Source organism: Ambystoma mexicanum, chromosome 5q, assembly GCF_040938575.1.
Source record: "Ambystoma mexicanum isolate Mex_15411 chromosome 5q, UKY_AmexF1_1, whole genome shotgun sequence".
Lineage (NCBI taxonomy): Eukaryota > Metazoa > Chordata > Amphibia > Caudata > Ambystomatidae > Ambystoma > Ambystoma mexicanum.
Genome location: NC_090933.1, coordinates 1,377,008,055 through 1,377,078,808, shown reverse-complemented (window position 1 = coordinate 1,377,078,808; position 70,754 = coordinate 1,377,008,055).

Genomic DNA, 70,754 nt, shown 5'->3' with positions numbered 1-70,754 from the left:
TTCACTTTTCCATCCATATCAGACGGGAGCGAGTCAGGGTTTGGCTTCTAGGCTTCATGTTTCCATCCATGTAAGACTGGAGCGAGTCAGGGTTTGGCTTCTAGGCTTCATTTTTCCAACCATTTCAGACTGGAGCGAGTTAGGGTTTGGCTTCTAGGCTTGATGTTTCCATTTATATCAGACTGGAGCGAGTTAGGGTTTGGCTTCTAGGCTTCAGTTTTCCATCCATATCAGAATGGAGCGAGTCAGGGTTTGGCTTCTAGGCTTCACTTTCCCATCCATATCAGAATGGAGCGAGTCAGGGTTTGGCTTCTAGGCTTCAATTTTCCATCCATGTCAGACTGGAGCGAGTCAGGGTTTGGCTTCTAGGCTTCACGTTTCCATCCATGTCAGTCTGGAGCGAGTAAGGGTTTGGCTTCTAGGCTTCAGTTTTCCATCCATATCAGACTGGAGTGAATCAGGGTTTGGCTTCTAGGCTTCATGTTTCCATCCATGTCAGACTAGAGTGAGTCAGGGTTTGGCTTCTAGGCTTCATGTTTCTATCCATATCAGACGGGAGCGATTCAGGGTTTGGCTTCTAGGCTTCATGTTTCTATCCATGTCAGACTGGAGCGAGTCAGGGTTTGGCTTCTAGGCTTCATTTTTCTATCCATATTAGACTGGAGTGAGTCAGGGTTTGGCTTCTAGGCTTCACTTTTCCATCCATATCAGATTGGAGCGAGTCAGGGTTTGGCTTCTAGACTTCATGTTTCCATCCATATCAGACTGGAACGAGTCAGGGTTTGGCTTCTAGGCTTCAGTTTTCCATCCATATCAGACTGGAGAGAGTCAGGGTTTGACTTCTAGGCTTCACTTTTCCATCCATATCAGACTGGAGCGAGTCAGGGTTAGGCTTCTAGGCTTCACTTTTCCATCCATGTCAGTCTGGAGTGAGTCAGGGTTTGGCTTCTAGGCTTCAGTTTTCCATCCATATCAGACTGGAGCGAGTCAGGGTTTGGCTTCTAGGCTTCAGTTTTCCATCCATGTCAGTCTGGAGCGAGTCAGGGATTGGCTTCTAGGCTTCATGTTTCCATCCGTGTCAGACTGGAGCAGTCATGTTTTGGCTTCTAGGCTTCATGTTTCCATCCATGTCAGACTGGAGCGAGTCAGAGTTTGGCTTCTAGGCTTCACTTTTCCATCCATATCAGACGGGAGCGAGTCAGGGTTTGGCTTCTAGGCTTCATGTTTCCATCCATGTAAGACTGGAGCGAGTCAGGGTTTGGCTTCTAGGCTTCATTTTTCCAACAATTTCAGACTGGAGCGAGTCAGGGTTTGGCTTCTAGGCTTGATGTTTCCATCCATATCAGACTGGAGCGAGTTAGGGTTTGGCTTCTAGGCTTCAGTTTTCCATCCATATCAGAATGGAGCGAGTCAGGGTTTGGCTTCTAGGCTTCACTTTCCCATCCATATCAGAATGGAGCGAGTCAGGGTTTGGCTTCTAGGCTTCAATTTTCCATCCATGTCAGACTGGAGCGAGTCAGGGTTTGGCTTCTAGGCTTCACGTTTCCATCCATGTCAGTCTGGAGCGAGTAAGGGTTTGGCTTCTAGGCTTCAGTTTTCCATCCATATCAGACTGGAGCGAGTCAGGGTTTGGCTTCTAGGCTTCATTTTTCCATCCATGTCAGACTAGAGTGAGTCAGGGTTTGGCTTCTAGGCTTCATGTTTCTATCCATATCAGACGGGAGCGAGTCAGGGTTTGGCTTCTAGGCTTCATGTTTCTATCCATATCAGACTGGAGCGAGTCAGGGTTTGGCTTCTAGGCTTCAGTTTTCCATCCATGTCAGTCTGGAGCGAGTCAGGGATTGGCTTCTAGGCTTCATGTTTCCATCCGTGTCAGACTGGAGCAGTCATGTTTTGGCTTCTAGGCTTCATGTTTCCATCCATGTCAGACTCGAGCGAGTCAGAGTTTGGCTTCTAGGCTTCACTTTTCCATCCATATCAGACTGGAGCGAGTCAGGGTTTGGATTCTAGGCTTCACTTTTCCATCCATATCAGACGGGAGCGAGTCAGGGTTTGGCTTCTAGGCTTCATGTTTCCATCCATGTAAGACTGGAGCGAGTCAGGGTTTGGCTTCTAGGCTTCATTTTTCCAACCATTTCAGACTGGAGCGAGTTAGGGTTTGGCTTCTAGGCTTGATGTTTCCATTTATATCAGACTGGAGCGAGTTAGGGTTTGGCTTCTAGGCTTCAGTTTTCCATCCATATCAGAATGGAGCGAGTCAGGGTTTGGCTTCTAGGCTTCACTTTCCCATCCATATCAGAATGGAGCGAGTCAGGGTTTGGCTTCTAGGCTTCAATTTTCCATCCATGTCAGACTGGAGCGAGTCAGGGTTTGGCTTCTAGGCTTCACGTTTCCATCCATGTCAGTCTGGAGCGAGTAAGGGTTTGGCTTCTAGGCTTCAGTTTTCCATCCATATCAGACTGGAGTGAATCAGGGTTTGGCTTCTAGGCTTCATGTTTCCATCCATGTCAGACTAGAGTGAGTCAGGGTTTGGCTTCTAGGCTTCATGTTTCTATCCATATCAGACGGGAGCGATTCAGGGTTTGGCTTCTAGGCTTCATGTTTCTATCCATGTCAGACTGGAGCGAGTCAGGGTTTGGCTTCTAGGCTTCATTTTTCTATCCATATTAGACTGGAGTGAGTCAGGGTTTGGCTTCTAGGCTTCACTTTTCCATCCATATCAGATTGGAGCGAGTCAGGGTTTGGCTTCTAGACTTCATGTTTCCATCCATATCAGACTGGAACGAGTCAGGGTTTGGCTTCTAGGCTTCAGTTTTCCATCCATATCAGACTGGAGAGAGTCAGGGTTTGACTTCTAGGCTTCACTTTTCCATCCATATCAGACTGGAGCGAGTCAGGGTTAGGCTTCTAGGCTTCACTTTTCCATCCATGTCAGTCTGGAGTGAGTCAGGGTTTGGCTTCTAGGCTTCAGTTTTCCATCCATATCAGACTGGAGCGAGTCAGGGTTTGGCTTCTAGGCTTCAGTTTTCCATCCATGTCAGTCTGGAGCGAGTCAGGGATTGGCTTCTAGGCTTCATGTTTCCATCCATATCAGACTGGAGCGAGTCAGGGTTTGGCTTCTAGGCTTCACGTTTCCATCCATGTCAGTCTGGAGCGAGTAAGGGTTTGGCTTCTAGGCTTCAGTTTTCCATCCATATCAGACTGGAGCGAGTCAGGGTTTGGCTTCTAGGCTTCATTTTTCCATCCATGTCAGACTAGAGTGAGTCAGGGTTTGGCTTCTAGGCTTCATGTTTCTATCCATATCAGACGGGAGCGAGTCAGGGTTTGGCTTCTAGGCTTCATGTTTCTATCCATGTCAGACTGGAGCGAGTCAGGGTTTGGCTTCTACGCTTCATTTTTCTATCCATATCAGACTGGAGTGAGTCAGGGTTTGGCTTCTAGGCTTCACTTTTCCATCCATATCAGATTGGAGCGAGTCAGGGTTTGGCTTCTAGACTTCATGTTTCCATCCATATCAGACTGGAAGGAGTCAGGGTTTGGCTTCTAGGCTTCAGTTTTCCATCCATATCAGACTGGAGAGAGTCAGGGTTTGACTTCTAGGCTTCACTTTTCCATCCATATCAGACTGGAGCGAGTCAGGGTTTGGCTTCTAGGCTTCACGTTTCCATCCATGTCAGTCTGGAGCGAGTCAGGGTTTGGCTTCTAGGCTTCAGTTTTCCATCCATATCAGACTGGAGCGAGTCTGGGTTGGCTTCTAGGCTTCAGTTTTCCATCCATGTCAGTCTGGAGCGAGTCAGGGATTGGCTTCTAGGCTTCATGTTTCCATCCGTGTCAGACTGGAGCAGTCATGTTTTGGCTTCTAGGCTTCATGTTTCCATCCATGTCAGACTGGAGCGAGTCAGGGTTTGGCTTCTAGGCTTCATGTTTCCATCCATGTAAGACTGGAGCGAGTCAGGGTTTGGCTTCTAGGCTTCATTTTTCCAACCATTTCAGACTGGAGCGAGTCAGGGTTTGGCTTCTAGGCTTGATGTTTCCATCCATATTAGACTGGAGCGAGTTAGGGTTTGGCTTCTAGGCTTCAGTTTTCCATCCATATCAGAATGGAGCGAGTCAGGGTTTGGCTTCTAGGCTTCACTTTCCCATCCATATCAGAATGGAGCGAGTCAGGGTTTGGCTTCTAGGCTTCAATTTTCCATCCATGTCAGACTGGAGCGAGTCAGGGTTTGGCTTCTAGGCTTCACGTTTCCATCCATGTCAGTCTGGAGCGAGTAAGGGTTTGGCTTCTAGGCTTCAGTTTTCCATCCATATCAGACTGGAGCGAGTCAGGGTTTGGCTTCTAGGCTTCATGTTTCCATCCATGTCAGACTAGAGTGAGTCAGGGTTTGGCTTCTAGGCTTCAGTTTTCCATCCATATCAGACTGGAGCGAGTCAGGGTTTGGCTTCTAGGCTTCACTTTTCCATCCATATCAGACTGGAGCGATTCAGGATTTGGCTTCTAGGCTTCACGTTTCCATCCATATCAGACTGGAGCGATTCAGGGTTTTGCTTCTAGGCTTCACTTTTCCATCCATATCAGACTGGAGCAAATCAGGGTTTAGATTCGAGGCTTCACTTTTCCATCCATGTAAGACTGTAGCAGTCAGGGTTTGGCTTCTAGGCTTCACTTTTCCATCCATGTCATCCTGGAGCGAGTCAGGGATGGCTTCTAGGCTTCACTTTTCCATCCATGTCAGACTGGAGCAGTCATGTTTTGGCTTCTAGGCTTCACTTTTCCATCCATGTCAGACTGGAGCAGTCATGTTTTGGCTTCTAGGCTTCATGTCTCCATCCATGTCAGACTGTAGCAGTCATGTTTTGGCTTCTAGGCTTCATTTTTCCATCCATATCAGACTGGAGCAGTCATGTTTTGGCTTCTAGGCTTCATGTTTCCATCCATGTCAGACTGTAGCAGTCATGTGTTGGCTTCTAGGCTTCATTATTCCATCCATGTCAGACTGGAGCAGTCATGTTTTGGCTTCTAGGCTTCATGTTTCCATCCATGTCAGACTGTAGCAGTCATGTTTTGGCTGCTAGGCTTCATTATTCCATCTATGTCAGACTGGAGCAGTCAGGGTTTGGCTTCTAGGCTTCATTTTTCCATCTATGTCAGACTTGAGCAGTCAGGGTTTGGCTTCTCAACTTCATATTTCCATCCATGTCAGACTGGAGGAGTCAGGGTTGGCTTCTAGGCTTCACTTTCCCATTCATGTCAGACTGGAGCAGTCATGTTTTGGCTTCTAGGCTTCATGTTTCCATCCATGTCAGACTGGAGTGAGTCAGGGTTTGGCTTCTAGGCTTCACTTTATCATCCATATCAGACTGGAGCGAGTCAGGGTTTGGCTTCTAGGCTTCACTTTTCCATCCATGTCAGTCTGGAGCAGTCATGTTTTGGCTTCTAGGCTTCATTTTTCCATCCATATCAGACTGGAGTGAGTCAGGTTTTGGCTTCTAGGCTTCACTTTTCACTCCATATCAGACTGGAGCGAGTCAGGGTTTGGCTTCTAGGCTTCACTTTTCCATCCATATCAGACTGGAGCGAGTCAGGGTTTGGCTTCTAGGCTTCATGTTTCCATCCATGTCAGACTGGAGCGAGTCAGGGTTTGGCTTCTAGGCTTCACTTTTCCATCCATATCAGACTGGAGTGAGTCAGGGTTTGGCTTCTAGGCTTCACGTTTCCATCCATATCAGACTGTAGCGAGTCAGGGTTTGGCTTCTAGGCTTCATGTTTCCATCCATATCAGACTGGAGCGAGTCAGGTGTTGGCTTCTAGGCTTCACTTTTCCATCCATGTCAGACTGGAGCAGTCATGTTATGGCTTCTAGGCTTCATGTTTCCATCCATGTCAGACTGGAGCTAGTCAGCGTTTAGCTTCTAGGCTTCACTTTTCCATCCATATCGGACTGGAGCGAGTCAGGGTTTGGCTTCTAGGCTTCACTTTTCCATCCATATAAGACTGGAGCGAGTCAGGGATTGGATGCTAGGCTTCACTTTTCCATCCATGTCAGACTGGAGGAGTCAGGGTTGGCTTCTAGGCTTCACTTTCCCATTCATGTCAGACTGGAGCAGTCATGTTTTGGCTTCTAGGCTTCATGTTTTCATCCATATCAGACTGGAGCGAGTCAGGTTTTGGCTTCTAGGTTTCACTTTTCCATCCATATCAGACTGGAGCGAGTCAGGGTTTGGCTTCTAGGCTTCACTTTTCCATCCATATCAGACTGGAGCGAGTCAGGGTTTGGCTTCTAGGCTTAATGTTTCCATCCATGTCAGACTGGAGCGAGTCAGGGTTTGGCTTCTAGGCTTCACTTTTCCATCCATATCAGACTGGAGTGAGTCAGGGTTTGGCTTCTAGGCTTCACGTTTCCATCCATATCAGACTGTAGCGAGTCAGGGTTTGGCTTCTAGGCTTCATGTTTCCATCCATATCAGACTGGAGCGAGTCAGGTGTTGGCTTCTAGGCTTCACTTTTCCATTCATGTCAGACTGGAGCAGTCATGTTATGGCTTCTAGGCTTCATGTTTCCATCCATGTCAGACTGGAGCGAGTCAGCGTTTAGCTTCTAGGCTTCACTTTTCCATACATATCGGACTGGAGCGAGTCAGGGTCTGGCTTCTAGGCTTCACTTTTCCATCAATATCAGACTGGAGCGAGTCAGGGTTTGGCTTCTAGACTTCATGTTTCCATCCATATCAGACTGGAACGAGTCAGGGTTTGGCTTCTAGGCTTCAGTTTTCCATCCATATCAGACTGGAGAGAGTCAGGGTTTGGCTTCTAGGCTTCACTTTTCCATCCATGTCAGACTGGAGGAGTCAGGGTTGGCTTCTAGGCTTCACTTTCCCATTTATGTCAGACTGGAGCAGTCATGTTTTGGCTTCTAGGCTTCATGTTTCCATCCATGTCAGACTGGAGCGAGCCAGGGTTTGGCTTCTAGGCTTCACTTTATCATCCATATCAGACTGGAGCGAGTCAGGGTTTGGCTTCTAGGCTTCACTTTTCTATCCATGTCAGTCTGGAGCAGTCATGTTTTGGCTTCTAGGCTTCATTTTTCCATCCATATCAGACTGGAGCGAGTCAGGTTTTGGCTTCTAGGCTTCACTTTTCCATCCATATCAGACTGGAGCGAGTCAGGGTTTGGCTTCTAGGCTTCAATTTTCCATCCATGTCAGACTGGAGCGAGTGAGGGTTTGGCTTCTAGGCTTCACGTTTCCATCCATGTCAGTCTGGAGCGAGTAAGGGTTTGGCTTCTAGGCTTCAGTTTTCCATCCATATCAGACTGGAGCGAGTCAGGGTTTGGCTTCTAGGCTTCAGTTTTCCATCCATATCAGACTGGAGCGAGTCAGGGTTTGGCTTCTAGGCTTCACTTTTCCATCCATATCAGAATGGAGCGAGTCAGGGTTTGGCTTCTAGGCTTCACTTTTCCATCCATATCAGACTGGAGCGAGTCAGGGTTTGGCTTCTAGGCTTCATGTTTCCATCCATGTCAGACTAGAGTGAGTCAGGGTTTGGCTTCTAGGCTTCGTTTTTCCATCCATATCAGACTGGAGCGAGTCATGGTTTGGCTTCTAGGCTTCACTTTTCCATCCATATCAGACTGGAGCGATTCAGGATTTGGCTTCTAGGCTTCATGTTTCCATCCATATCAGACTGGAGCGATTCAGGGTTTGGCTTCTAGGCTTCAGTTTTCCATCCATGTCAGACTGGAGCGAGTCAGGGTTTGGCTTCTAGGCTTCACGTTTCCATCCATGTCAGACTGGAGCAGTCATGTTTTGGCTTCTAGGCTTCATGTTTCCATCCATATCAGACTGGAGCGAGTCAGAGTTTGGCCTCTAGGCTTCACTTTTCCATCCATATCAGACTGGAACGAATCAGGGTTTGGCTTCTAGGCTTCACTTTTCCATCCATATCAGACTGGAGCGAGTCAGGGTTTGGCTTCTAGGCTTCATGTTTCCATCCATATCAGACTGGAGCGAGCCAGGGTTTGGGTTCTAGGCTTCAGTTTTCCATCCATATCAGAATGGAGCGAGTAAGGGTTTGGCTTCTAGGCTTCACTTTTCCATCCATATCAGACTGCAGCGAGTCAGGGTTTGGCTTCTAGGCTTCAGTTTTCCATCCATATCAGGCGGGAGCGAGTCAGGGTTTGGCTTCTAGGCTTCATGTTTCTATCCATGTCAGACTGGAGCGAGTCAGGGTTTGGCTTCTAGGCTTCATTTTTCTATCCATATCAGACTGGAGTGAGTCAGGGTTTGGCTTCTAGGCTTCACTTTTCCATCCATATCAGATTAGAGCGAGTCAGGGTTTGGCTTCTAGACTTCATGTTTCCATCCATATCAGACTGGAACGAGTCAGGGTTTGGCTTCTAGGCTTCAGTTTTCCATCCATATCAGACTGGAGAGAGTCAGGGTTTGGCTTCTAGGCTTCAGTTTTCCATCCATATCAGACTGGAGCGAGTCAGGGTTTGCCTTCTAGGCTTCAGTTTTCCATCCATGTCAGCCTGGAGCGAGTCAGGGTTTGGCTTCTAGGCTTCATGTTTCCATCCATGTCAGACTGGAGCAGTCATGTTTTGGCTTCTAGGCTTCATGTTTCCATCCATATCAGACCGGAGCGAGTCAGGGTTTGGCTTCTAGGCTTCATGTTTCCATCCATGTCAGACTGGAACGAGTCAGGGTTTGGCTTCTAGGCTTCAGTTTTCTATCCATATCAGACTGGAGAGAGTCAGGGTTTGACTTCTAGGCTTCACGTTTCCATCCATATCAGACTGGAGCGAGTCAGGGTTTGGCTTCTAGGCTTCACTTTTCCATCCATGTCAGTCTGGAGCGAGTCAGGGTTTGGCTTCTAGGCTTCAGTTTTCCATCCATATCAGACTAGAGCGAGTCAGGGTTTGCCTTCTAGGCTTCAGTTTTCCATCCATGTCAGTCTGGAGCGAGTCAGGGTTTGGCTTCTAGGCTTCATGTTTCCATCCATGTCAGACTGGAGCAGTCATGTTTTGGCTTCTAGGCTTCATGTTTCCATCCATGTCAGACTGGAGCGAGTCAGAGTTTGGCTTCTAGGCTTCACTTTTCCATCCATATCAGACTGGAGCGAGTCAGGGTTTGGATTCTAGGCTTCACTTTTCCATCCATATCAGACGGGAGCGAGTCAGGGTTTGGCTTCTAGGCTTCATGTTTCCATCCATGTAAGACTGGAGCGAGTCAGGGTTTGGCTTCTAGGCTTCATTTTTCCATCCATTTCAGACTGGAGCGAGTCAGGGTTTGGCTTCTAGGCTTGATGTTTCCATCCATATCAGACTGGAGCGAGTCAGGGTTTGGCTTCTAGGCTTCAGTTTTCCAACCATATCAGAATGGAGCGAGTCAGGGTTTGGCTTCTAGGCTTCACTTTCCCATCCATATCAGAATGGAGCGAGTCAGGGTTTGGCTTCTAGGCTTCAATTTTCCATCCATGTCAGACTGGAGCGAGTCAGGGTTTGGCTTCTAGGCTTCAGTTTTCCATCCATATCAGAATGGAGCGAGTCAGGGTTTGGCTTCTAGGCTTCACTTTCCCATCCATATCAGAATGGAGCGAGTCAGGGTTTGGCTTCTAGGCTTCAATTTTCCATCCATGTCAGACTGGAGCGAGTCAGGGTTTGGCTTCTAGGCTTCACGTTTCCATCCATGTCAGTCTGGAGCGAGTAAGGGTTTGGCTTCTAGGCTTCAGTTTTCCATCCATATCAGACTGGAGCGAGTCAGGGTTTGGCTTCTAGGCTTCACTTTTCCATCCATATCAGACGGGAGCGAGTCAGGGTTTGGCTTCTAGGCTTCACTTTTCCATCCATATCAGACGGGAGCGAGTCAGGGTTTGGCTTCTAGGCTTCATGTTTCCATCCATGTAAGACTGGCGCGAGTCAGGGTTTGGCTTCTAGGCTTCATTTTTCCAACCATTTCAGACTGGAGCGAGTCAGGGTTTGGCTTCTAGGCTTCACTTTTCCATCCATATCAGACTGGAGCGAGTCAGGGTTTGGTTTCTAGGCTTGATGTTTCCATCCATATCAGACTGGAGCGAGTCAGGGTTTGGCTTCTAGGCTTCAGTTTTCCATCCATATCAGAATGGAGCGAGTCAGGGTTTGGCTTCTAGGCTTCACTTTCCCATCCATATCAGAATGGAGCGAGTCAGGGTTTGGCTTCTAGGCTTCAATTTTCCATCCATGTCAGACTGGAGCGAGTCAGGGTTTGGCTTCTAGGCTTCACGTTTCCATCCATGTCAGTCTGGAGCGAGTAAGGGTTTGGCTTCTAGGCTTCAGTTTTCCATCCATATCAGACTGGAGCGAGTCAGGGTTTGGCTTCTAGGCTTCACTTTTCCATCCATATCAGACTGGAGCGAGTCAGGGTTTGGCTTCTAGGCTTTACTTTTCCATCCGTATCAGATTGGAGCGAGTCAGGGTTTGGCTTCTAGGCTTCATGTTTCCATCCATGTCAGACTAGAGCGAGTCAGGGTTTGGCTTCTAGGCTTCATTTTTCCATCCATATCAGACTGGAGCGAGTCAGGGTTTGGCTTCTAGGCTTCACTTTTCCATCCATATCAGACTGGAGCGATTCAGGATTTGGCTTCTAGGCTTCACGTTTCCATCCATATCAGACTGGAGCGATTCAGGGTTTTGCTTCTAGGCTTCACTTTTCCATCCATATGAGACTGGAGCAAATCAGGGTTTGGATTCTAGGCTTCACTTTTCCATCCATGTAAGACTGAAGCAGTCAAGGTTTGGCTTCTAGGCTTCACTTTTCCATCCATGTCAGACTGGAGCGAGTCAGGGATGGCTTCTAGGCTTCACTTTTCCATCCATGTCAGACTGGAGCAGTCATGTTTTGGCTTCTAGGCTTCACTTTTCCATCCATGTCAGACTGGAGCAGTCATGTTTTGGCTTCTAGGCTTCATGTCTCCATCCATGTCAGACTGTAGCAGTCATGTTTTGGCTTCTAGGCTTCATTTTTCCATCCATATCAGACTGGAGCAGTCATGTTTTGGCTTCTAGGCTTCATGTTTCCATCCATGTCAGACTGTAGCAGTCATGTGTTGGCTTCTAGGCTTCATTATTCCATCCATGTCAGACTGGAGCAGTCATGTTTTGGCTTCCTGGCTTCATGTTTCCATCCATGTCAGACTGTAGCAGTCATGTTTTGGCTTCTAGGCTTCACTATCCCATCTATGTCAGACGGGAGCAGTCAGGGTTTGGCTTCTAGGCTTCATTTTTCCATCTATGTCAGACTGGAGCAGTCAGGGTTTGGCTTCTCAACTTCATTTTTCCATCCATATCAGACTGGCGGAGTCAGGGTTGGCTTCTAAGCTTCACTTTCCCATTCATGTCAGACTGGAGCAGTCATGTTTTGGCTTCTAGGCTTCATGTTTCCATCCATGTCAGACTGGAGCGAGTCAGGGTTTGGCTTCTAGGCTTCAGTTTTCCATCCATATCAGACGGGAGCGAGTCAGGGTTTGGCTTCTAGGCTTCATGTTTCTATCCATATCAGACGGGAGCGAGTCAGGGTTTGGCTTCTAGGCTTCATGTTTCTATCCATGTCAGACTGGAGCGAGTCAGGGTTTGGCTTCTAGGCTTCATTTTTCTATCCATATCAGACTGGAGTGAGTCAGGGTTTGGCTTCTAGGCTTCACTTTTCCATCCATATCAGATTGGAGCGAGTCAGGGTTTGGCTTCTAGACTTCATGTTTCCATCCATATCAGACTGGAACGAGTCAGGGTTTGGCTTCTAGGCTTCAGTTTTCCATCCATATCAGACTGGAGAGAGTCAGGGTTTGACTTCTAGGCTTCACTTTTCCATCCATATCAGACTGGAGCGAGTCAGGGTTTGGCTTCTAGGCTTCACTTTTCCATTCATGTCAGTCTGGAGCGAGTCAGGGTTTGGCTTCTAGGCTTTAGTTTTCCATCCATATCAGACTGGAGCGAGTCAGGGTTTTGCTTCTAGGCTTCAGTTTTCCATCCATGTCAGTCTGGAGCGAGTCAGGGATTGGCTTCTAGGCTTCATGTTTCCATCCATGTCAGACTGGAGCAGTCATGTTTTGGCTTCTAGGCTTCATGTTTCCATCCATGTCAGACTGGAGTGAGTCAGAGTTTGGCTTCTAGGCTTCACTTTTCCATCCATATCAGACTGGAGCGAGTCAGGGTTTGGATTCTAGGCTTCACTTTCCCATCCATATCAGACGGGAGCGAGTCAGGGTTTGGCTTCTAGGCTTCATGTTTCCATCCATGTCAGACTGGAGCGAGTCAGGGTTTGGCTTCTAGGCTTCAGTTTTCCATCCATATCAGACGGGAGCGAGTCAGGGTTTGGCTTCTAGGCTTCATGTTTCTATCCATATCAGACGGGAGCGAGTCAGGGTTTGGCTTCTAGGCTTCATGTTTCTATCCATGTCAGACTGGAGCGAGTCAGGGTTTGGCTTCTAGGCTTCATTTTTCTATCCATATCAGACTGGAGCGAGTCAGGGTTTGGCTTCTAGGCTTCACTTTTCCATCCATATCAGATTGGAGCGAGTCAGGGTTTGGCTTCTAGACTTCATGTTTCCATCCATATCAGACTGGAACGAGTCAGGGTTTGGCTTCTAGGCTTCAGTTTTCCATCCATATCAGACTGGAGAGAGTCAGGGTTTGACTTCTAGGCTTCACTTTTCCATCCATATCAGACTGGAGCGAGTCAGGGTTTGGCTTCTAGGCTTCACTTTTCCATCCTGTCAGTCTGGAGCGAGTCAGGGTTTGGCTTCTAGGCTTCAGTTTTCCATCCATATCAGACTGGAGCGAGTCAGGGTTTGGCTTCTAGGCTTCAGTTTTCCATCCATGTCAGTCTGGAGCGAGTCAGGGTTTGGCTTCTAGGCTTCATGTTTCCATCCATGTCAGACTGGAGCAGTCATGTTTTGGCTTCTAGGCTTCATGTTTCCATCCATGTCAGACTGGAGCGAGTCAGAGTTTGGCTTCTAGGCTTCATTTTTCCATCTATGTCAGACTGGAGCAGTCAGGGTTTGGCTTCTCAACTTCATTTTTCCATCCATGTCAGACTGGAGGAGCCCGGGTTGGCTTCTAGGCTTCACTTTCCCATTCATGTCAGACTGGAGCAGTCATGTTTTGGCTTCTAGGCTTCATGTCTCCATCCATGTCAGACTGTAGCAGTCATGTTGTGGCTTCTAGGCTTCATTTTTCCATCCATATCAGACTGGAGCAGTAATGTTTTGGCTTCTAGGCTTCATGTTTCCATCCATGTCAGACTGTAGCAGTCATGTGTTGGCTTCTAGGCTTCATTATTCCATCCATGTCAGACTGGAGCAGTCATGTTTTGGCTTCCTGGCTTCATGTTTCCATCCATGTCAGACTGTAGCAGTCATGTTTTGGCTTCTAGGCTTCATTATTCCATCTATGTCAGACTAGAGCAGTCAGGGTTTGGCTTCTAGGCTTCATTTTTCCATCTATGTCAGACTGGAGCAGTCAGGGTTTGGCTTCTCAACTTCATTTTTCCATCCATGTCAGACTGGGGGAGTCAGGGGTGGCTTCTAGGCTTCACTTTCCCATTCATGTCAGACTGGAGCAGTCATGTTTTGGCTTCTAGGCTTCATGTTTCCATCCATGTCAGACTGGAGCGAGTCAGGGTTTGGCTTCTAGGCTTCAGTTTTCCATCCATATCAGACGGGAGCGAGTCAGGGTTTGGCTTCTAGGCTTCATGTTTCTATCCATATCAGACGGGAGCGAGTCAGGGTTTGGCTTCTAGGCTTCATGTTTCTATCCATGTCAGACTGGAGCGAATCAGGGTTTGGCTTCTAGGCTTCATTTTTCTATCCATATCAGACTGGAGTGAGTCAGGGTTTGGCTTCTAGGCTTCACTTTTCCATCCATATCAGATTGTAGCGAGTCAGGGTTTGGCTTCTAGACTTCATGTTTCCATCCATATCAGACTGGAACGAGTCAGGGTTTGGCTTCTAGGCTTCAGTTTTCCATCCATATCAGACTGGAGAGAGTCAGGGTTTGACTTCTAGGCTTCACTTTTCCATCCATATCAGACTGGAGCGAGTCAGGGTTTGGCTTCTAGGCTTCACTTTTCCATCCATGTCAGTCTGGAGCGAGTCAGGGTTTGGCTTCTAGGCTTTAGTTTTCCATCCATATCAGACTGGAGCGAGTCAGGGTTTGGCTTCTAGGCTTCAGTTTTCCATCCATGTCAGTCTGGAGCGAGTCAGGGATTGGCTTCTAGGCTTCATGTTTCCATCCATGTCAGACTGGAGCAGTCATGTTTTGGCTTCTAGGCTTCATGTTTCCATCCATGTCAGACTGGAGTGAGTCAGAGTTTGGCTTCTAGGCTTCACTTTTCCATCCATATCAGACTGGAGCGAGTCAGGGGTTGGATTCTAGGCTTCACTTTTCCATCCATATCAGACGGGAGCGAGTCAGGGTTTGGCTTCTAGGCTTCATTTTTCCATCCATTTCAGACTGGAGCGAGTCAGGGTTTGGCTTCTAGGCTTGATGTTTCCATCCATATCAGACTGGAGCGAGTCAGGGTTTGGCTTCTAGGCTTCAGTTTTCCAATCATATCAGAATGGAGCGAGTCAGGGTTTGGCTTCTAGGCTTCACTTTCCCATCCATATCAGAATGGAGCGAGTCAGGGTTTGGCTTCTAGGCTTCAATTTTCCATCCATGTCAGACTGGAGCGAGTCAGGGTTTGGCTTCTAGGCTTCACGTTTCCATCCATGTCAGTCTGGAGCGAGTAAGGGTTTGGCTTCTAGGCTTCAGTTTTCCATCCATATCAGACTGGAGCGAGTCAGGGTTTGGCTTCTAGGCTTCACTTTTCCATCCATATCAGACTGGAGCAAATCAGGGTTTGGATTCTAGGCTTCACTTTTCCATCCATGTAAGACTGAAGCAGTCAAGGTTTGGCTTCTAGGCTTCACTTTTCCATCCATGTCAGACTGGAGCGAGTCAGGGATGGCTTCTAGGCTTCACTTTTCCATCCATGTCAGACTGGAGCAGTCATGTTTTGGCTTCTAGGCTTCACTTTTCCATCCATGTCAGACTGGAGCAGTCATGTTTTGGCTTCTAGGCTTCATGTCTCCATCCATGTCAGACTGTAGCAGTCATGTTTTGGCTTCTAGGCTTCATTTTTCCATCCATGTCAGACTGTAGCAGTCATGTTTTGGCTTCTAGGCTTCATTATTCCATCCATGTCAGACTGTAGCAGTCATGTTTTGGCTTCTAGGCTTCATTATCCCATCTATGTCAGATGGGAGCAGTCAGGGTTTGGCTTCTAGGCTTCATTTTTCCATCTATGTCAGACTGGAGCAGTCAGGGTTTGGCTTCTCAACTTCATTTTTCCATCCATGTCAGACTGGCGGAGTCAGGGTTGGCTTCTAAGCTTCACTTTCCCATTCATGTCAGACTGGAGCAATCATGTTTTGGCTTCTAGGCTTCATGTTTCCATCCATGTCAGACTGGAGCGAGTCAGGGTTTGGCTTCTAGGCTTCAATTTTCCATCCATATCAGATGGGAGCGAGTCAGGGTTTGGCTTCTAGGCTTCATGTTTCTATCCATATCAGACGGGAGCGAGTCAGGGTTTGGCTTCTAGGCTTCATGTTTCCATCCATGTCAGACTGTAGCAGTCATGTGTTGGCTTCTAGGCTTCATTATTCCATCCATGTCAGACTGGAGCAGTCATGTTTTGGCTTCCTGGCTTCATGTTTCCATCCATGTCAGACTGTAGCAGTCATGTTTTGGCTTCTAGGCTTCACTATCCCATCTATGTCAGACGGGAGCAGTCAGGGTTTGGCTTCTAGGCTTCATTTTTCCATCTATGTCAGACTGGAGCAGTCAGGGTTTGGCTTCTCAACTTCATTTTTCCATCCATATCAGACTGGCGGAGTCAGGGTTGGCTTCTAAGCTTCACTTTCCCATTCATGTCAGACTGGAGCAGTCATGTTTTGGCTTCTAGGCTTCATGTTTCCATCCATGTCAGACTGGAGCGAGTCAGGGTTTGGCTTCTAGGCTTCAGTTTTCCATCCATATCAGACGGGAGCGAGTCAGGGTTTGGCTTCTAGGCTTCATGTTTCTATCCATATCAGACGGGAGCGAGTCAGGGTTTGGCTTCTAGGCTTCATGTTTCTATCCATGTCAGACTGGAGCGAGTCAGGGTTTGGCTTCTAGGCTTCATTTTTCTATCCATATCAGACTGGAGTGAGTCAGGGTTTGGCTTCTAGGCTTCACTTTTCCATCCATATCAGATTGGAGCGAGTCAGGGTTTGGCTTCTAGACTTCATGTTTCCATCCATATCAGACTGGAACGAGTCAGGGTTTGGCTTCTAGGCTTCAGTTTTCCATCCATATCAGACTGGAGAGAGTCAGGGTTTGACTTCTAGGCTTCACTTTTCCATCCATATCAGACTGGAGCGAGTCAGGGTTTGGCTTCTAGGCTTCACTTTTCCATTCATGTCAGTCTGGAGCGAGTCAGGGTTTGGCTTCTAGGCTTTAGTTTTCCATCCATATCAGACTGGAGCGAGTCAGGGTTTTGCTTCTAGGCTTCAGTTTTCCATCCATGTCAGTCTGGAGCGAGTCAGGGATTGGCTTCTAGGCTTCATGTTTCCATCCATGTCAGACTGGAGCAGTCATGTTTTGGCTTCTAGGCTTCATGTTTCCATCCATGTCAGACTGGAGTGAGTCAGAGTTTGGCTTCTAGGCTTCACTTTTCCATCCATATCAGACTGGAGCGAGTCAGGGTTTGGATTCTAGGCTTCACTTTCCCATCCATATCAGACGGGAGCGAGTCAGGGTTTGGCTTCTAGGCTTCATGTTTCCATCCATGTCAGACTGGAGCGAGTCAGGGTTTGGCTTCTAGGCTTCAGTTTTCCATCCATATCAGACGGGAGCGAGTCAGGGTTTGGCTTCTAGGCTTCATGTTTCTATCCATATCAGACGGGAGCGAGTCAGGGTTTGGCTTCTAGGCTTCATGTTTCTATCCATGTCAGACTGGAGCGAGTCAGGGTTTGGCTTCTAGGCTTCATTTTTCTATCCATATCAGACTGGAGCGAGTCAGGGTTTGGCTTCTAGGCTTCACTTTTCCATCCATATCAGATTGGAGCGAGTCAGGGTTTGGCTTCTAGACTTCATGTTTCCATCCATATCAGACTGGAACGAGTCAGGGTTTGGCTTCTAGGCTTCAGTTTTCCATCCATATCAGACTGGAGAGAGTCAGGGTTTGACTTCTAGGCTTCACTTTTCCATCCATATCAGACTGGAGCGAGTCAGGGTTTGGCTTCTAGGCTTCACTTTTCCATCCTGTCAGTCTGGAGCGAGTCAGGGTTTGGCTTCTAGGCTTCAGTTTTCCATCCATATCAGACTGGAGCGAGTCAGGGTTTGGCTTCTAGGCTTCAGTTTTCCATCCATGTCAGTCTGGAGCGAGTCAGGGTTTGGCTTCTAGGCTTCATGTTTCCATCCATGTCAGACTGGAGCAGTCATGTTTTGGCTTCTAGGCTTCATGTTTCCATCCATGTCAGACTGGAGCGAGTCAGAGTTTGGCTTCTAGGCTTCATTTTTCCATCTATGTCAGACTGGAGCAGTCAGGGTTTGGCTTCTCAACTTCATTTTTCCATCCATGTCAGACTGGAGGAGCCCGGGTTGGCTTCTAGGCTTCACTTTCCCATTCATGTCAGACTGGAGCAGTCATGTTTTGGCTTCTAGGCTTCATGTCTCCATCCATGTCAGACTGTAGCAGTCATGTTGTGGCTTCTAGGCTTCATTTTTCCATCCATATCAGACTGGAGCAGTAATGTTTTGGCTTCTAGGCTTCATGTTTCCATCCATGTCAGACTGTAGCAGTCATGTGTTGGCTTCTAGGCTTCATTATTCCATCCATGTCAGACTGGAGCAGTCATGTTTTGGCTTCCTGGCTTCATGTTTCCATCCATGTCAGACTGTAGCAGTCATGTTTTGGCTTCTAGGCTTCATTATTCCATCTATGTCAGACTAGAGCAGTCAGGGTTTGGCTTCTAGGCTTCATTTTTCCATCTATGTCAGACTGGAGCAGTCAGGGTTTGGCTTCTCAACTTCATTTTTCCATCCATGTCAGACTGGGGGAGTCAGGGGTGGCTTCTAGGCTTCACTTTCCCATTCATGTCAGACTGGAGCAGTCATGTTTTGGCTTCTAGGCTTCATGTTTCCATCCATGTCAGACTGGAGCGAGTCAGGGTTTGGCTTCTAGGCTTCAGTTTTCCATCCATATCAGACGGGAGCGAGTCAGGGTTTGGCTTCTAGGCTTCATGTTTCTATCCATATCAGACGGGAGCGAGTCAGGGTTTGGCTTCTAGGCTTCATGTTTCTATCCATGTCAGACTGGAGCGAATCAGGGTTTGGCTTCTAGGCTTCATTTTTCTATCCATATCAGACTGGAGTGAGTCAGGGTTTGGCTTCTAGGCTTCACTTTTCCATCCATATCAGATTGTAGCGAGTCAGGGTTTGGCTTCTAGACTTCATGTTTCCATCCATATCAGACTGGAACGAGTCAGGGTTTGGCTTCTAGGCTTCAGTTTTCCATCCATATCAGACTGGAGAGAGTCAGGGTTTGACTTCTAGGCTTCACTTTTCCATCCATATCAGACTGGAGCGAGTCAGGGTTTGGCTTCTAGGCTTCACTTTTCCATCCATGTCAGTCTGGAGCGAGTCAGGGTTTGGCTTCTAGGCTTTAGTTTTCCATCCATATCAGACTGGAGCGAGTCAGGGTTTGGCTTCTAGGCTTCAGTTTTCCATCCATGTCAGTCTGGAGCGAGTCAGGGATTGGCTTCTAGGCTTCATGTTTCCATCCATGTCAGACTGGAGCAGTCATGTTTTGGCTTCTAGGCTTCATGTTTCCATCCATGTCAGACTGGAGTGAGTCAGAGTTTGGCTTCTAGGCTTCACTTTTCCATCCATATCAGACTGGAGCGAGTCAGGGGTTGGATTCTAGGCTTCACTTTTCCATCCATATCAGACGGGAGCGAGTCAGGGTTTGGCTTCTAGGCTTCATTTTTCCATCCATTTCAGACTGGAGCGAGTCAGGGTTTGGCTTCTAGGCTTGATGTTTCCATCCATATCAGACTGGAGCGAGTCAGGGTTTGGCTTCTAGGCTTCAGTTTTCCAATCATATCAGAATGGAGCGAGTCAGGGTTTGGCTTCTAGGCTTCACTTTCCCATCCATATCAGAATGGAGCGAGTCAGGGTTTGGCTTCTAGGCTTCAATTTTCCATCCATGTCAGACTGGAGCGAGTCAGGGTTTGGCTTCTAGGCTTCACGTTTCCATCCATGTCAGTCTGGAGCGAGTAAGGGTTTGGCTTCTAGGCTTCAGTTTTCCATCCATATCAGACTGGAGCGAGTCAGGGTTTGGCTTCTAGGCTTCACTTTTCCATCCATATCAGACTGGAGCAAATCAGGGTTTGGATTCTAGGCTTCACTTTTCCATCCATGTAAGACTGAAGCAGTCAAGGTTTGGCTTCTAGGCTTCACTTTTCCATCCATGTCAGACTGGAGCGAGTCAGGGATGGCTTCTAGGCTTCACTTTTCCATCCATGTCAGACTGGAGCAGTCATGTTTTGGCTTCTAGGCTTCACTTTTCCATCCATGTCAGACTGGAGCAGTCATGTTTTGGCTTCTAGGCTTCATGTCTCCATCCATGTCAGACTGTAGCAGTCATGTTTTGGCTTCTAGGCTTCATTTTTCCATCCATGTCAGACTGTAGCAGTCATGTTTTGGCTTCTAGGCTTCATTATTCCATCCATGTCAGACTGTAGCAGTCATGTTTTGGCTTCTAGGCTTCATTATCCCATCTATGTCAGATGGGAGCAGTCAGGGTTTGGCTTCTAGGCTTCATTTTTCCATCTATGTCAGACTGGAGCAGTCAGGGTTTGGCTTCTCAACTTCATTTTTCCATCCATGTCAGACTGGCGGAGTCAGGGTTGGCTTCTAAGCTTCACTTTCCCATTCATGTCAGACTGGAGCAATCATGTTTTGGCTTCTAGGCTTCATGTTTCCATCCATGTCAGACTGGAGCGAGTCAGGGTTTGGCTTCTAGGCTTCAATTTTCCATCCATATCAGATGGGAGCGAGTCAGGGTTTGGCTTCTAGGCTTCATGTTTCTATCCATATCAGACGGGAGCGAGTCAGGGTTTGGCTTCTAGGCTTCATGTTTCTATCCATGTCAGACTGGAGCGAGTCAGGGTTTGGCTTCTAGGCTTCATTTTTCTATCCATATCAGACTGGAGCGAGTCAGGGTTTGGCTTCTAGGCTTCCCTTTTCCATCCATGTCAGTCTGGAGCGAGTCAGGGTTTGGCTTCTAGGCTTTAGTTTTCCATCCATATCAGACTGGAGCAAGTCAGGGTTTGGCTTCTAGGCTTCAGTTTTCCATCCATGTCAGTCTGGAGCGAGTCAGGGATTGGCTTCTAGGCTTCATGTTTCCATCCATGTCAGACTGGAGCAGTCATGTTTTGGCTTCTAGGCTTCATGTTTCCATCCATGTCAGACTGGAGTGAGTCAGAGTTTGGCTTCTAGGCTTCACTTTTCCATCCATATCAGACTGGAGCGAGTCAGGGTTTGGATTCTAGGCTTCACTTTTCCATCCATATCAGACGGGAGCGAGTCAGGGTTTGGCTTCTAGGCTTCATGTTTCCATCCATGTCAGACTGGAGCGAGTCAGGGTTTGGCTTCTAGGCTTCAGTTTTCCATCCATATCAGACGGGAGCGAGTCAGGGTTTGGCTTCTAGGCTTCATGTTTCTATCCATATCAGACGGGAGCGAGTCAGGGTTTGGCTTCTAGGCTTCATGTTTCTATCCATGTCAGACTGGAGCGAGTCAGGGTTTGGCTTCTAGGCTTCATTTTTCTATCCATATCAGACTGGAGTGAGTCAGGGTTTGGCTTCTAGGCTTCACTTTTCCATCCATATCAGATTGGAGCGAGTCAGGGTTTGGCTTCTAGACTTCATGTTTCCATCCATATCAGACTGGAACGAGTCAGGGTTTGGCTTCTAGGCTTCAGTTTTCCATCCATATCAGACTGGAGAGAGTCAGGGTTTGACTTCTAGGCTTCACTTTTCCATCCATATCAGACTGGAGCGAGTCAGGGTTTGGCTTCTAGGCTTCACTTTTCCATCCTGTCAGTCTGGAGCGAGTCAGGGTTTGGCTTCTAGGCTTCAGTTTTCCATCCATATCAGACTGGAGCGAGTCAGGGTTTGGCTTCTAGGCTTCAGTTTTCCATCCATGTCAGTCTGGAGCGAGTCAGGGTTTGGCTTCTAGGCTTCATGTTTCCATCCATGTCAGACTGGAGCAGTCATGTTTTGGCTTCTAGGCTTCATGTTTCCATCCATGTCAGACTGGAGCGAGTCAGAGTTTGGCTTCTAGGCTTCATTTTTCCATCTATGTCAGACTGGAGCAGTCAGGGTTTGGCTTCTCAACTTCATTTTTCCATCCATGTCAGACTGGAGGAGCCTGGGTTGGCTTCTAGGCTTCACTTTCCCATTCATATCAGACTGGAGCAGTCATGTTTTGGCTTCTAGGCTTCATGTCTCCATCCATGTCAGACTGTAGCAGTCATGTTGTGGCTTCTAGGCTTCATTTTTCCATCCATATCAGACTGGAGCAGTAATGTTTTGGCTTCTAGGCTTCATGTTTCCATCCATGTCAGACTGTAGCAGTCATGTGTTGGCTTCTAGGCTTCATTATTCCATCCATGTCAGACTGGAGCAGTCATGTTTTGGCTTCCTGGCTTCATGTTTCCATCCATGTCAGACTGTAGCAGTCATGTTTTGGCTTCTAGGCTTCATTATTCCATCTATGTCAGACTAGAGCAGTCAGGGTTTGGCTTCTAGGCTTCATTTTTCCATCTATGTCAGACTGGAGCAGTCAGGGTTTGGCTTCTCAACTTCATTTTTCCATCCATGTCAGACTGGGGGAGTCAGGGTTGGCTTCTAGGCTTCACTTTCGCATTCATGTCAGACTGGAGCAGTCATGTTTTGGCTTCTAGGCTTCATGTTTCCATCCATGTCAGACTGGAGCGAGTCAGGGTTTGGCTTCTAGTCTTCATGTTTCTATCCATATCAGACGGGAGCGAGTCAGGGTTTGGCTTCTAGGCTTCATGTTTCTATCCATGTCAGACTGGAGCGAGTCAGGGTTTGGCTTCTAGGCTTCATTTTTCTATCCATATCAGACTGGAGTGAGTCAGGGTTTGGCTTCTAGGCTTCACTTTTCCATCCATATCAGATTGGAGCGAGTCAGGGTTTGGCTTCTAGACTTCATGTTTCCATCCATATCAGACTGGAACGAGTCAGGGTTTGGCTTCTAGGCTTCAGTTTTCCATCCATATCAGACTGGAGAGAGTCAGGGTTTGACTTCTAGGCTTCACTTTTCCATCCATATCAGACTGGAGCGAGTCAGGGTTTGGCTTCTAGGCTTCACTTTTCCATCCTGTCAGTCTGGAGCGAGTCAGGGTTTGGCTTCTAGGCTTCAGTTTTCCATCCATATCAGACTGGAGCGAGTCAGGGTTTGGCTTCTAGGCTTCAGTTTTCCATCCATGTCAGTCTGGAGCGAGTCAGGGTTTGGCTTCTAGGCTTCATGTTTCCATCCATGTCAGACTGGAGCAGTCATGTTTTGGCTTCTAGGCTTCATGTTTCCATCCATGTCAGACTGGAGCGAGTCAGAGTTTGGCTTCTAGGCTTCATTTTTCCATCTATGTCAGACTGGAGCAGTCAGGGTTTGGCTTCTCAACTTCATTTTTCCATCCATGTCAGACTGGAGGAGCCTGGGTTGGCTTCTAGGCTTCACTTTCCCATTCATATCAGACTGGAGCAGTCATGTTTTGGCTTCTAGGCTTCATGTCTCCATCCATGTCAGACTGTAGCAGTCATGTTGTGGCTTCTAGGCTTCATTTTTCCATCCATATCAGACTGGAGCAGTAATGTTTTGGCTTCTAGGCTTCATGTTTCCATCCATGTCAGACTGTAGCAGTCATGTGTTGGCTTCTAGGCTTCATTATTCCATCCATGTCAGACTGGAGCAGTCATGTTTTGGCTTCCTGGCTTCATGTTTCCATCCATGTCAGACTGTAGCAGTCATGTTTTGGCTTCTAGGCTTCATTATTCCATCTATGTCAGACTAGAGCAGTCAGGGTTTGGCTTCTAGGCTTCATTTTTCCATCTATGTCAGACTGGAGCAGTCAGGGTTTGGCTTCTCAACTTCATTTTTCCATCCATTTCAGACTGGGGGAGTCAGGGTTGGCTTCTAGGCTTCACTTTCGCATTCATGTCAGACTGGAGCAGTCATGTTTTGGCTTCTAGGCTTCATGTTTCCATCCATGTCAGACTGGAGCGAGTCAGGGTTTGGCTTCTAGGCTTCAGTTTTCCATCCATATCAGACGGGAGCGAGTCAGGGTTTGGCTTCTAGGCTTCATGTTTCTATCCATATCAGACGGGAGCGAGTCAGGGTTTGGCTTCTAGGCTTCATGTTTCTATCCATGTCAGACTGGAGCGAGTCAGGGTTTGGCTTCTAGACTTCATGTTTCCATCCATATCAGACTGGAACGAGTCAGGGTTTGGCTTCTAGGCTTCAGTTTTCCATCCATATCAGACTGGAGAGAGTCAGGGTTTGACTTCTAGGCTTCGCTTTTCCATCCATATCAGACTGGAGCGAGTCAGGGTTTGGCTTCTAGGCTTCACTTTTCCATCCATGTCAGTCTGGAGCGAGTCAGGGTTTGGCTTCTAGGCTTTAGTTTTCCATCCATATCAGACTGGAGCGAGTCAGGGTTTGGCTTCTAGGCTTCAGTTTTCCATCCATGTCAGTCTGGAGCGAGTCAGGGATTGGCTTCTAGGCTTCATGTTTCCATCCATGTCAGACTGGAGCAGTCATGTTTTGGCTTTTAGGCTTCATGTTTCCATCCATGTCAGACTGGAGTGAGTCAGAGTTTGGCTTCTAGGCTTCACTTTTCCATCCATATCAGACTGGAGCGAGTCAGGGTTTGGATTCTAGGCTTCACTTTTCCATCCATATCAGACGGGAGCGAGTCAGGGTTTGGCTTCTAGGCTTCATGTTTCCATCCATGTAAGACTGGAGCGAGTCAGGGTTTGGCTTCTAGGCTTCATTTTTCCATCCATTTCAGACTGGAGCGAGTCAGGGTTTGGCTTCTAGGCTTGATGTTTCCATCCATATCAGACTGGAGCGAGTCAGGGTTTGGCTTCTAGGCTTCAGTTTTCCAATCATATCAGAATGGAGCGAGTCAGGGTTTGGCTTCTAGGCTTCACTTTCCCATCCATATCAGAATGGAGCGAGTCAGGGTTTGGCTTCTAGGCTTCAATTTTCCATCCATGTCAGACTGGAGCGAGTCAGGGTTTGGCTTCTAGGCTTCACGTTTCCATCCATGTCAGTCTGGAGCGAGTAAGGGTTTGGCTTCTAGGCTTCAGTTTTCCATCCATATCAGACTGGAGCGAGTCAGGGTTTGGCTTCTAGGCTTCACTTTTCCATCCATATCAGACTGGAGCAAATCAGGGTTTGGATTCTAGGCTTCACTTTTCCATCCATGTAAGACTGAAGCAGTCAAGGTTTGGCTTCTAGGCTTCACTTTTCCATCCATGTCAGACTGGAGCGAGTCAGGGATGGCTTCTAGGCTTCACTTTTCCATCCATGTCAGACTGGAGCAGTCATGTTTTGGCTTCTAGGCTTCACTTTTCCATCCATGTCAGACTGGAGCAGTCATGTTTTGGCTTCTAGGCTTCATGTCTCCATCCATGTCAGACTGTAGCAGTCATGTTTTGGCTTCTAGGCTTCATTTTTCCATCCATATCAGACTGGAGCAGTCATGTTTTGGCTTCTAGGCTTCATGTTTCCATCCATGTCAGACTGTAGCAGTCATGTGTTGGCTTCTAGGCTTCATTATTCCATCCATGTCAGACTGGAGCAGTCATGTTTTGGCTTCCTGGCTTCATGTTTCCATCCATGTCAGACTGTAGCAGTCATGTTTTGGCTTCTAGGCTTCATTATCCCATCTATGTCAGACGGGAGCAGTCAGGGTTTGGCTTCTAGGCTTCATTTTTCCATCTATGTCAGACTGGAGCAGTCAGGGTTTGGCTTCTCAACTTCATTTTTCCATCCATGGCAGACTGGCGGAGTCAGGGTTGGCTTCTAAGCTTCACTTTCCCATTCATGTCAGACTGGAGCAGTCATGTTTTGGCTTCTAGGCTTCATGTTTCCATTCATGTCAGACTGGAGCGAGTCAGGGTTTGGCTTCTAGGCTTCAGTTTTCCATCCATATCAGACGGGAGCGAGTCAGGGTTTGGCTTCTAGGCTTCATGTTTCTATCCATATCAGACGGGAGCGAGTCAGGGTTTGGCTTCTAGGCTTCATGTTTCTATCCATGTCAGACTGGAGCGACTCAGGGTTTGGCTTCTAGGCTTCATTTTTCTATCCATATCAGACTGGAGTGAGTCAGGGTTTGGCTTCTAGGCTTCACTTTTCCATCCATATCAGATTGGAGCGAGTCAGGGTTTGGCTTCTAGACTTCATGTTTCCATCCATATCAGACTGGAACGAGTCAGGGTTTGGCTTCTAGGCTTCAGTTTTCCATCCATATCAGACTGGAGAGAGTCAGGGTTTGACTTCTAGGCTTCACTTTTCCATCCATATCAGACTGGAGCGAGTCAGGGTTTGGCTTCTAGGCTTCACTTTTCCATCCATGTCAGTCTGGAGCGAGTCAGGGTTTGGCTTCTAGGCTTTAGTTTTCCATCCATATCAGTCTGGAGCGAGTCAGGGTTTGGCTTCTAGGCTTCAGTTTTCCATCCATGTCAGTCTGGAGCGAGTCAGGGATTGGCTTCTAGGCTTCATGTTTCCATCCATGTCAGACTGGAGCAGTCATGTTTTGGCTTCTAGGCTTCATGTTTCCATCCATGTCAGACTGGAGTGAGTCAGAGTTTGGCTTCTAGGCTTCACTTTTCCATCCATATCAGACTGGAGCGAGTCAGGGTTTGGATTCTAGGCTTCACTTTTCCATCCATATCAGACGGGAGCGAGTCAGGGTTTGGCTTCTAGGCTTCATGTTTCCATCCATGTCAGACTGGAGCGAGTCAGGGTTTGGCTTCTAGGCTTCAGTTTTCCATCCATATCAGACGGGAGCGAGTCAGGGTTTGGCTTCTAGGCTTCATGTTTCTATCCATATCAGACGGGAGCGAGTCAGGGTTTGGCTTCTAGGCTTCATGTTTCTATCCATATCAGACTGGATCGAGTCAGGGTTTGGCTTCTAGGCTTCATTTTTCTATCCATATCAGACTGGAGTGAGTCAGGGTTTGGCTTCTAGGCTTCACTTTTCCATCCATATCAGATTGGAGCGAGTCAGGGTTTGGCTTCTAGACTTCATGTTTCCATCCATATCAGACTGGAACGAGTCAGGGTTTGGCTTCTAGGCTTCAGTTTTCCATCCATATCAGACTGGAGAGAGTCAGGGTTTGACTTCTAGGCTTCACTTTTCCATCCATATCAGACTGGAGCGAGTCAGGGTTTGGCTTCTAGGCTTCACTTTTCCATCCTGTCAGTCTGGAGCGAGTCAGGGTTTGGCTTCTAGGCTTCAGTTTTCCATCCATATCAGACTGGAGCGAGTCAGGGTTTGGCTTCTAGGCTTCAGTTTTCCATCCATGTCAGTCTGGAGCGAGTCAGGGTTTGGCTTCTAGGCTTCATGTTTCCATCCATGTCAGACTGGAGCAGTCATGTTTTGGCTTCTAGGCTTCATGTTTCCATCCATGTCAGACTGGAGCGAGTCAGAGTTTGGCTTCTAGGCTTCATTTTTCCATCTATGTCAGACTGGAGCAGTCAGGGTTTGGCTTCTCAACTTCATTTTTCCATCCATGTCAGACTGGAGGAGCCCGGGTTGGCTTCTAGGCTTCACTTTCCCATTCATGTCAGACTGGAGCAGTCATGTTTTGGCTTCTAGGCTTCATTTCTCCATCCATGTCAGACTGTAGCAGTCATGTTGTGGCTTCTAGGCTTCATTTTTCCATCCATATCAGACTGGAGCAGTAATGTTTTGGCTTCTAGGCTTCATGTTTCCATCCATGTCAGACTGTAGCAGTCATGTGTTGGCTTCTAGGCTTCATTATTCCATCCATGTCAGACTGGAGCAGTCATGTTTTGGCTTCTAGGCTTCATTATTCCATCTATGTCAGACTAGAGCAGTCAGGGTTTGGCTTCTAGGCTTCATTTTTCCATCTATGTCAGACTGGAGCAGTCAGGGTTTGGCTTCTCAACTTCATTTTTCCATCCATGTCAGACTGGGGGAGTCAGGGTTGGCTTCTAGGCTTCACTTTCCCATTCATGTCAGACTGGAGCAGTCATGTTTTGGCTTCTAGGCTTCATGTTTCCATCCATGTCAGACTGGAGCGAGTCAGGGTTTGGCTTCTAGGCTTCAGTTTTCCATCCATATCAGACTGGAGCAGTTATGTTTTGGCTTCTAGGCTTCATGTTTCCATCCATGTCAGACTGTAGCAGTCATATGTTGGCTTCTAGGCTTCATTATTCCATCCATGTCAGACTGGAGCAGTCATGTTTTGGCTTCTAGGCTTCATTATTCCATCTATGTCAGACTAGAGCAGTCAGGGTTTGGCTTCTAGGCTTCATTTTTCCATCTATGTCAGACTGGAGCAGTCAGGGTTTGGCTTCTCAACTTCATTTTTCCATCCATGTCAGACTGGGGGAGTCAGGGTTGGCTTCTAGGCTTCACTTTCCCATTCATGTCAGACTGGAGCAGTCATGTTTTGGCTTCTAGGCTTCATGTTTCCATCCATGTCAGACTGGAGCGAGTCAGGGTTTGGCTTCTAGGCTTCAGTTTTCCATCCATATCAGACGGGAGCGAGTCAGGGTTTGGCTTCTAGGCTTCATGTTTCTATCCATATCAGACGGGAGCGAGTCAGGGTTTGGCTTCTAGGCTTCATGTTTCTATCCATGTCAGACTGGAGCGAGTCAGGGTTTGGCTTCTAGGCTTCATTTTTCTATCCATATCAGACTGGAGTGAGTCAGGGTTTGGCTTCTAGGCTTCACTTTTCCATCCATATCAGATTGGAGCGAGTCAGGGTTTGGCTTCTAGACTTCATGTTTCCATCCATATCAGACTGGAACGAGTCAGGGTTTGGCTTCTAGGCTTCAGTTTTCCATCCATATCAGACTGGAGAGAGTCAGGGTTTGACTTCTAGGCTTCACTTTTCCATCCATATCAGACTGGAGCGAGTCAGGGTTTGGCTTCTAGGCTTCACTTTTCCATCCATGTCAGTCTGGAGCGAGTCAGGGTTTGGCTTCTAGGCTTTAGTTTTCCATCCATATCAGACTGGAGCGAGTCAGGGTTTGGCTTCTAGGCTTCAGTTTTCCATCCATGTCAGTCTGGAGCGAGTCAGGGATTGGCTTCTAGGCTTCATGTTTCCATCCATGTCAGACTGGAGCAGTCATGTTTTGGCTTCTAGGCTTCATGTTTCCATCCATGTCAGACTGGAGTGAGTCAGAGTTTGGCTTCTAGGCTTCACTTTTCCATCCATATCAGACTGGAGCGAGTCAGGGTTTGGATTCTAGGCTTCACTTTTCCATCCATATCAGACGGGAGCGAGTCAGGGTTTGGCTTCTAGGCTTCATGTTTCCATCCATGTAAGACTGGAGCGAGTCAGGGTTTGGCTTCTAGGCTTCATTTTTCCATCCATTTCAGACTGGAGCGAGTCAGGGTTTGGCTTCTAGGCTTGATGTTTCCATCCATATCAGACTGGAGCGAGTCAGGGTTTGGCTTCTAGGCTTCAGTTTTCCAATCATATCAGAATGGAGCGAGTCAGGGTTTGGCTTCTAGGCTTCACTTTCCCATCCATATCAGAATGGAGCGAGTCAGGGTTTGGCTTCTAGGCTTCAATTTTCCATCCATGTCAGACTGGAGCGAGTCAGGGTTTGGCTTCTAGGCTTCACGTTTCCATCCATGTCAGTCTGGAGCGAGTAAGGGTTTGGCTTCTAGGCTTCAGTTTTCCATCCATATCAGACTGGAGCGAGTCAGGGTTTGGCTTCTAGGCTTCACTTTTCCATCCATATCAGACTGGAGCAAATCAGGGTTTGGATTCTAGGCTTCACTTTTTCATCCATGTAAGACTGAAGCAGCCAAGGTTTGGCTTCTAGGCTTCACTTTTCCATCCATGTCAGACTGGAGCGAGTCAGGGATGGCTTCTAGGCTTCACTTTTCCATCCATGTCAGACTGGAGCAGTCATGTTTTGGCTTCTAGGCTTCACTTTTCCATCCATGTCAGACTGGAGCAGTCATGTTTTGGCTTCTAGGCTTCATGTCTCCATCCATGTCAGACTGTAGCAGTCATGTTTTGGCTTCTAGGCTTCATTTTTCCATCCATATCAGACTGGAGCAGTCATGTTTTGGCTTCTAGGCTTCATGTTTCCATCCATGTCAGACTGTAGCAGTCATGTGTTGGCTTCTAGGCTTCATTATTCCATCCATGTCAGACTGGAGCAGTCATGTTTTGGCTTCCTGGTTTCATGTTTCCATCCATGTCAGAATGTAGCAGTCATGTTTTGGCTTCTAGGCTTCATTATCCCATCTATGTCAGACGGGAGCAGTCAGGGTTTGGCTTCTAGGCTTCATTTTTCCATCTATGTCAGACTGGAGCAGTCAGGGTTTGGCTTCTCAACTTCATTTTTCCATCCATGTCAGACTGGCGGAGTCAGGGTTGGCTTCTAAGCTTCACTTTCCCATTCATGTCAGACTGGAGCAGTCATGTTTTGGCTTCTAGGCTTCATGTTTCCATCCATGTCAGACTGGAGCGAGTCAGGGTTTGGCTTCTAGGCTTCAGTTTTCCATCCATATCAGACGGGAGCGAGTCAGGGTTTGGCTTCTAGGCTTCATGTTTCTATCCATATCAGAATGGAGCGAGTCAGGGTTTGGCTTCTAGGCTTCAATTTTCCATCCATGTCAGACTGGAGCGAGTCAGGGTTTGGCTTCTAGGCTTCACATTTCCATCCATGTCAGTCTGGAGCGAGTAAGGGTTTGGCTTCTAGGCTTCAGTTTTCCATCCATATCAGACTGGAGCGAGTCAGGGTTTGGCTTCTAGGCTTCACTTTTCCATCCATATCAGACGGGAGCGAGTCAGTGTTTGGCTTCTAGGCTTCATGTTTCCATCCATGTAAGACTGGAGCGAGTCAGGGTTTGGCTTCTAGGCTTCATTTTTCCAACCATTTCAGACTGGAGCGAGTCAGGGTTTGGCTTCTAGGCTTCACTTTTCCATCCATATCAGACTGGAGCGAGTCAGGGTTTGGCTTCTAGGCTTGATGTTTCCATCCATATCAGACTGGAGCGAGTCAGGGTTTGGCTTCTAGGCTTCAGTTTTCCATCCATATCAGAATGGAGCGAGTCAGGGTTTGGCTTCTAGGCTTCACTTTCCCATCCCTATCAGAATGGAGCGAGTCAGGGTTTGGCTTCTAGGCTTCAATTTTCCATCCATGTCAGACTGGAGCGAGTCAGGGTTTGGCTTCTAGGCTTCACGTTTCCATCCATGTCAGTCTGGAGCGAGTAAGGGTTTGGCTTCTAGGCTTCAGTTTTCCATCCATATCAGACTGGAGCGAGTCAGGGTTTGGCTTCTAGGCTTCACTTTTCCATCCATATCAGACTGGAGCGAGTCAGGGTTTGGCTTCTAGGGTTTACTTTTCCATCCGTATCAGATTGGAGCGAGTCAGGGTTTGGCTTCTAGGCTTCATGTTTCCATCCATGTCAGACTAGAGCGAGTCAGGATTTGGCTTCTAGGCTTCATTTTTCCATCCATATCCGACTGGAGCGAGTCAGGGTTTGGCTTCTAGGCTTCACTTTTCCATCCATATCAGACTGGAGCGATTCAGGATTTGGCTTCTAGGCTTCACGTTTCCATCCATATCAGACTGGAGCGATTCAGGGTTTTGCTTCTAGGCTTCACTTTTCCATCCATATCAGACTGGAGCAAATCAGGGTTTGGATTCTAGGCTTCACTTTTCCATCCATGTAAGACTGAAGCAGTCAAGGTTTGGCTTCTAGGCTTCACTTTTCCATCCATGTCAGACTGGAGCGAGTCAGGGATGGCTTCTAGGCTTCACTTTTCCATCCATGTCAGACTGGAGCAGTCATGTTTTGGCTTCTAGGCTTCACTTTTCCATCCATGTCAGACTGGAGCAGTCATGTTTTGGCTTCTAGGCTTCATGTCTCCATCCATGTCAGACTGTAGCAGTCATGTTTTGGCTTCTAGGCTTCATTTTTCCATCCATATCAGACTGGAGCAGTCATGTTTTGGCTTCTAGGCTTCATGTTTCCATCCATGTCAGACTGTAGCAGTCATGTGTTGGCTTCCAGGCTTCATTATTCCATCCATGTCAGACTGGAGCAGTCATGTTTTGGCTTCCTGGCTTCATGTTTCCATCCATGTCAGACTGTAGCAGTCATGTTTTGGCTTCTAAGCTTCATTATCCCATCTATGTCAGACTGGAGTGTCAGGGTTTGGCTTCTAGGCTTCATTTTTCCATCTATGTCAGACTGGAGCAGTCAGGGTTTGGCTTCTCAACTTCATTTTTCCATCCATGTCAGACTGGAGGAGTCAGGGTTGGCTTCTAAGCTTCACTTTCCCATTCATGTCAGACTGGAGCAGTCATGTTTTGGCTTCTAGGCTTCATGTTTCCATCCATGTCAGACTGGAGCGAGTCAGGGTTTGGCTTCTAGGCTTCAGTTTTCCATCCATATCAGACGGGAGCGAGTCAGGGTTTGGCTTCTAGGCTTCATGTTTCTATCCATATCAGACGGGAGCGAGTCAGGGTTTGGCTTCTAGGCTTCATGTTTCTATCCATGTCAGACTGGAGCGAATCAGGGTTTGGCTTCTAGGCTTCATTTTTCTATCCATATCAGACTGGAGTGAGTCAGGGTTTGGCTTCTAGGCTTCACTTTTCCATCCATATCAGATTGGAGCGAGTCAGGGTTTGGCTTCTAGACTTCATGTTTCCATCCATATCAGACTGGAACGAGTCAGGGTTTGGCTTCTAGGCTTCAGTTTTCCATCCATATCAGACTGGAGAGAGTCAGGGTTTGACTTCTAGGCTTCACTTTTCCATCCATATCAGACTGGAGCGAGTCAGGGTTTGGCTTCTAGGCTTCACTTTTCCATCCATGTCAGTCTGGAGCGAGTCAGGGTTTGGCTTCTAGGCTTTAGTTTTCCATCCATATCAGACTGGAGTGAGTCAGGGTTTGGCTTCTAGGCTTCAGTTTTCCATCCATGTCAGTCTGGAGCGAGTCAGGGATTGGCTTCTAGGCTTCATGTTTCCATCCATGTCAGACTGGAGCAGTCATGTTTTGGCTTCTAGGCTTCATGTTTCCATCCATGTCAGACTGGAGTGAGTCAGAGTTTGGCTTCTAGGCTTCACTTTTCCATCCATATCAGACTGGAGCGAGTCAGGGTTTGGATTCTAGGCTTCACTTTTCCATCCATATCAGACGGGAGCGAGTCAGGGTTTGGCTTCTAGGCTTCATGTTTCCATCCATGTAAGACTGGAGCGAGTCAGGGTTTGGCTTCTAGGCTTCATTTTTCCATCCATTTCAGACTGGAGCGAGTCAGGGTTTGGCTTCTAGGCTTGATGTTTCCATCCATATCAGACTGGAGCGAGTCAGGGTTTGGCTTCTAGGCTTCAGGTTTCCAATCATATCAGAATGGAGCGAGTCAGGGTTTGGCTTCTAGGCTTCACTTTCCCATCCATATCAGAATGGAGCGAGTCAGGGTTTGGCTTCTAGGCTTCAATTTTCCATCCATGTCAGACTGGAGCGAGTCAGGGTTTGGCTTCTAGGCTTCACGTTTCCATCCATGTCAGTCTGGAGCGAGTAAGGGTTTGGCTTCTAGGCTTCAGTTTTCCATCCATATCAGACTGGAGCGAGTCAGGGTTTGGCTTCTAGGCTTCACTTTTCCATCCATATCAGACTGGAGCAAATCAGGGTTTGGATTCTAGGCTTCACTTTTCCATCCATGTAAGACTGAAGCAGTCAAGGTTTGGCTTCTAGGCTTCACTTTTCCATCCATGTCAGACTGGAGCGAGTCAGGGATGGCTTCTAGGCTTCACTTTTCCATCCATGTCAGACTGGAGCAGTCATGTTTTGGCTTCTAGGCTTCACTTTTCCATCCATGTCAGACTGGAGCAGTCATGTTTTGGCTTCTAGGCTTCATGTCTCCATCCATGTCAGACTGTAGCAGTCATGTTTTGGCTTCTAGGCTTCATTTTTCCATCCATATCAGACTGGAGCAGTCATGTTTTGGCTTGTAGGCTTCATGTTTCCATCCATGTCAGACTGTAGCAGTCATGTGTTGGCTTCTAGGCTTCATTATTCCATCCATGTCAGACTGGAGCAGTCATGTTTTGGCTTCCTGGCTTCATGTTTCCATCCATGTCAGACTGTAGCAGTCATGTTTTGGCTTCTAGGCTTCATTATCCCATCTATGTCAGACGGGAGCAGTCAGGGTTTGGCTTCTAGGCTTCATTTTTCCATCTATGTCAGACTGGAGCAGTCAGGGTTTGGCTTCTCAACTTCATTTTTCCATCCATGTCAGACTGGCGGAGTCAGGGTTGGCTTCTAAGCTTCACTTTCCCATTCATGTCAGACTGGAGCAGTCATGTTTTGGCTTCTAGGCTTCATGTTTCCATCCATGTCAGACTGGAGCGAGTCAAGGTTTGGCTTCTAGGCTTCAGTTTTCCATCCATATCAGACGGGAGCGAGTCAGGGTTTGGCTTCTAGGCTTCATGTTTCTATCCATATCAGACGGGAGCGAGTCAGGGTTTGGCTTCTAGGCTTCATGTTTCTATCCATGTCAGACTGGAGCGAGTCAGGGTTTGGCTTCTAGGCTTCATTTTTCTATCCATATCAGACTGGAGTGAGTCAGGGTTTGGCTTCTAGGCTTCACTTTTCCATCCATATCAGATTGGAGCGAGTCAGGGTTTGGCTTCTAGACTTCATGTTTCCATCCATATCAGACTGGAACGAGTCAGGGTTTGGCTTCTAGGCTTCAGTTTTCCATCCATATCAGACTGGAGAGAGTCAGGGTTTGACTTCTAGGCTTCACTTTTCCATCCATATCAGACTGGAGCGAGTCAGGGTTTGGCTTCTAGGCTTCACTTTTCCATCCATGTCAGTCTGGAGCGAGTCAGGGTTTGGCTTCTAGGCTTTAGTTTTCCATCCATATCAGACTGGAGCAAGTCAGGGTTTGGCTTCTAGGCTTCAGTTTTCCATCCATGTCAGTCTGGAGCGAGTCAGGGATTGGCTTCTAGGCTTCATGTTTCCATCCATGTCAGACTGGAGCAGTCATGTTTTGGCTTCTAGGCTTCATGTTTCCATCCATGTCAGACTGGAGTGAGTCAGAGTTTGGCTTCTAGGCTTCACTTTTCCATCCATATCAGACTGGAGCGAGTCAGGGTTTGGATTCTAGGCTTCACTTTTCCATCCATATCAGACGGGAGCGAGTCAGGGTTTGGCTTCTAGGCTTCATGTTTCCATCCATGTCAGACTGGAGCGAGTCAGGGTTTGGCTTCTAGGCTTCAGTTTTCCATCCATATCAGACGGGAGCGAGTCAGGGTTTGGCTTCTAGGCTTCATGTTTCTATCCATATCAGACGGGAGCGAGTCAGGGTTTGGCTTCTAGGCTTCATGTTTCTATCCATGTCAGACTGGAGCGAGTCAGGGTTTGGCTTCTAGGCTTCATTTTTCTATCCATATCAGACTGGAGTGAGTCAGGGTTTGGCTTCTAGGCTTCACTTTTCCATCCATATCAGATTGGAGCGAGTCAGGGTTTGGCTTCTAGACTTCATGTTTCCATCCATGTCAGACTGGAACGAGTCAGGGTTTGGCTTCTAGGCTTCAGTTTTCCATCCATATCAGACTGGAGAGAGTCAGGGTTTGACTTCTAGGCTTCACTTTTCCATCCATATCAGACTGGAGCGAGTCAGGGTTTGGCTTCTAGGCTTCACTTTTCCATCCTGTCAGTCTGGAGCGAGTCAGGGTTTGGCTTCTAGGCTTCAGTTTTCCATCCATATCAGACTGGAGCGAGTCAGGGTTTGGCTTCTAGGCTTCAGTTTTCCATCCATGTCAGTCTGGAGCGAGTCAGGGTTTGGCTTCTAGGCTTCATGTTTCCATCCATGTCAGACTGGAGCAGTCATGTTTTGGCTTCTAGGCTTCATGTTTCCATCCATGTCAGACTGGAGCGAGTCAGAGTTTGGCTTCTAGGCTTCATTTTTCCATCTATGTCAGACTGGAGCAGTCAGGGTTTGGCTTCTCAACTTCATTTTTCCATCCATGTCAGACTGGAGGAGCCCGGGTTGGCTTCTAGGCTTCACTTTCCCATTCATATCAGACTGGAGCAGTCATGTTTTGGCTTCTAGGCTTCATGTCTCCATCCATGTCAGACTGTAGCAGTCATGTTGTGGCTTCTAGGCTTCATTTTTCCATCCATATCAGACTGGAGCAGTAATGTTTTGGCTTCTAGGCTTCATGTTTCCATCCATGTCAGACTGTAGCAGTCATGTGTTGGCTTCTAGGCTTCATTATTCCATCCATGTCAGACTGGAGCAGTCATGTTTTGGCTTCCTGGCTTCATGTTTCCATCCATGTCAGACTGTAGCAGTCATGTTTTGGCTTCTAGGCTTCATTATTCCATCTATGTCAGACTAGAGCAGTCAGGGTTTGGCTTCTAGGCTTCATTTTTCCATCTATGTCAGACTGGAGCAGTCAGGGTTTGGCTTCTCAACTTCATTTTTCCATCCATGTCAGACTGGGGGAGTCAGGGTTGGCTTCTAGGCTTCACTTTCCCATTCATGTCAGACTGGAGCAGTCATGTTTTGGCTTCTAGGCTTCATGTTTCCATCCATGTCAGACTGGAGCGAGTCAGGGTTTGGCTTCTAGGCTTCAGTTTTCCATCCATATCAGACGGGAGCGAGTCAGGGTTTGGCTTCTAGGCTTCATGTTTCTATCCATATCAGACGGGAGCGAGTCAGGGTTTGGCTTCTAGGCTTCATGTTTCTATCCATGTCAGACTGGAGCGAGTCAGGGTTTGGCTTCTAGGCTTCATTTTTCTATCCATATCAGACTGGAGTGAGTCAGGGTTTGGCTTCTAGGCTTCACTTTTCCATCCATATCAGATTGGAGCGAGTCAGGGTTTGGCTTCTAGACTTCATGTTTCCATCCATATCAGACTGGAACGAGTCAGGGTTTCAGTTTTCCATCCATATCAGACTGGAGAGAGTCAGGGTTTGACTTCTAGGCTTCACTTTTCCATCCATATCAGACTGGAGCGAGTCAGGGTTTGGCTTCTAGGCTTCACTTTTCCATCCATGTCAGTCTGGAGCGAGTCAGGGTTTGGCTTCTAGGCTTTAGTTTTCCATCCATATCAGACTGGAGCGAGTCAGGGTTTGGCTTCTAGGCTTCAGTTTTCCATCCATGTCAGTCTGGAGCGAGTCAGGGATTGGCTTCTAGGCTTCATGTTTCCATCCATGTCAGACTGGAGCAGTCATGTTTTGGCTTCTAGGCTTCATGTTTCCATCCATGTCAGACTGGAGTGAGTCAGAGTTTGGCTTCTAGGCTTCACTTTTCCATCCATATCAGACTGGAGCGAGTCAGGGTTTGGATTCTAGGCTTCACTTTTCCATCCATATCAGACGGGAGCGAGTCAGGGTTTGGCTTCTAGGCTTCATGTTTCCATCCATGTAAGACTGGAGCGAGTCAGGGTTTGGCTTCTAGGCTTCATTTTTCCATCCATTTCAGACTGGAGCGAGTCAGGGTTTGGCTTCTAGGCTTGATGTTTCCATCCATATCAGACTGGAGCGAGTCAGGGTTTGGCTTCTAGGCTTCAGTTTTCCAATCATATCAGAATGGAGCGAGTCAGGGTTTGGCTTCTAGGCTTCACTTTCCCATCCATATCAGAATGGAGCGAGTCAGGGATTGGCTTCTAGGCTTCAATTTTCCATCCATGTCAGACTGGAGCGAGTCAGGGTTTGGCTTCTAGGCTTCACGTTTCCATCCATGTCAGTCTGGAGCGAGTAAGGGTTTGGCTTCTAGGCTTCAGTTTTCCATCCACATCAGACTGGAGCGAGTCAGGGTTTGGCTTCTAGGCTTCACTTTTCCATCCATATCAGACTGGAGCAAATCAGGGTTTGGATTCTAGGCTTCACTTTTCCATCCATGTAAGACTGAAGCAGTCAAGGTTTGGCTTCTAGGCTTCACTTTTCCATCCATGTCAGACTGGAGCGAGTCAGGGATGGCTTCTAGGCTTCACTTTTCCATCCATGTCAGACTGGAGCAGTCATGTTTTGGCTTCTAGGCTTCACTTTTCCATCCATGTCAGACTGGAGCAGTCATGTTCTGGCTTCTAGGCTTCATGTCTCCATCCATGTCAGACTGTAGCAGTCATGTTTTGGCTTCTAGGCTTCATTTTTCCATCCATATCAGACTGGAGCAGTCATGTTTTGGCTTCTAGGCTTCATGTTTCCATCCATGTCAGACTGTAGCAGTCATGTGTTGGCTTCTAGGCTTCATTATTCCATCCATGTCAGACTGGAGCAGTCATGTTTTGGCTTCCTGGCTTCATGTTTCCATCCATGTCAGACTGTAGCAGTCATGTTTTGGCTTCTAGGCTTCATTATCCCATCTATGTCAGACGGGAGCAGTCAGGGTTTGGCTTCTAGGCTTCATTTTTCCATCTATGTCAGACTGGAGCAGTCAGGGTTTGGCGTCTCAACTTCATTTTTCCATCCATGTCAGACTGGCGGAGTCAGGGTTGGCTTCTAAGCTTCACTTTCCCATTCATGTCAGACTGGAGCAGTCATGTTTTGGCTTCTAGGCTTCATGTTTCCATCCATGTCAGACTGGAGCGAGTCAGGGTTTGGCTTCTAGGCTTCAGTTTTCCATCCATATCAGACGGGAGCGAGTCAGGGTTTGGCTTCTAGGCTTCATGTTTCTATCCATATCAGACGGGAGCGAGTCAGGGTTTGGCTTCTAGGCTTCATGTTTCTATCCATGTCAGACTGGAGCGAGTCAGGGTTTGGCTTCTAGGCTTCATTTTTCTATCCATATCAGACTGGAGTGAGTCAGGGTTTGGCTTCTAGGCTTCACTTTTCCATCTATATCAGATTGGAGCGAGTCAGGGTTTGGCTTCTAGACTTCATGTTTCCATCCATATCAGACTGGAACGAGTCAGGGTTTGGCTTCTAGGCTTCAGTTTTCCATCCATATCAGACTGGAGAGAGTCAGGGTTTGACTTCTAGGCTTCACTTTTCCATCCATATCAGACTGGAGCGAGTCAGGGTTTGGCTTCTAGGCTTCACTTTTCCATCCATGTCAGTCTGGAGCGAGTCAGGGTTTGGCTTCTAGGCTTTAGTTTTCCATCCATATCAGACTGGAGCGAGTCAGGGTTTGGCTTCTAGGCTTCAGTTTTCCATCCATGTCAGTCTGGAGCGAGTCAGGGATTGGCTTCTAGGCTTCATGTTTCCATCCACGTCAGACTGGAGCAGTCATGTTTTGGCTTCTAGGCTTCATGTTTCCATCCATGTCAGACTGGAGTGAGTCAGAGTTTGGCTTCTAGGCTTCACTTTTCCATCCATATCAGACTGGAGCGAGTCAGGGTTTGGATTCTAGGCTTCACTTTTCCATCCATATCAGACGGGAGCGAGTCAGGGTTTGGCTTCTAGGCTTCATGTTTCCATCCATGTCAGACTGGAGCGAGTCAGGGTTTGGCTTCTAGGCTTCAGTTTTCCATCCATATCAGACGGGAGCGAGTCAGGGTTTGGCTTCTAGGCTTCATGTTTCTATCCATATCAGACGGGAGCGAGTCAGGGTTTGGCTTCTAGGCTTGATGTTTCCATCCATATCAGACTGGAGCGAGTCAGGGTTTGGCTTCTAGGCTTCAGTTTTCCAATCATATCAGAATGGAGCGAGTCAGGGTTTGGCTTCTAGGCTTCACTTTCCCATCCATATCAGAATGGAGCGAGTCAGGGTTTGGCTTCTAGGCTTCAATTTTCCATCCATGTCAGACTGGAGCGAGTCAGGGTTTGGCTTCTAGGCTTCACGTTTCCATCCATGTCAGTCTGGAGCGAGTAAGGGTTTGGCTTCTAGGCTTCAGTTTTCCATCCACATCAGACTGGAGCGAGTCAGGGTTTGGCTTCTAGGCTTCACTTTTCCATCCATATCAGACTGGAGCAAATCAGGGTTTGGATTCTAGGCTTCACTTTTCCATCCATGTAAGACTGAAGCAGTCAAGGTTTGGCTTCTAGGCTTCACTTTTCCATCCATGTCAGACTGGAGCGAGTCAGGGATGGCTTCTAGGCTTCACTTTTCCATCCATGTCAGACTGGAGCAGTCATGTTTTGGCTTCTAGGCTTCACTTTTCCATCCATGTCAGACTGGAGCAGTCATGTTCTGGCTTCTAGGCTTCATGTCTCCATCCATGTCAGACTGTAGCAGTCATGTTTTGGCTTCTAGGCTTCATTTTTCCATCCATATCAGACTGGAGCAGTCATGTTTTGGCTTCTAGGCTTCATGTTTCCATCCATGTCAGACTGTAGCAGTCATGTGTTGGCTTCTAGGCTTCATTATTCCATCCATGTCAGACTGGAGCAGTCATGTTTTGGCTTCCTGGCTTCATGTTTCCATCCATGTCAGACTGTAGCAGTCATGTTTTGGCTTCTAGGCTTCATTATCCCATCTATGTCAGACGGGAGCAGTCAGGGTTTGGCTTCTAGGCTTCATTTTTCCATCTATGTCAGACTGGAGCAGTCAGGGTTTGGCGTCTCAACTTCATTTTTCCATCCATGTCAGACTGGCGGAGTCAGGGTTGGCTTCTAAGCTTCACTTTCCCATTCATGTCAGACTGGAGCAGTCATGTTTTGGCTTCTAGGCTTCATGTTTCCATCCATGTCAGACTGGAGCGAGTCAGGGTTTGGCTTCTAGGCTTCAGTTTTCCATCCATATCAGACGGGAGCGAGTCAGGGTTTGGCTTCTAGGCTTCATGTTTCTATCCATATCAGACGGGAGCGAGTCAGGGTTTGGCTTCTAGGCTTCATGTTTCTATCCATGTCAGACTGGAGCGAGTCAGGGTTTGGCTTCTAGGCTTCATTTTTCTATCCATATCAGACTGGAGTGAGTCAGGGTTTGGCTTCTAGGCTTCACTTTTCCATCTATATCAGATTGGAGCGAGTCAGGGTTTGGCTTCTAGACTTCATGTTTCCATCCATATCAGACTGGAACGAGTCAGGGTTTGGCTTCTAGGCTTCAGTTTTCCATCCATATCAGACTGGAGAGAGTCAGGGTTTGACTTCTAGGCTTCACTTTTCCATCCATATCAGACTGGAGCGAGTCAGGGTTTGGCTTCTAGGCTTCACTTTTCCATCCATGTCAGTCTGGAGCGAGTCTGGGTTTGGCTTCTAGGCTTTAGTTTTCCATCCATATCAGACTGGAGCGAGTCAGGGTTTGGCTTCTAGGCTTCAGTTTTCCATCCATGTCAGTCTGGAGCGAGTCAGGGATTGGCTTCTAGGCTTCATGTTTCCATCCACGTCAGACTGGAGCAGTCATGTTTTGGCTTCTAGGCTTCATGTTTCCATCCATGTCAGACTGGAGTGAGTCAGAGTTTGGCTTCTAGGCTTCACTTTTCCATCCATATCAGACTGGAGCGAGTCAGGGTTTGGATTCTAGGCTTCACTTTTCCATCCATATCAGACGGGAGCGAGTCAGGGTTTGGCTTCTAGGCTTCATGTTTCCATCCATGTCAGACTGGAGCGAGTCAGGGTTTGGCTTCTAGGCTTCAGTTTTCCATCCATATCAGACGGGAGCGAGTCAGGGTTTGGCTTCTAGGCTTCATGTTTCTATCCATATCAGACGGGAGCGAGTCAGGGTTTGGCTTCTAGGCTTCATGTTTCTATCCATGTCAGACTGGAGCGAGTCAGGGTTTGGCTTCTAGGCTTCATTTTTCTATCCATATCAGACTGGAGTGAGTCAGGGTTTGGCTTCTAGGCTTCACTTTTCCATCCATATCAGATTGGAGCGAGTCAGGGTTTGGCTTCTAGACTTCATGTTTCCATCCATATCAGACTGGAACGAGTCAGGGTTTGGCTTCTAGGCTTCAGTTTTCCATCCATATCAGACTGGAGAGAGTCAGGGTTTGACTTCTAGGCTTCACTTTTCCATCCATATCAGACTGGAGCGAGTCAGGCTTTGGCTTCTAGGCTTCACTTTTCCATCCTGTCAGTCTGGAGCGAGTCAGGGTTTGGCTTCTAGGCTTCAGTTTTCCATCCATATCAGACTGGAGCGAGTCAGGGTTTGGCTTCTAGGCTTCAGTTTTCCATCCATGTCAGTCTGGAGCGAGTCAGGGTTTGGCTTCTAGGCTTCATGTTTCCATCCATGTCAGACTGGAGCAGTCATGTTTTGGCTTCTAGGCTTCATGTTTCCATCCATGTCAGACTGGAGCGAGTCAGAGTTTGGCTTCTAGGCTTCATTTTTCCATCTATGTCAGACTGGAGCAGTCAGGGTTTGGCTTCTCAACTTCATTTTTCCATCCATGTCAGACTGGAGGAGCCCGGGTTGGCTTCTAGGCTTCACTTTCCCATTCATGTCAGACTGGAGCAGTCATGTTTTGGCTTCTAGGCTTCATGTCTCCATCCATGTCAGACTGTAGCAGTCATGTTGTGGCTTCTAGGCTTCATTTTTCCATCCATATCAGACTGGAGCAGTAATGTTTTGGCTTCTAGGCTTCATGTTTCCATCCATGTCAGACTGTAGCAGTCATGTGTTGGCTTCTAGGCTTCATTATTCCATCCATGTCAGACTGGAGCAGTCATGTTTTGGCTTCCTGGCTTCATATTTCCATCCATGTCAGACTGTAGCAGTCATGTTTTGGCTTCTAGGCTTCATTATTCCATCTATGTCAGACTAGAGCAGTCAGGGTTTGGCTTCTAGGCTTCATTTTTCCATCTATGTCAGACTGGAGCAGTCAGGGTTTGGCTTCTCAACTTCATTTTTCCATCCATGTCAGACTGGGGGAGTCAGGGTTGGCTTCTAGGCTTCACTTTCCCATTCATGTCAGACTGGAGCAGTCATGTTTTGGCTTCTAGGCTTCATGTTTCCATCCATGTCAGACTGGAGCGAGTCAGGGTTTGGCTTCTAGGCTTCAGTTTTCCATCCATATCAGACGGGAGCGAGTCAGGGTTTGGCTTCTAGGCTTCATGTTTCTATCCATATCAGACGGGAGCGAGTCAGGGTTTGGCTTCTAGGCTTCATGTTTCTATCCATGTCAGACTGGAGCGAGTCAGGGTTTGGCTTCTAGGCTTCATTTTTCTATCCATATCAGACTGGAGTGAGTCAGGGTTTGGCTTCTAGGCTTCACTTTTCCATCCATGTCAGTCTGGAGCGAGTCAGGGTTTGGCTTCTAGGCTTTAGTTTTCCATCCATATCAGACTGGAGCGAGTCAGGGTTTGGCTTCTAGACTTCAGTTTTCCATCCATGTCAGTCTGGAGCGAGTCAGGGATTGGCTTCTAGGCTTCATGTTTCCATCCATGTCAGACTGGAGCAGTCATGTTTTGGCTTCTAGGCTTCATGTTTCCATCCATGTCAGACTGGAGTGAGTCAGAGTTTGGCTTCTAGGCTTCACTTTTCCATCCATATCAGACTGGAGCGAGTCAGGGTTTGGATTCTAGGCTTCACTTTTCCATCCATATCAGACGGGAGCGAGTCAGGGTTTGGCTTCTAGGCTTCATGCTTCCATCCATGTAAGACTGGAGCGAGTCAGGGTTTGGCTTCTAGGCTTCATTTTTCCATCCATTTCAGACTGGAGCGAGTCAGGGTTTGGCTTCTAGGCTTGATGTTTCCATCCATATCAGACTGGAGCGAGTCAGGGTTTGGCTTCTAGGCTTCAGTTTTCCAATCATATCAGAATGGAGCGAGTCAGGGTTTGGCTTCTAGGCTTCACTTTCCCATCCATATCAGAATGGAGCGAGTCAGGGTTTGGCTTCTAGGCTTCAATTTTCCATCCATGTCAGACTGGAGCGAGTCAGGGTTTGGCTTCTAGGCTTCACGTTTCCATCCATGTCAGTCTGGAGCGAGTAAGGGTTTGGCTTCTAGGCTTCAGTTTTCCATCCACATCAGACTGGAGCGAGTCAGGGTTTGGCTTCTAGGCTTCACTTTTCCATCCATATCAGACTGGAGCAAATCAGGGTTTGGATTCTAGGCTTCACTTTTCCATCCATGTAAGACTGAAGCAGTCAAGGTTTGGCTTCTAGGCTTCACTTTTCCATCCATGTCAGACTGGAGCGAGTCAGGGATGGCTTCTAGGCTTCACTTTTCCATCCATGTCAGACTGGAGCAGTCATGTTTTGGCTTCTAGGCTTCACTTTTCCATCCATGTCAGACTGGAGCAGTCATGTTCTGGCTTCTAGGCTTCATGTCTCCATCCATGTCAGACTGTAGCAGTCATGTTTTGGCTTCTAGGCTTCATTTTTCCATCCATATCAGACTGGAGCAGTCATGTTTTGGCTTCTAGGCTTCATGTTTCCATCCATGTCAGACTGTAGCAGTCATGTGTTGGCTTCTAGGCTTCATTATTCCATCCATGTCAGACTGGAGCAGTCATGTTTTGGCTTCCTGGCTTCATGTTTCCATCCATGTCAGACTGTAGCAGTCATGTTTTGGCTTCTAGGCTTCATTATCCCATCTATGTCAGACGGGAGCAGTCAGGGTTTGGCTTCTAGGCTTCATTTTTCCATCTATGTCAGACTGGAGCAGTCAGGGTTTGGCCTCTCAACTTCATTTTTCCATCCATGTCAGACTGGCGGAGTCAGGGTTGGCTTCTAAGCTTCACTTTCCCATTCATGTCAGACTGGAGCAGTCATGTTTTGGCTTCTAGGCTTCATGTTTCCATCCATGTCAGACTGGAGCGAGTCAGGGTTTGGCTTCTAGGCTTCAGTTTTCCATCCATATCAGACGGGAGCGAGTCAGGGTTTGGCTTCTAGGCTTCATGTTTCTATCCATATCAGACGGGAGCGAGTCAGGGTTTGGCTTCTAGGCTTCATGTTTCTATCCATGTCAGACTGGAGCGAGTCAGGGTTTGGCTTCTAGGCTTCATTTTTCTATCCATATCAGACTGGAGTGAGTCAGGGTTTGGCTTCTAGGCTTCACTTTTCCATCCATATCAGATTGGAGCGAGTCAGGGTTTGGCTTCTAGACTTCATGTTTCCATCCATATCAGACTGGAACGAGTCAGGGTTTGGCTTCTAGGCTTCAGTTTTCCATCCATATCAGACTGGAGAGAGTCAGGGTTTGACTTCTAGGCTTCACTTTTCCATCCATATCAGACTGGAGCGAGTCAGGGTTTGGCTTCTAGGCTTCACTTTTCCATCCATGTCAGTCTGGAGCGAGTCAGGGTTTGGCTTCTAGGCTTTAGTTTTCCATCCATATCAGACTGGAGCGAGTCAGGGTTTGGCTTCTAGGCTTCAGTTTTCCATCCATGTCAGTCTGGAGCGAGTCAGGGATTGGCTTCTAGGCTTCATGTTTCCATCCACGTCAGACTGGAGCAGTCATGTTTTGGCTTCTAGGCTTCATGTTTCCATCCATGTCAGACTGGAGTGAGTCAGAGTTTGGCTTCTAGGCTTCACTTTTCCATCCATATCAGACTGGAGCGAGTCAGGGTTTGGATTCTAGGCTTCACTTTTCCATCCATATCAGACGGGAGCGAGTCAGGGTTTGGCTTCTAGGCTTCATGTTTCCATCCATGTCAGACTGGAGCGAGTCAGGGTTTGGCTTCTAGGCTTCAGTTTTCCATCCATATCAGACGGGAGCGAGTCAGGGTTTGGCTTCTAGGCTTCATGTTTCTATCCATATCAGACGGGAGCGAGTCAGGGTTTGGCTTCTAGGCTTCATGTTTCTATCCATGTCAGACTGGAGCGAGTCAGGGTTTGGCTTCTAGGCTTCATTTTTCTATCCATATCAGACTGGAGTGAGTCAGGGTTTGGCTTCTAGGCTTCACTTTTCCATCCATATCAGATTGGAGCGAGTCAGGGTTTGGCTTCTAGACTTCATGTTTCCATCCATATCAGACTGGAACGAGTCAGGGTTTGGCTTCTAGGCTTCAGTTTTCCATCCATATCAGACTGGAGAGAGTCAGGGTTTGACTTCTAGGCTTCACTTTTCCATCCATATCAGACTGGAGCGAGTCAGGCTTTGGCTTCTAGGCTTCACTTTTCCATCCTGTCAGTCTGGAGCGAGTCAGGGTTTGGCTTCTAGGCTTCAGTTTTCCATCCATATCAGACTGGAGCGAGTCAGGGTTTGGCTTCTAGGCTTCAGTTTTCCATCCATGTCAGTCTGGAGCGAGTCAGGGTTTGGCTTCTAGGCTTCATGTTTCCATCCATGTCAGACTGGAGCAGTCATGTTTTGGCTTCTAGGCTTCATGTTTCCATCCATGTCAGACTGGAGCGAGTCAGAGTTTGGCTTCTAGGCTTCATTTTTCCATCTATGTCAGACTGGAGCAGTCAGGGTTTGGCTTCTCAACTTCATTTTTCCATCCATGTCAGACTGGAGGAGCCCGGGTTGGCTTCTAGGCTTCACTTTCCCATTCATGTCAGACTGGAGCAGTCATGTTTTGGCTTCTAGGCTTCATGTCTCCATCCATGTCAGACTGTAGCAGTCATGTTGTGGCTTCTAGGCTTCATTTTTCCATCCATATCAGACTGGAGCAGTAATGTTTTGGCTTCTAGGCTTCATGTTTCCATCCATGTCAGACTGTAGCAGTCATGTGTTGGCTTCTAGGCTTCATTATTCCATCCATGTCAGACTGGAGCAGTCATGTTTTGGCTTCCTGGCTTCATGTTTCCATCCATGTCAGACTGTAGCAGTCATGTTTTGGCTTCTAGGCTTCATTATTCCATCTATGTCAGACTAGAGCAGTCAGGGTTTGGCTTCTAGGCTTCATTTTTTCATCTATGTCAGACTGGAGCAGTCAGGGTTTGGCTTCTCAACTTCATTTTTCCATCCATGTCAGACTGGGGGAGTCAGGGTTGGCTTCTAGGCTTCACTTTCCCATTCATGTCAGACTGGAGCAGTCATGTTTTGGCTTCTAGGCTTCATGTTTCCATCCATGTCAGACTGGAGCGAGTCAGGGTTTGGCTTCTAGGCTTCAGTTTTCCATCCATATCAGACGGGAGCGAGTCAGGGTTTGGCTTCTAGGCTTCATGTTTCTATCCATATCAGACGGGAGCGAGTCAGGGTTTGGCTTCTAGGCTTCATGTTTCTATCCATGTCAGACTGGAGCGAGTCAGGGTTTGGCTTCTAGGCTTCATTTTTCTATCCATATCAGACTGGAGTGAGTCAGGGTTTGGCTTCTAGGCTTCACTTTTCCATCCATATCAGATTGGAGCGAGTCAGGGTTTGGCTTCTAGACTTCATGTTTCCATCCATATCAGACTGGAACGAGTCAGGGTTTGGCTTCTAGGCTTCAGTTTTCCATCCATTTCAGACTGGAGAGAGTCAGGGTTTGACTTCTAGGCTTCACTTTTCCATCCATATCAGACTGGAGCGAGTCAGGGTTTGGCTTCTAGGCTTCACTTTTCCATCCATGTCAGTCTGGAGCGAGTCAGGGTTTGGCTTCTAGGCTTTAGTTTTCCATCCATATCAGACTGGAGCGAGTCAGGGTTTGGCTTCTAGGCTTCAGTTTTCCATCCATGTCAGTCTGGAGCGAGTCAGGGATTGGCTTCTAGGCTTCATGTTTCCATCCATGTCAGACTGGAGCAGTCATGTTTTGGCTTCTAGGCTTCATGTTTCCATCCATGTCAGACTGGAGTGAGTCAGAGTTTGGCTTCTAGGCTTCACTTTTCCATCCATATCAGACTGGAGCGAGTCAGGGTTTGGATTCTAGGCTTCACTTTTCCATCCATATCAGACGGGAGCGAGTCAGGGTTTGGCTTCTAGGCTTCATGTTTCCATCCATGTAAGACTGGAGCGAGTCAGGGTTTGGCTTCTAGGCTTCATTTTTCCATCCATTTCAGACTGGAGCGAGTCAGGGTTTGGCTTCTAGGCTTGATGTTTCCATCCATATCAGACTGGAGCGAGTCAGGGTTTGGCTTCTAGGCTTCAGTTTTCCAATCATATCAGAATGGAGCGAGTCAGGGTTTGGCTTCTAGGCTTCACTTTCCCATCCATATCAGAATGGAGCGAGTCAGGGTTTGGCTTCTAGGCTTCAATTTTCCATCCATGTCAGACTGGAGCGAGTCAGGGTTTGGCTTCTAGGCTTCACGTTTCCATCCATGTCAGTCTGGAGCGAGTAAGGGTTTGGCTTCTAGGCTTCAGTTTTCCATCCATATCAGACTGGAGCGAGTCAGGGTTTGGCTTCTAGGCTTCACTTTTCCATCCATATCAGACTGGAGCAAATCAGGGTTTGGATTCTAGGCTTCACTTTTCCATCCATGTAAGACTGAAGCAGTCAAGGTTTGGCTTCTAGGCTTCACTTTTCCATCCATGTCAGACTGGAGCGAGTCAGGGATGGCTTCTAGGCTTCACTTTTCCATCCATGTCAGACTGGAGCAGTCATGTTTTGGCTTCTAGGCTTCACTTTTCCATCCATGTCAGACTGGAGCAGTCATGTTTTGGCTTCTAGGCTTCATGTCTCCATCCATGTCAGACTGTAGCAGTCATGTTTTGGCTTCTAGGCTTCATTTTTCCATCCATATCAGACTGGAGCAGTCATGTTTTGGCTTCTAGGCTTCATGTTTCCATCCATGTCAGACTGTGGCAGTCATGTGTTGGCTTCTAGGCTTCATTATTCCATCCATGTCAGACTGGAGCAGTCATGTTTTGGCTTCCTGGTTTCATGTTTCCATCCATGTCAGACTGTAGCAGTCATGTTTTGGCTTCTAGGCTTCATTATCCCATCTATGTCAGACGGGAGCAGTCAGGGTTTGGCTTCTAGGCTTCATTTTTCCATCTATGTCAGACTGGAGCAGTCAGGGTTTGGCTTCTCAACTTCATTTTTCCATCCATGTCAGACTGGCGGAGTCAGGGTTGGCTTCTAAGCTTCACTTTCCCATTCATGTCAGACTGGAGCAGTCATGTTTTGGCTTCTAGGCTTCATGTTTCCATCCATGTCAGACTGGAGCGAGTCAGGGTTTGGCTTCTAGGCTTCAGTTTTCCATCCATATCAGACGGGAGCGAGTCAGGGTTTGGCTTCTAGGCTTCATGTTTCTATCCATATCAGAATGGAGCGAGTCAGGGTTTGCCTTCTAGGCTTCAATTTTCCATCCATGTCAGACTGGAGCGAGTCAGGGTTTGGCTTCTAGGCTTCACGTTTCCATCCATGTCAGTCTGGAGCGAGTAAGGGTTTGGCTTCTAGGCTTCAGTTTTCCATCCATATCAGACTGGAGCGAGTCAGGGTTTGGCTTCTAGGCTTCACTTTTCCATCCATATCAGACGGGAGCGAGTCAGGGTTTGGCTTCTAGGCTTCATGTTTCCATCCATGTAAGACTGGAGCGAGTCAGGGTTTGGCTTCTAGGCTTCATTTTTCCAACCATTTCAGACTGGAGCGAGTCAGGGTTTGGCTTCTAGGTTTCACTTTTCCATCCATATCAGACTGGAGCGAGTCAGGGTTTGGCTTCTAGGCTTCAGTTTTCCATCCATATCAGAATGGAGCGAGTCAGGGTTTGGCTTCTAGGCTTCACTTTCCCATCCCTGTCAGAATGGAGCGAGTCAGGGTTTGGCTTCTAGGCTTCAATTTTCCATCCATGTCAGACTGGAGCGAGTCAGGGTTTGGCTTCTAGGCTTCACGTTTCCATCCATGTCAGTCTGGAGCGAGTAAGGGTTTGGCTTCTGGCTTCAGTTTTCCATCCATATCAGACTGGAGCGAGTCAGGGTTTGGCTTCTAGGCTTCACTTTTCCATCCATATCAGACTGGAGCGAGTCAGGGTTTGGCTTCTAGACTTTACTTTTCCATCCGTATCAGATTGGAGCGAGTCAGGGTTTGGCTTCTAGGCTTCACTTTTCCATCCATATCAGACTGGAGCGAGTCAGGGTTTGGCTTCTAGGCTTCATGTTTCCATCCATGTCAGACTAGAGCGAGTCAGGATTTGGCTTCTAGGCTTCATTTTTCCATCCATATCAGACTGGAGCGAGTCAGGGTTTGGCTTCTAGGCTTCACTTTTCCATCCATATCAGACTGGAGCGATTCAGGATTTGGCTTCTAGGCTTCACGTTTCCATCCATATCAGACTGGAGCGATTCAGGGTTTTGCTTCTAGGCTTCACTTTTCCATCCATATCAGACTGGAGCAAATCAGGGTTTGGATTCTAGGCTTCACTTTTCCATCCATGTAAGACTGAAGCAGTCAAGGTTTGGCTTCTAGGCTTCACTTTTCCATCCATGTCAGACTGGAGCGAGTCAGGGATGGCTTCTAGGCTTCACTTTTCCATCCATGTCAGACTGGAGCAGTCATGTTTTGGCTTCTAGGCTTCACTTTTCCATCCATGTCAGACTGGAGCAGTCATGTTTTGGCTTCTAGGCTTCATGTCTCCATCCATGTCAGACTGTAGCAGTCATGTTTTGGCTTCTAGGCTTCATTTTTCCATCCATATCAGACTGGAGCAGTCATGTTTTGGCTTCTAGGCTTCATGTTTCCATCCATGTCAGACTGTAGCAGTCATGTGTTGGCTTCCAGGCTTCATTATTCCATCCATGTCAGACTGGAGCAGTCATGTTTTGGCTTCCTGGCTTCATGTTTCCATCCATGTCAGACTGTAGCAGTCATGTTTTGGCTTCTAAGCTTCATTATCCCATCTATGTCAGACTGGAGTGTCAGGGTTTGGCTTCTAGGCTTCATTTTTCCATCTATGTCAGACTGGAGCAGTCAGGGTTTGGCTTCTCAACTTCATTTTTCCATCCATGTCAGACTGGAGGAGTCAGGGTTGGCTTCTAAGCTTCACTTTCCCATTCATGTCAGACTGGAGCAGTCATGTTTTGGCTTCTAGGCTTCATGTTTCCATCCATGTCAGACTGGAGCGAGTCAGGGTTTGGCTTCTAGGCTTCAGTTTTCCATCCATATCAGACGGGAGCGAGTCAGGGTTTGGCTTCTAGGCTTCATGTTTCTATCCATATCAGACGGGAGCGAGTCAGGGTTTGGCTTCTAGGCTTCATGTTTCTATCCATGTCAGACTGGAGCGAGTCAGGGTTTGGCTTCTAGGCTTCATTTTTCTATCCATATCAGACTGGAGTGAGTCAGGGTTTGGCTTCTAGGCTTCACTTTTCCATCCATATCAGATTGGAGCGAGTCAGGGTTTGGCTTCTAGACTTCATGTTTCCATCCATATCAGACTGGAACGAGTCAGGGTTTGGCTTCTAGGCTTCAGTTTTCCATCCATATCAGACTGGAGAGAGTCAGGGTTTGACTTCTAGGCTTCACTTTTCCATCCATATCAGACTGGAGCGAGTCAGGGTTTGGCTTCTAGGCTTCAGTTTTCCATCCATATCAGACTGGAGCGAGTCAGGGTTTGGCTTCTAGGCTTCAGTTTTCCATCCATGTCAGTCTGGAGCGAGTCAGGGTTTGGCTTCTAGGCTTCATATTTCCATCCATGTCAGACTGGAGCAGTCATGTTTTGGCTTCTAGGCTTCATGTTTCCATCCATGTCAGACTGGAGCGAGTCAGAGTTTGGCTTCTAGGCATCACTTTTCCATCCATATCAGACTGAAGCGAGTCAGGGTTTGGATTCTAGGCTTCACTTTTCCATCCATATCAGACGGGAGCGAGTCAGGGTTTGGCTTCTAGGCTTCATGTTTCCATCCATGTAAGACTGGAGCGAGTCAGGGTTTGGCTTCTAGGCTTGATGTTTCCATCCATATCAGACTGGAGCGAGTCAGGGTTTGGCTTCTAGGCTTCAGTTTTCCATCGATATCAGAATGGAGCGAGTCAGGGTTTGGCTTCTAGGCTTCACTTTCCCATCCATATCAGAATGGAGCGAGTCAGGGTTTGGCTTCTAGGCTTCAATTTTCCATCCATGTCAGACTGGAGCGAGTCAGGGTTTGGCTTCTAGGCTTCACGTTTCCATCCATGTCAGTCTGGAGCGAGTAAGGGTTTGGCTTCTAGGCTTCAGTTTTCCATCCATATCAGACTGGAGCGAGTCTGGGTTTGGCTTCTAGGCTTCACTTTTCCATCCATATCAGACTGGAGCGAGTCAGGGTTTGGCTTCTAGGCTTCACTTTTCCATCCATATCAGACTGGAGTGAGTCAGGGTTTGGCTTCTAGGCTTCACTTTTCCATCCATATCAGACTGTAGCGAGTCAGGGTTTGGCTTCTAGGCTTCATGTTTCCATCCATGTCAGACTGGAGCGAGTCAGGGTTTGGCTTCTAGGCTTCACTTTTCCATCCATATCAGACTGGAGTGAGTCAGGGTTTGGCTTCTAGGCTTCACGTTTCCATCCATATCAGACTGGAGCGAGTCAGGTGTTGGCTTCTAGGCTTCACTTTTCCATCCATGTCAGACTGGAGCAGTCATGTTTTGGCTTCTAGGCTTCATGTTTCCATCCATGTCAGACTGGAGCGAGTCAGCGTTTAGCTTCTAGGCTTTACTTTTCCATCCATATCGGATTGGAGCGAGTCAGGGTTTGGCTTCTAGGCTTCACTTTTCCATCCATATCAGACTGGAGCGAGTCAGGGATTGGATTCTAGGCTTCACTTTTCCATCCATATCAGACTGGAGCGAGTCAGGGTTTGGCTTCTAGACTTCATGTTTCCATCCATATCAGACTGGAACGAGTCAGGGTTTGGCTTCTAGGCTTCAGTTTTCCATCCATATCAGACTGGAGAGAGTCAGGGTTTGGCTTCGAGGCTTCAGTTTTCCATCCATATCAGACTGGAGAGAGTCAGGGTTTGGCTTCTAGGTTTCACTTTTCCATCCATATCGGACTGGAGCGAGTCAGGGATTGGCTTCTAGGCTTCACTTTTCCATCCATATAAGACTGGAGCGAGTCAGGGATTGGATGCTAGGCTTCACTTTTCCATCCATATCAGACTGGAGCGAGTCAGGGTTTGGCTTCTAGACTTCATGTTTCCATCCATATCAGACTGGAACGAGTCAGGGTTTGGCTTCTAGGCTTCAGTTTTCCATCCATATCAGACTGGAGAGAGTCAGGGTTTGGCTTCTAGGCTTCACTTTTCCATCCATGTCAGACTGGAGGAGTCAGGGTTGGCTTCTAGGCTTCACTTTCCCATTTATGTCAGACTGGAGCAGTCATGTTTTGGCTTCTAGGCTTCATGTTTCCATCCATGTCAGACTGGAGCGAGTCAGGGTTTGGCTTCTAGGCTTCACTTTTCCATCCATATCAGACTGGAGCGAGTCAGGGTTTGGCTTCTAGGCTTCATGTATCCATCCATGTCAGACTAGAGCGAGTCAGGGTTTGGCTTCTAGGCTTCATTTTTCCATCCATATCAGACTGGAGCGAGTCAGGGTTTGGCTTCTAGGCTTCACTTTTCCATCCATATCAGACTGGAGCGATTCAGGATTTGGCTTCTAGGCTTCACGTTTCCATCCATATCAGACTGGAGCGATTCAGGGTTTTGCTTCTAGGCTTCACTTTTCCATCCATATCAGACTGGAGCAAATCAGGGTTTGGATTCTAGGCTTCACTTTTCCATCCATGTAAGACTGAAGCAGTCAAGGTTTGGCTTCTAGGCTTCACTTTTCCATCCATGTCAGACTGGAGCGAGTCAGGGATGGCTTCTAGGCTTCACTTTTCCATCCATGTCAGACTGGAGCAGTCATGTTTTGGCTTCTAGGCTTCACTTTTCCATCCATGTCAGACTGGAGCAGTCATGTTTTGGCTTCTAGGCTTCATGTCTCCATCCATGTCAGACTGTAGCAGTCATGTTTTGGCTTCTAGGCTTCATTTTTCCATCCATATCAGACTGGAGCAGTCATGTTTTGGCTTCTAGGCTTCATTTTTCCATCCATGTCAGACTGTAGCAGTCATGTGTTGGCTTCCAGGCTTCATTATTCCATCCATGTCAGACTGGAGCAGTCATGTTTTGGCTTCCTGGCTTCATGTTTCCATCCATGTCAGACTGTAGCAGTCATGTTTTGGCTTCTAAGCTTCATTATCCCATCTATGTCAGACTGGAGCAGTCAGGGTTTGGCTTCTAGGCTTCATTTTTCCATCTATGTCAGACTGGAGCAGTCAGGGTTTGGCTTCTCAACTTCATTTTTCCATCCATGTCAGACTGGAGGAGTCAGGGTTGGCTTCTAAGCTTCACTTTCCCATTCATGTCAGACTGGAGCAGTCATGTTTTGGCTTCTAGGCTTCATGTTTCCATCCATGTCAGACTGGAGCGAGTCAGGGTTTGGCTTCTAGGCTTCAGTTTTCCATCCATATCAGACGGGAGCGAGTCAGGGTTTGGCTTCTAGGCTTCATGTTTCTATCCATATCAGACGGGAGCGAGTCAGGGTTTGGCTTCTAGGCTTCATGTTTCTATCCATGTCAGACTGGAGCAAGTCAGGGTTTGGCTTCTAGGCTTCATTTTTCTATCCATATCAGACTGGAGTGAGTCAGGGTTTAGCTTTTAGGCTTCACTTTTCCATCCATATCAGATTGGAGCGAGTCAGGGTTTGGCTTCTAGACTTCATGTTTCCATCCATATCAGACTGGAACGAGTCAGGGTTTGGCTTCTAGGCTTCAGTTTTCCATCCATATCAGACTGGAGAGAGTCAGGGTTTGACTTCTAGGCTTCACTTTTCCATCCATATCAGACTGGAGCGAGTCAGGGTTTGGCTTCTAGGCTTCAGTTTTCCATCCATATCAGACTGGAGCGAGTCAGGGTTTGGCTTCTAGGCTTCAGTTTTCCATCCATGTCAGTCTGGAGCGAGTCAGGGTTTGGCTTCTAGGCTTCATGTTTCCATCCATGTCAGACTGGAGCAGTCATGTTTTGGCTTCTAGGCTTCATGTTTCCATCCATGTCAGACTGGAGCGAGTCAGAGTTTGGCTTCTAGGCATCACTTTTCCATCCATATCAGACTGAAGCGAGTCAGGGTTTGGATTCTAGGCTTCACTTTTCCATCCATATCAGACGGGAGCGAGTCAGGGTTTGGCTTCTAGGCTTCATGTTTCCATCCATGTAAGAGTGGAGCGAGTCAGGGTTTGGCTTCTAGGCTTGATGTTTCCATCCATATCAGACTGGAGCGAGTCAGGGTTTGGCTTCTAGGCTTCAGTTTTCCATCCATATCAGAATGGAGCGAGTCAGGGTTTGGCTTCTAGGCTTCACTTTCCCATCCATATCAGAATGGAGCGAGTCAGGGTTTGGCTTCTAGGCTTCAATTTTCCATCCATGTCAGACTGGAGCGAGTCAGGGTTTGGCTTCTAGGCTTCACGTTTCCATCCATGTCAGTCTGGAGCGAGTAAGGGTTTGGCTTCTAGGCTTCAGTTTTCCATCCATATCAGACTGGAGCGAGTCTGGGTTTGGCTTCTAGGCTTCACTTTTCCATCCATATCAGACTGGAGCGAGTCAGGGTTTGGCTTCTAGGCTTCACTTTTCCATCCATATCAGACTGGAGCGAGTCAGGGTTTGACTTCTAGGCTTCACTTTTCCATCCATATCAGACTGGAGCGAGTCAGGGTTTGGCTTCTAGGCTTCATGTTTCCATCCATGTCAGACTGGAGCGAGTCAGGGTTTGGCTTCTAGGCTTCACTTTTCCATCCATATCAGACTGGAGTGAGTCAGGGTTTGGCTTCTAGGCTTCACGTTTCCATCCACATCAGACTGTAGCGAGTCAGGGTTTGGCTTCTAGGCTTCATGTTTCCATCCATATCAGACTGGAGCGAGTCAGGTGTTGGCTTCTAGGCTTCACTTTTCCATCCATGTCAGACTGGAGCAGTCATGTTTTGGCTTCTAGGCTTCATGTTTCCATCCATGTCAGACTGGAGCGAGTCAGCATTTAGCTTCTAGGCTTCACTTTTCCATCCATATCGGACTGGAGCGAGTCAGGGTTTGGCTTCTAGGCTTCACTTTTCCATCCATATCAGACTGGAGCGAGTCAGGGATTGGATTCTAGGCTTCACTTTTCCATCCATATCAGACTGGAGCGAGTCAGGGTTTGGCTTCTAGACTTCATGTTTCCATCCATATCAGACTGGAACGAGTCAGGGTTTGGCTTCTAGGCTTCAGTTTTCCATCCATATCAGACTGGAGAGAGTCAGGGTTTGGCTTCGAGGCTTCAATTTTCCATCCATATCAGACTGGAGAGAGTCAGGGTTTGGCTTCTAGGCTTCACTTTTCCATCCATATCGGACTGGAGCGAGTCAGGGATTGGCTTCTAGGCTTCACTTTTCCATCCATGTCAGACTGGAGGAGTCAGGGTTGGCTTCTAGGCTTCACTTTCCCATTTATGTCAGACTGGAGCAGTCATGTTTTGGCTTCTAGGCTTCATGTTTCCATCCATGTCAGACTGGAGCGAGTCAGGGTTTGGCTTCTAGGCTTCACTTTTCCATCCATGTCAGTCTGGAGCAGTCATGTTTTGGCTTCTAGGCTTCATTTTTCCATCCATATCAGACTGGAGCGAGTCAGGTTTTGGCTTCTAGGCTTCACTTTTCCATCCATATCAGACTGGAGCGAGTCAGGGTTTGGCTTCTAGGCTTCAATTTTCCATCCATGTCATACTGGAGCGAGTCAGGGTTTGGCTTCTAGGCTTCAAGTTTCCATCCATGTCAGTCTGGAGCGAGTAAGGGTTTGGCTTCTAGGCTTCAGTTTTCCATCCATATCAGACTGGAGCGAGTCAGGGTTTGGCTTCTAGGCTTCACTTTTCCATCCATATCAGACTGGAGCGAGTCAGGGTTTGGCTTCTAGGCTTCACTTTTCCATCCATATCAGAATGGAGCGAGTCAGGGTTTGGCTTCTAGGCTTCACTTTTCCATCCATATCAGACTGGAGCGAGTCAGGGTTTGGCTTCTAGGCTTCATGTTTCCATCCATGTCAGACTAGAGTGAGTCAGGGTTTGGCTTCTAGGCTTCGATTTTCCATCCATATCAGACTGGAGCGAGTCATGGTTTGGCTTCTAGGACTCACTTTTCCATCCATATCAGACTGGAGCGATTCAGGATTTGGCTTCTAGGCTTCACGTTTCCATCCATATCAGGCTGGAGCGATTCAGGGTTTGGCTTCTAGACTTCAGTTTTCCATCTATGTCAGTCTGGAGCGAGTCAAGGTTTGGCTTCTAGGCTTCTGTTTTCCATCCATATCAGACTGGAGCGAGTCAGGGTTTGGCTTCTAGGCTTCACTTTTCCATCCATGTCAGTCTGGAGCGAGTCAGGGTTTGGCTTCTAGGCTTCAGTTTTTCATCCATATCAGACTGGAGCGAGTCAGGGTTTGGCTTCTAGGCTTCAGTTTTCCATCCATGTCAGTCTGGAGCGAGTCAGGGTTTGGCTTCTAGGCTTCACGTTTCCATCCATGTCAGACTGGAGCAGTCATGTTTTGGCTTCTAGGCTTCATGTTTCCATCCATGTCAGACTGGAGCGAGTCAGAGTTTGGCCTCTAGGCTTCACTTTTCCATCCATATCAGACTGGAGCGAGTCAGGGTTTGGCTTCTAGGCTTCACTTTTCCATCCATATCAGACTGGAGCGAGTCAGGGTTTGGCTTCTAGGCTTCATGTTTCTATCCATGTCAGACTGGAGCGAGTCAGGGTTTGGCTTCTAGGCTTCATTTTTCTATCCATATCAGACTGGAGTGAGTCAGGGTTTGGCTTCTAGGCTTCACTTTTCCATCCATATCAGATTGGAGCGAGTCAGGGTTTGGCTTCTAGACTTCATGTTTCCATCTATATCAGACTGGAACGAGTCAGGGTTTGGCTTCTAGGCTTCAGTTTTCCATCCATATCTGACTGGAGAGAGTCAGGGTCTGGCTTCTAGGCTTCACTTTTCCATCCATGTCAGACTGGAGCGAGTCAGGGTTTGGCTTCTAGGCTTCACTTTTCCATCCATATCAGACTGGAGTGAGTCAGGGTTTGGCTTCTAGGCTTCACGTTTCCATCCACATCAGACTGTAGCGAGTCAGGGTTTGGCTTCTAGGCTTCATGTTTCCATCCATATCAGACTGGAGCGAGTCAGGTGTTGGCTTCTAGGCTTCACTTTTCCATCCATGTCAGACTGGAGCAGTCATGTTTTGGCTTCTAGGCTTCATGTTTCCATCCATGTCAGACTGGAGCGAGTCAGCATTTAGCTTCTAGGCTTCACTTTTCCATCCATATCGGACTGGAGCGAGTCAGGGTTTGGCTTCTAGGCTTCACTTTTCCATCCATATCAGACTGGAGCGAGTCAGGGATTGGATTCTAGGCTTCACTTTTCCATCCATATCAGACTGGAGCGAGTCAGGGTTTGGCTTCTAGACTTCATGTTTCCATCCATATCAGACTGGAACGAGTCAGGGTTTGGCTTCTAGGCTTCAGTTTTCCATCCATATCAGACTGGAGAGAGTCAGGGTTTGGCTTCGAGGCTTCAATTTTCCATCCATATCAGACTGGAGAGAGTCAGGGTTTGGCTTCTAGGCTTCACTTTTCCATCCATATCGGACTGGAGCGAGTCAGGGATTGGCTTCTAGGCTTCACTTTTCCATCCATGTCAGACTGGAGGAGTCAGGGTTGGCTTCTAGGCTTCACTTTCCCATTTATGTCAGACTGGAGCAGTCATGTTTTGGCTTCTAGGCTTCATGTTTCCATCCATGTCAGACTGGAGCGAGTCAGGGTTTGGCTTCTAGGCTTCACTTTTCCATCCATGTCAGTCTGGAGCAGTCATGTTTTGGCTTCTAGGCTTCATTTTTCCATCCATATCAGACTGGAGCGAGTCAGGTTTTGGCTTCTAGGCTTCACTTTTCCATCCATATCAGACTGGAGCGAGTCAGGGTTTGGCTTCTAGGCTTCAATTTTCCATCCATGTCATACTGGAGCGAGTCAGGGTTTGGCTTCTAGGCTTCAAGTTTCCATCCATGTCAGTCTGGAGCGAGTAAGGGTTTGGCTTCTAGGCTTCAGTTTTCCATCCATATCAGACTGGAGCGAGTCAGGGTTTGGCTTCTAGGCTTCACTTTTCCATCCATATCAGACTGGAGCGAGTCAGGGTTTGGCTTCTAGGCTTCACTTTTCCATCCATATCAGAATGGAGCGAGTCAGGGTTTGGCTTCTAGGCTTCACTTTTCCATCCATATCAGACTGGAGCGAGTCAGGGTTTGGCTTCTAGGCTTCATGTTTCCATCCATGTCAGACTAGAGTGAGTCAGGGTTTGGCTTCTAGGCTTCGATTTTCCATCCATATCAGACTGGAGCGAGTCATGGTTTGGCTTCTAGGACTCACTTTTCCATCCATATCAGACTGGAGCGATTCAGGATTTGGCTTCTAGGCTTCACGTTTCCATCCATATCAGGCTGGAGCGATTCAGGGTTTGGCTTCTAGACTTCAGTTTTCCATCTATGTCAGTCTGGAGCGAGTCAAGGTTTGGCTTCTAGGCTTCTGTTTTCCATCCATATCAGACTGGAGCGAGTCAGGGTTTGGCTTCTAGGCTTCACTTTTCCATCCATGTCAGTGTGGAGCGAGTCAGGGTTTGGCTTCTAGGCTTCAGTTTTTCATCCATATCAGACTGGAGCGAGTCAGGGTTTGGCTTCTAGGCTTCAGTTTTCCATCCATGTCAGTCTGGAGCGAGTCAGGGTTTGGCTTCTAGGCTTCACGTTTCCATCCATGTCAGACTGGAGCAGTCATGTTTTGGCTTCTAGGCTTCATGTTTCCATCCATGTCAGACTGGAGCGAGTCAGAGTTTGGCCTCTAGGCTTCACTTTTCCATCCATATCAGACTGGAGCGAGTCAGGGTTTGGCTTCTAGGCTTCACTTTTCCATCCATATCAGACTGGAGCGAGTCAGGGTTTGGCTTCTAGGCTTCATGTTTCTATCCATGTCAGACTGGAGCGAGTCAGGGTTTGGCTTCTAGGCTTCATTTTTCTATCCATATCAGACTGGAGTGAGTCAGGGTTTGGCTTCTAGGCTTCACTTTTCCATCCATATCAGATTGGAGCGAGTCAGGGTTTGGCTTCTAGACTTCATGTTTCCATCCATATCAGACTGGAACGAGTCAGGGTTTGGCTTCTAGGCTTCAGTTTTCCATCCATATCTGACTGGAGAGAGTCAGGGTCTGGCTTCTAGGCTTCACTTTTCCATCCATATCAGAATGGAGCGAGTCAGGGTTTGGCTTCTAGGCTTCACTTTTCCATCCATGTCAGTCTGGAGCGAGTCAGGGTTTGGCTTCTAGGCTTCAGTTTTCCATCCATATCAGACTGGAGCGAGTCAGGGTTTGCCTTCTAGGCTTCAGTTTTCCATCCATGTCAGTCTGGAGCGAGTCAGGGTTTGGTTTCTAGGCTTCATGTTTCCATCCATATCAGACGGGAGCGAGTCAGGGTTTGGCTTCTAGGCTTCATGTTTCTATCCATGTCAGACTGGAGCGAGTCAGGGTTTGGCTTCTAGGCTTCATTTTTCTATCCATATCAGACTGGAGTGAGTCAGGGTTTGGCTTCTAGGCTTCACTTTTCCATCCATATCAGATTGGAGCGAGTAAGGGTTTGGCTTCTAGACTTCATGTTTCCATCCATATCAGACTTGAACGAGTCAGGGTTTGGCTTCTAGGCTTCAGTTTTCCATCCATATCAGACTGGAGAGAGTCAGGGTTTGGCTTCTAGGCTTCACTTTTCCATCCATATCAGACTGGAGCGAGTCAGGGTTTGGCTTCTAGGCTTCACTTTTCCATCCATGTCAGTCTGGAGCGAGTCAGGGTTTGGCTTCTAGGCTTCAGTTTTCCATCCATATCAGACTGGAGCGAGTCAGGGTTTGCCGTCTAGGCTTCAGTTTTCCATCCATGTCAGTCTGGAGCGAGTCAGGGTTTGGCTTCTAGGCTTCATGTTTCCATCCATGTCAGACTGTAGCAGTCATGTTTTGGCTTCTAGGCTTCATGTTTCCATCCATGTCAGACTGGAGCGAGTCAGAGTTTGGCTTCTAGGCTTCACTTTTCCATCCATATCAGACTGGAGCGAGTCAGGGTTTGCATTCTAGGCTTCACTTTTCCATCCATATCAGACGGGAGCGAGTCAGGGTTTGGCTTCTAGGCTTCATGTTTCCATCCATGTAAGACTGGAGCGAGTCAGGGTTTGGCTTCTAGGCTTGATGTTTCCATCCATATCAGACTGGAGCGAGTCAGGGTTTGGCTTCTAGGCTTCAGTTTTCCATCCATATCAGAATGGAGCGAGTCAGGGTTTGGCTTCTAGACTTCATGTTTCCATCCATATCAGACTGGAACGAGTCAGGGTTTGGCTTCTAGGCTTCAGTTTTCCATCCATATCAGACTGGAGAGAGTCAGGGTTTGGCTTCTAGGCTTCACTTTTCCATCCATATCAGACTGGAGCGAGTCAGGGTTTGGCTTCTAGGCTTCACTTTTCCATCCATGTCAGTCTGGAGCGAGTCAGGGTTTGGCTTCTAGGCTTCAGTTTTCCATCCATATCAGACTGGAGCGAGTCAGGGTTTGCCGTCTAGGCTTCAGTTTTCCATCCATGTCAGTCTGGAGCGAGTCAGGGTTTGGCTTCTAGGCTTCATGTTTCCATCCATGTCAGACTGGAGCAGTCATGTTTTGGCTTCTAGGCTTCATGTTTCCATCCATGTCAGACTGGAGCGAGTCAGAGTTTGGCTTCTAGGCTTCACTTTTCCATCCATATCAGACTGGAGCGAGTCAGGGTTTGCATTCTAAGCTTCACTTTTCCATCCATATCAGACGGGAGCGAGTCAGGGTTTGGCTTCTAGGCTTCATGTTTCCATCCATGTAAGACTGGAGCGAGTCAGGGTTTGGCTTCTAGGCTTGATGTTTCCATCCATATCAGACTGGAGCGAGTCAGGGTTTGGCTTCTAGGCTTCAGTTTTCCATCCATATCAGAATGGAGCGAGTCAGGGTTTGGCTTCTAGGCTTCAATTTTCCATCCATGTCAGACTGGAGCGAGTCAGGGTTTGGCTTCTAGGCTTCACGTTTCCATCCATGTCAGTCTGGAGCGAGTAAGGGTTTGGCTTCTAGGCTTCAGTTTTCCATCCATATCAGACTGGAGCGAGTCAGGGTTTGGCTTCTAGGCTTCACTTTTCCATCCATATCAGACGGGAGCGAGTCAGGGTTTGGCTTCTAGGCTTCATGTTTCCATCCATGTCAGACTGGAGCGAGTCAGGGTTTGGCTTCTAGGCTTCACGTTTCCATCCATGTCAGTCTGGAGCGAGTAAGGGTTTGGCTTCTAGGCTTCAGTTTTCCATCCATATCAGACTGGAGCGAGTCAGGGTTTGGCTTCTAGGCTTCACTTTTCCATCCATATCAGACTGGAGCGAGTCAGGGTTTGGCTTCTAGGCTTCACTTTTCCATCCGTATCAGAATGGAGCGAGTCAGGGTTTGGCTTCTAGGCTTCACTTTTCCATCCATATCAGACTGGAGCGAGTCATGGTTTGGCTTCTAGGCTTCATGTTTCCATCCATGTCAGACTAGAGCGAGTCAGGGTTTGGCTTCTAGGCTTCATTTTTCCATCCATATCAGACTGGAGCGAGTCAGGGTTTGGCTTCTAGGCTTTACTTTTCCATCCATATCAGACTGGAGCGATTCAGGATTTGGCTTCTAGGCTTCACGTTTACATCCATATCAGACTGGAGCGATTCAGGGTTTTGCTTCTAGGCTTCACTTTTCCATCCATATCAGACTGGAGCAAATCAGGGTTTGGATTCTAGGCTTCACTTTTCCATCCATGTAAGACTGAAGCAGTCAAGGTTTGGGTTCTAGGCTTCACTTTTCCATCCATGTCAGACTGGAGCGAGTCAGGGATGGCTTCTAGGCTTCACTTTTCCATCCATGTCAGACTGGAGCAGTCATGTTTTGGCTTCTAGGCTTCACTTTTCCATCCATGTCAGACTGGAGCAGTCATGTTTTGGCTTCTAGGCTTCATGTCTCCATCCATGTCAGACTGTAGCAGTCATGTTTTGGCTTCTAGGCTTCATTTTTCCATCCATATCAGACTGGAGCAGTCATGTTTTGGCTTCTAGGCTTCATGTTTACATCCATGTCAGACTGTAGCAGTCATGTGTTGGCTTCTAGGCTTCATTATTCCATCCATGTCAGACTGGAGCAGTCATGTTTTGGCTTCCTGGCTTCATGTTTCCATCCATGTCAGACTGTAGCAGTCATGTTTTGGCTTCTAGGCTTCATTATCCCATCTATGTCAGACTGGAGCAGTCAGGGTTTGGCTTCTAGGCTTCATTTTTCCATCTATGTCAGACTGGAGCAGTCAGGGTTTGGCTTCTCAACTTCATTTTTCCATCCATGTCAGACTGGAGGAGTCAGGGTTGGCTTCTAGGCTTCACTTTCCCATTCATGTCAGACTGGAGCAGTCATGTTTTGGCTTCTGGGCTTCATGTTTCCATCCATGTCAGACTGGAGCGAGTCAGGGTTTGGCTTCTAGGCTTCAGTTTTCCATCCATATCAGACGGGAGCGAGTCAGGGTTTGGCTTCTAGGCTTCATGTTTCTATCCATATCAGATGGGAGCGAGTCAGGGTTTGGCTTCTAGGCTTCATGTTTCTATCCATGTCAGACTGGAGCGAGTCAGGGTTTGGCTTCTAGGCTTCATTTTTCTATCCATATCAGACTGGAGTGAGTCAGGGTTTGGCTTCTAGGCTTCACTTTTCCATCCATATCAGATTGGAGCGAGTCAGGGTTTGGCTTCTAGACTTCATGTTTCCATCCATATCAGACTGGAACGAGTCAGGGTTTGGCTTCTAGGCTTCAGTTTTCCATCCATATCAGACTGGAGAGAGTCAGGGTTTGACTTCTAGGCTTCACTTTTCCATCCATATCAGACTAGAGCGAGTCAGGGTTTGGCTTCTAGGCTTCAGTTTTCCATCCATATCAGACTGGAGCGAGTCAGGGTTTGGCTTCTAGGCTTCAGTTTTCCATCCATGTCAGTCTGGAGCGAGTCAGGGTTTGGCTTCTAGGCTTCATGTTTCCATCCATGTCAGACTGGAGCAGTCATGTTTTGGCTTCTAGGCTTCATGTTTCCATCCATGTCAGACTGGAGCGAGTCAGAGTTTGGCTTCTAGGCTTCACTTTTCCATCCATATCAGACTGAAGCGAGTCAGGGTTTGGATTCTAGGCTTCACTTTTCCATCCATATCAGACGGGAGCGAGTCAGGGTTTGGCTTCTAGGCTTCATGTTTCCATCCATGTAAGACTTGAGCGAGTCAGGGTTTGGCTTCTAGGCTTGATGTTTCCATCCATATCAGACTGGAGCGAGTCAGGGTTTGGCTTCTAGGCTTCAGTTTTCCATCCATATCAGAATGGAGCGAGTCAGGGTTTGGCTTCTAGGCTTCACTTTCCCATCCATATCAGAATGGAGCGAGTCAGGGTTTGGCTTCTAGGCTTCAATTTTCCATCCATGTCAGACTGGAGCGAGTCAGGGTTTGGCTTCTAGGCTTCACGTTTCCATCCATGTCAGTCTGGAGCGAGTAAGGGTTTGGCTTCTAGGCTTCAGTTTTCCATCCATATCAGACTGGAGCGAGTCTGGGTTTGGCTTCTAGGCTTCACTTTTCCATCCATATCAGACTGGAGCGAGTCAGGGTTTGGCTTCTAGGCTTCACTTTTCCATCCATATCAGACTGGAGCGAGTCAGGGTTTGGCTTCTAGGCTTCATGTTTCCATCCATGTCAGACTGGAGCGAGTCAGGGTTTGGCTTCTAGGCTTCACTTTTCCATGCATATCAGACTGGAGTGAGTCAGGGTTTGGCTTCTAGGCTTCACGTTTCCATCCATATCAGACTGTAGCGAGTCAGGGTTTGGCTTCTAGGCTTCATGTTTCCATCCATATCAGACTGGAGCGAGTCAGGTGTTGGCTTCTAGGCTTCACTTTTCCATCCATGTCAGACTGGAGCAGTCATGTTTTGGCTTCTAGGCTTCATGTTTCCATCCATGTCAGACTGGAGCGAGTCAGCGTTTAGCTTCTAGGCTTCACTTTTCCATCCATATCGGACTGGAGCGAGTCAGGGTTTGGCTTCTAGGCTTCACTTTTCCATCCATATCAGACTGGAGCGAGTCAGGGATTGGATTCTAGGCTTCACTTTTCCATCCATATCAGACTGGAGCGAGTCAGGGTTTGGCTTCTAGACTTCATGTTTCCATCCATATCAGACTGGAACGAGTCAGGGTTTGGCTTCTAGGCTTCAGTTTTCCATCCATATCAGACTGGAGAGAGTCAGGGTTTGGCTTCTAGGCTTCAGTTTTCCATCCATATCAGACTGGAGAGAGTCAGGGTTTGGCTTCTAGGCTTCACTTTTCCATCCATATCGGACTGGAGCGAGTCAGGGTTTGGCTTCTAGGCTTCACTTTTCCATCCATATAAGACTGGAGCGAGTCAGGGATTGGATGCTAGGCTTCACTTTTCCATCCATATCAGACTGGAGCGAGTCAGGGTTTGGCTTCTAGACTTCAGGTTTCCATCCATATCAGACTGGAACGAGTCAGGGTTTGGCTTCTAGGCTTCAGTTTTCCATCCATATCAGACTGGAGAGAGTCAGGGTTTGGCTTCTAGGCTTCACTTTTCCATCCATGTCAGACTGGAGGAGTCAGGGTTGGCTTCTAGGCTTCACTTTCCCATTTATGTCAGACTGGAGCAGTCATGTTTTGGCTTCTAGGCTTCATGTTTCCATCCATGTCAGACTGGAGCGAGCCAGGGTTTGGCTTCTAGGCTTCACTTTATCATCCATATCAGACTGGAGCGAGTCAGGGTTTGGCTTCTAGGCTTCACTTTTCCATCCATGTCAGTCTGGAGCAGTCATGTTTTGGCTTCTAGGCTTCATTTTTCCATCCATATCAGACTGGAGCGAGTCAGGTTTTGGCTTCTAGGCTTCACTTTTCCATCCATATCAGACTGGAGCGAGTCAGGGTTTGGCTTCTAGGCTTCAATTTTCCATCCATGTCAGACTGGAGCGAGTCAGGGTTTGGCTTCTAGGCTTCACGTTTCCATCCATGTCAGTCTGGAGCGAGTAAGGGTTTGGCTTCTAGGCTTCAGTTTTCCATCCATATCAGACTGGAGCGAGTCAGGGTTTGGCTTCTAGGCTTCACTTTTCCATCCATATCAGACTGGAGCGAGTCAGGGTTTGGCTTCTAGGCTTCACTTTTCCATCCATATCAGAATGGAGCGAGTCAGGGTTTGGCTTCTAGGCTTCACTTTTCCATCCATATCAGACTGGAGCGAGTCAGGGTTTGGCTTCTAGGCTTCATGTTTCCATCCATGTCAGACTAGAGTGAGTCAGGGTTTGGCTTCTAGGCTTCGTTTTTCCATCCATATCAGACTGGAGCGAGTCATGGTTTGGCTTCTAGGCTTCACTTTTCCATCCATATCAGACTGGAGCGATTCAGGATTTGGCTTCTAGGCTTCACGTTTCCATCCATATCAGACTGGAGCGAGTCAGGGTTTGGCTTCTAGGCTTCAGTTTTCCATCCATGTCAGTCTGGAGCGAGTCAGGGTTTGGCTTCTAGGCTTCAGTTTTTCATCCATATCAGACTGGAGCGAGTCAGGGTTTGGCTTCTAGGCTTCAGTTTTCCATCCATGTCAGTCTGGAGCGAGTCAGGGTTTGGCTTCTAGGCTTCACGTTTCCATCCATGTCAGACTGGAGCAGTCATGTTTTGGCTTCTAGGCTTCATGTTTCCATCCATGTCAGACTGGAGCGAGTCAGAGTTTGTCCCCTAGGCTTCACTTTTCCATCCATATCAGACTGGAGCGAGTCAGGGTTTGGCTTCTAGGCTTCATGTTTCCATCCATATCAGACTGGAGCGAGTCAGGGTTTGGGTTCTAGGCTTCAGTTTTCCATCCATATCAGAATTGAGCGAGTAAGGGTTTGGCTTCTAGGCTTCACTTTTCCTTCCATATCAGAATGGAGCGAGTCAGGGTTTGGCTTCTAGGCTTCAGTTTTCCATCCATATCAGACGGGAGCGAGTCAGGGTTTGGCTTCTAGGCTTCATGTTTCTATCCATATCAGACTGGAGCGAGTCAGGGTTTGGCTTCTAGGCTTCATTTTTCTATCCATATCAGACTGGAGTGAGTCAGGGTTTGGCTTCTAGGCTTCACTTTTCCATCCATATCAGATTGGAGCGAGTCAGGGTTTGGCTTCTAGACTTCATGTTTCCATCCATATCAGACTGGAGAGAGTCAGGGTCTGGCTTCTAGGCTTCACTTTTCCATCCATATCAGAATGGAGCGAGTCAGGGTTTGGCTTCTAGGCTTCACTTTTCCATCCATGTCAGTCTGGAGCGAGTCAGGGTTTGGCTTCTAGGCTTCAGTTTTCCATCCATATCAGACTGGAGCAAGTCAGGTTTTGCCTTCTAGGCTTCAGTTTTCCATCCATGTCAGTCTGGAGCGAGTCAGGGTTTGGCTTCTAGGCTTCATGTTTCCATCCATGTCAGACTGGAGTAGTCATGTTTTGGCTTCTAGGCTTCATGTTTCCATCCATATCAGACGGGAGCGAGCCAGGGTTTGGCTTCTAGGCTTCATGTTTCTATCCATGTCAGACTGGAGCGAGTCAGGGTTTGGCTTCTAGGCTTCATTTTTCTATCCATATCAGACTGGAGTGAGTCAGGGTTTGGCTTCTAGGCTTCACTTTTCCATCCATATCAGAATGGAGCGAGTCAGGGTTTGGCTTCTAGGCTTCATGTTTCCATCCATGTCAGACTAGAGCGAGTCAGGGTTTGGCTTCTAGGCTTCATTTTTCCATCCATATCAGACTGGAGCGAGTCAGGGTTTGGATTCTAGGCTTCACTTTTCCATCCATATCAGACTGGAGCGATTCAGGGTTTTGCTTCTAGGCTTCACTTTTCCATCCATATCAGACTGGAGCAAATCAGGGTTTGGATTCTAGGCTTCATGTTTCCATCCATGTCAGACTAGAGCGAGTCAGGGTTTGGCTTCTAGGCTTCATTTTTCCATCCATATCAGACTGGAGCGAGTCAGGGTTTGGCTTCTAGGCTTCACTTTTCCATCCATATCAGACTGGAGCGATTCAGGATTTGGCTTCTAGGCTTCACGTTTCCATCCATATCAGACTGGAGCGATTCAGGGTTTTGCTTCTAGGCTTCACTTTTCCATCCATATCAGACTGGAGCAAATCAGGGTTTGGATTCTAGGCTTCACTTTTCCATCCATGTAAGACTGTAGCAGTCAGGGTTTGGCTTCTAGGCTTCACTTTTCCATCCATGTCAGACTGGAGCGAGTCAGGGATGGCTTTTAGGCTTCACTTTTCCATCCATGTCAGACTGGAGCAGTCATGTTTTGGCTTCTAGGCTTCACTTTTCCATCCATGTCAGACTGGAGCAGTCATGTTTTGGCTTCTAGGCTTCATGTCTCCATCCATGTCAGACTGTAGCAGTCATGTTTTGGCTTCTAGGCTTCATTTTTCCATCCATATCAGACTGGAGCAGTCATGTTTTGGCTTCTAGGCTTCATGTTTCCATCCATGTCAGACTGTAGCAGTCATGTGTTGGCTTCTAGGCTTCATTATTACATCCATGTCAGACTGGAGTAGTCATGTTTTGGCTTCCTGGCTTCATGTTTCCATCCATGTCAGACTGTAGCAGTCATGTTTTGGCTTCTTCTAGGCTTCATTATTCCATCTATGTCAGACTGGAGCAGTCAGGGTTTGGCTTCTAGGCTTCATTTTTCCATCTATGTCAGACTGGAGCAGTCAGGGTTTGGCTTCTCAACTTCATTTTTCCATCCATGTCAGACTGGAGGAGTCAGGGTTGGCTTCTAGGCTTCACTTTCCCATTCATGTCAGACTGGAGCAGTCATGTTTTGGCTTCTAGGCTTCATGTTTCCATCCATGTCAGACTGGAGCGAGTCAGGGTTTGGCTTCTAGGCTTCAGTTTTCCATCCATATCAGACGGGAGCGAGTCAGGGTTTGGCTTCTAGGCTTCATGTTTCTATCCATATCAGACGGGAGCGAGTCAGGGTTTGGCTTCTAGGCTTCATGTTTCTATCCATGTCAGACTGGAGCGAGTCAGGGTTTGGCTTCTAGGCTTCAATTTCCCATTCATGTCAGACTGGAGCAGTCATGTTTTGGCTTCTAGGCTTCATGTCTCCATCCATGTCAGACTGTCGCAGTCATGTTGTGGCTTCTAGGCTTCATTTTTCCATCCATATCAGACTGGAGCAGTAATGTTTTGGCTTCTAGGCTTCATGTTTCCATCCATGTCAGACTGTAGCAGTCATGTGTTGGCTTCTAGGCTTCATTATTCCATCCATGTCAGACTGGAGCAGTCATGTTTTGGCTTCCTGGCTTCATGTTTCCATCCATGTCAGACTGTAGCAGTCATGTTTTGGCTTCTAGGCTTCATTATTCCATCTATGTCAGACTAGAGCAGTCAGGGTTTGGCTTCTAGGCTTCATTTTTCCATCTATGTCAGACTGGAGCAGTCAGGGTTTGGCTTCTCAACTTCATTTTTCCATCCATGTCAGACTGGAGGAGTCAGGGTTGGCTTCTAAGCTTCACTTTCCCATTCATGTCAGACTGGAGCAGTCATGTTTTGGCTTCTAGGCTTCATGTTTCCATCCATGTCAGACTGGAGCGAGTCAGGGTTTGGCTTCTAGGCTTCAGTTTTCCATCCATATCAGACGGGAGCGAGTCAGGGTTTGGCTTCTAGGCTTCATGTTTCTATCCATATCAGACGGGAGCGAGTCAGGGTTTGGCTTCTAGGCTTCATGTTTCTATCCATGTCAGACTGGAGCGAGTCAGGGTTTGGCTTCTAGGCTTCATTTTTCCATCCATATCAGACTGGAGCGAGTCAGGGTTTGGCTTCTAGGCTTCACTTTTCCATCCATATCAGACTGGAGCGATTCAGGATTTGGCTTCTAGGCTTCACGTTTCCATCCATATCAGACTGGAGCGATTCAGGGTTTGGCTTCTAGGCTTCATTTTTCCATCCATATCAGACTGGAGCGAGTCAGGGTTTGGCTTCTAGGCTTCACTTTTCCATCCATATCAGACTGGAGCGATTCAGGATTTGGCTTCTAGGCTTCACGTTTCCATCCATATCAGACTGGAGCGAGTCAGGGTTTGGCTTCTAGGCTTCATTTTTCTATCCATATCAGACTGGAGTGAGTCAGGGTTTGGCTTCTAGGCTTCACTTTTCCATCCATATCAGATTGGAGCGAGTCAGGGTTTGGCTTCTAGACTTCATGTTTCCATCCATATCAGACTGGAGAGAGTCAGGGTCTGGCTTCTAGGCTTCACTTTTCCATCCATATCAGAATGGAGCGAGTCAGGGTTTGGCTTCTAGGCTTCACTTTTCCATCCATGTCAGTCTGGAGCGAGTCAGGGTTTGGCTTCTAGGCTTCAGTTTTCCATCCATATCAGACTGGAGCAAGTCAGGTTTTGCCTTCTAGGCTTCAGTTTTCCATCCATGTCAGTCTGGAGCGAGTCAGGGTTTGGCTTCTAGGCTTCATGTTTCCATCCATGTCAGACTGGAGTAGTCATGTTTTGGCTTCTAGGCTTCATGTTTCCATCCATATCAGACGGGAGCGAGCCAGGGTTTGGCTTCTAGGCTTCATGTTTCTATCCATGTCAGACTGGAGCGAGTCAGGGTTTGGCTTCTAGGCTTCATTTTTCTATCCATATCAGACTGGAGTGAGTCAGGGTTTGGCTTCTAGGCTTCACTTTTCCATCCATATCAGAATGGAGCGAGTCAGGGTTTGGCTTCTAGGCTTCACTTTTCCATCCATGTCAGTCTGGAGCGAGTCAGGGTTTGGCTTCTAGGCTTCAGTTTTCCATCCATATCAGACTGGAGCAAGTCAGGTTTTGCCTTCTAGGCTTCAGTTTTCCATCCATGTCAGTCTGGAGCGAGTCAGGGTTTGGCTTCTAGGCTTCATGTTTCCATCCATGTCAGACTGGAGTAGTCATGTTTTGGCTTCTAGGCTTCATGTTTCCATCCATATCAGACGGGAGCGAGCCAGGGTTTGGCTTCTAGGCTTCATGTTTCTATCCATGTCAGACTGGAGCGAGTCAGGGTTTGGCTTCTAGGCTTCATTTTTCTATCCATATCAGACTGGAGTGAGTCAGGGTTTGGCTTCTAGGCTTCACTTTTCCATCCATATCAGAATGGAGCGAGTCAGGGTTTGGCTTCTAGGCTTCATGTTTCCATCCATGTCAGACTAGAGCGAGTCAGGGTTTGGCTTCTAGGCTTCATTTTTCCATCCATATCAGACTGGAGCGAGTCAGGGTTTGGATTCTAGGCTTCACTTTTCCATCCATATCAGACTGGAGCGATTCAGGGTTTTGCTTCTAGGCTTCACTTTTCCATCCATATCAGACTGGAGCAAATCAGGGTTTGGATTCTAGGCTTCATGTTTCCATCCATGTCAGACTAGAGCGAGTCAGGGTTTGGCTTCTAGGCTTCATTTTTCCATCCATATCAGACTGGAGCGAGTCAGGGTTTGGCTTCTAGGCTTCACTTTTCCATCCATATCAGACTGGAGCGATTCAGGATTTGGCTTCTAGGCTTCACGTTTCCATCCATATCAGACTGGAGCGATTCAGGGTTTTGCTTCTAGGCTTCACTTTTCCATCCATATCAGACTGGAGCAAATCAGGGTTTGGATTCTAGGCTTCACTTTTCCATCCATGTAAGACT